Source organism: Tetrao urogallus (assembly GCF_951394365.1).
Source record: "Tetrao urogallus genome assembly, chromosome: 26".
NCBI lineage: Eukaryota > Metazoa > Chordata > Aves > Galliformes > Phasianidae > Tetrao > Tetrao urogallus.
The window spans coordinates 2576291-2632133 of NC_136839.1; the positions used below are offsets into that span (position 1 = coordinate 2576291).

Below are 55843 nucleotides of genomic sequence, written 5' to 3' on the forward strand. Positions count from 1 at the left end.
TAAGCTTTTCCTGAAGTAAATTCCCAGGCACCAGGTTAACTATCTTTGGTTTAAGGGATAGTAAAAATGTTACCAGCCAAAATGATTGGTGCAACAAAAAGCGGTTCTGCACGACTCCCTTCCAGCAGGGCTTTCTTCAGACCCAGCAGCCTCAGGGAGATGAACCAGGAGCACAAACCAACCAACACTGCTTTAATGCTAGGACAGATCAAGCCTTGGAAATCAAGCTCTGGATTTTCCAACGTCGGTGGGAGAGCCCTTTTCTCAGGCTCTAGAGTGATTGCATTCTGCTGCAACATTTCTGATTATCCTGACATTTAGCTAGAAAGACCTCCCTCGCCCCCACCCCAAAATCCATGGTTTCATTATAAAATAACACTATTCACATACTTTTGAATCAATATTTTCTGAACACCTTCAGATGCTGAATACTTAAGAAGAAAAATATATAATATAGCGAGCGCATGCTCAATGACACATGGCTTTTTGCTGGATTCATGTACTCCAGATATCTCTAAAGCCCTAGAAGTCTGGAAAACAGTGACCCACACGAGTAACCACTTGTAGAAAGCTGATCTTGAAAGCTGTAGCACGTTTCTGTTATGGAGAGGGTAGCTCTTCCAGTTCCCACACCGGTTCAGATTTCTTCCAGGTTCAACCAGCGAGACACTTCTTACATTCCCACTCTTGGGCCCGCAGAAAACACGCAGCCAGCTACAATTTCACATCAAGGTAACTAGGGCAAAACGCAGCTCTGTTTGGACAGCTGTCAGTAGAATAAACATTAGTCCAGCAAACAAAGGTATCAGGCACAAGGGCAGACCCTAGGTTCCTTGGTATAACTTCCCCAAAGGACTAGGACAGCTGAGTTGGCATTTTGAAGACGCAGCACCACAACGGGCAGTTGCAACTAGACCAGATGGAGCACTGAGAGCCCAGCAGGAGCTGCTAGCAAGGGAGGTAATTCAGTACTGGAGCTGTGCAAACTGATGTCTGAGCAGCTCTTCAGCAGAGGGTCTGTGCCTGGCTTCCACAAAGATTCGCTTTAGGAAGTCCCGGCAATGTTCTGATATGTGGGAAGGGAGCTGGGGGTTGGTTGGCTGGGTGGCAATTTTGAAAATGGCTGCCATGGCTTCGTACTCTGCCCAGGGTGGTTTCTCTGTCAGCATTTCCACAACAGTACAACCGAGGCTCCTGGAAAAGCAGATGGGAAAAAAGAAGTGAGAACCGACTCATACAGTAAAGCACAGTGTTCAGAGAGGACCTCCAGGCAGCCAACATCAAGGTACAGCTCTGCTCTGACATAAAATGGCTTTGTGCTCAGCGAGTGCCATGTGTGCATAGATTCTGAGCCAGATCTGCCAACTTTGCTGCCTTTACTACTGTCAAGCTAGCAATAAAGTGCTGAGACAGGGAGGCTGGTTTCCACTGTGGTTCTCTGTGAAATGCCATCTGTCCAGCTCTACTTTGCTCACACTCCACTCTCAGTAAGCAGTTGTACTAACAGTAAGGGTGCACATGAGAGGCCCCTAAAGGTGCTGCTGGACCTCAATGGTATTTCAGGAGCTGCTCATGCTGCTGCTGGGTTGCAAGGTAGAAAATGTACTTTTGAACTAAATAAAGTCCACCTTTATGAATGAATCAGTGCTGGTTGACCCCACAGAGCCATTTCAGCAAAATCCCTTTCCATTGCATTGTCTCAGAACATCCAGGTGAGAAAGCTGTCATCTCCACAAGAAATCAAGCATCCTAGACAGGCAAAAATTAACTGCTGTAAACCCAGAAGGCAGCAGGTTAAAAATGTCAGCAGAGCAGCTGCACCACCGTGTGAAGGCAAAACTCCTAGTGAAGTTAGTGGGGCTCTGCAGGGTAACTCAAGGCAAAAATGTGACTGTGAGGATGGACGTGGCTGGGCCACCTTTCTGCAGCAAGTGTGACACCAATGCTTTCACAAGAAAGATGGGTTTCTGTAGTACAACAGTGACCGTATTTTGCTCAAAAAGGATTAATTGCTTCCTCAAGGCCACAGATTAAGCAAAGGCAGATAGTGAACTTGAACACCCACTTCTGTGTTCTGTTCACATCGCTCCATTAAATAAGCAGGATTGCTGCTTCTGCCTTTAAACTAAACCCTCTTTTGAAGTGAAATACAAAGAAAAGACATTTTCAGAGGCAGACTTGCATCACTTGCCAAGACAAGAGAGGAAAGGAATTAAATCCAATGAATATGCAAGAAATGACTTTTTGACAACATTTAAAATCCAACGTGAAATTTTTACACTGATTTCCAGCCATTTAAGACTTACTAGAAGAGAGTACAGAAAATGCAAACCATGTGTGCTCAAGTGCTGGGGGTTTGCACAAGAGCAGGCAGGGATATATTATTGTTTAGACTGATTTATACCGTTTAAGCAGATCCGGTTTCTTTAAGATATTCAGCAAACAGCAGGAATGTTTTTCATGTCAAGTCACTCCAGCAATAACAAATAGCTCACATATTCTGCTGTTTAGGAAAAAGAAAATTGGAGAGGGGCCTGCAGCAGTGGCGGGAAGCCAGGTGGCTGCATTTGTTACGTCTTTGAGCCTCCTGGCCGTACGCTTCCACCCTGGGACTAAAATTGCGCTGGAAAATTCTGACCCCCCCCCCCCCCAAATAATTATTGGGATTGTAGCAACTGGAGCCCAGCCAACGGCAGCATCTCTTTGATGGGAATGGACTGTCAGCACCAAAAGGAAATCCACAACTCCATCAATCCAGGGGGAAGGGCACGTGTTCCATTCTCTCCCAAAGAATCCCAACTGGGAGACTCTGAAGAACTTAACTCTTTGCATACAAGTTAACTTCCAGCTATGCTTCCATTCACTGACTGTATGGGAAACAGGATAGGCCTTGCTTGACTGTGGAGACACAAACATACTTTATGCTGCTGTCGTTCAGCTTGGTTTTATAATCTTACCTTCCCGAGGCCTCCAAAACCAACATTTTGACACAGGACCATTTTGCTTTTTCCTTTCGGTAGAGGATATTTCCTGGCTATGCCAATAATAGCAGGGCTACAGTTTCCATTCACGCATACTTTAGATCACCTCTGATCTGGCCCATATCTTGTGTGTTATTCCAGGTTTGGGCATCTTTCCTTTCAGGCTTTGTCAACATACTCAAATTCTATTCCTTTCATTTCCAGTGTTATAAGCATTCCTCTCATTTTACAACAAAACGAATGGACTCTCCCCAAACAATCTTCAGTCTCTTATCAACATAAAGGACATAAGAAGGGTGGAAACCTCACGCCAGAAAGTCAGAGAATTAGCTATCAGCTTGAGGGAGGAATGAATGGAAAATTTTACCTACACATTAAATGAGCAGTAGTGTATTGACATGGCAAAGCACAGTCTGCAGTGGGTCTAGCCTTAAGTTCAAGCCAACTGCTCCAGTTCACCTTAAACTGCTCTCACTTTCGATCCAGACAAACTCTGAATTTGGATATACTGTTAACAGAATGCAAGCGTCCAGAAAAGTTGTAAATGGATCCATGGGCAGAAAGTTAAACCCTCACCATACGTCTGCTTTTCTTCCATAGCCCTCTCCGCTGATCACCTCTGGGCTCATCCAATATGGAGTGCCAGTGACAGAGCGGATGCCTGTTCCAGACATACAGATTGTCTGCAGCCGTTTGCTGGCCCCAAAGTCCCCAAGCTTCACATTCCCAGCAGAGTCACGGAGAATATTGGCTCCTGGACAAGAAGGAAAAAAAGAAAAAGAATAGAGACAGCTGTTTTCATGCAATCCAGCTGTTGGATCTGCAGCCTACAGAGTTGATATCTAACCCAGAAATACCCAGGCTCATGCTAAGGCTTTCTCCCTGTTAAGCCCCAGGTGACCTGCTAAACATCATTTCTTTATTTCAGGCTGTAGACAAGCCAACTGTTAATGGCTGCAAATGGGAAAACCTTCAGGGGAAAAACATAAGGAAGCGAAGGGGGAGGGGAAATGAGAGCTGAGTCAGCACTGTCATTGTTACACTGCCTGTAAACAGTTCAGACAAACTATAGAGGGCCCCTAGGCCAATGGCTTAGATAGTACATAGTTTGTAGAAAAGGATTTTATTTGGATACTGCTTTGATGAATATACCCAGCTGACCAGAAAGCAATGCTTAGCAGATGTATCTAATTAAACCACTTTGAACTCCTACAATAAACAAGTCAATCTCCACTTTACTTGGTCAGAGGTCCTGAACATGAAACGCAGAGGAAAAAAAAGCAAACTAAGAGGATACCTTATGTGTGGATACAAGCTAAGGCTTAGAGACATACACACAACAAACCTTCCTTCAAAGCTGCGATAGGATCAAGAACTCTTTTTTGCCATTATCTGGTATATGCCTATGTGAACTCGCCTGCTCTCCAGTAAAATTTGTGTTCTGAGATGGCTTTACCACTTCACTTTCCCACTGGGAGAGCTGAATTCAGAATAACAACACTTTCCATCCTGCACCCTGGAGACAAATTAACAGTTTGCTTTAGAAGATAGGTGTAGACTAGTGAATAATCCATTGGTAGAAAATCATTTGGTATAGAACACCATGTGAGCAGTATACAAGGTGTTATTCATGAATCAGCAGCTCATTTCCCTTTGCCAGCCCTAGAGGGAAGGCAATGAAGATTTATAGGCAGGAACAAGAAGATATTTTTCTTGCAGCAAGCAATGCTTCTGTCCCCCCAGAGCACAGAAAAAAAATTGTGTGGTGCGTGCCACAACTGTTGACATTAACTCTTCAGGAGACTGCCTGGCTCCATCAGGTTATACTGGGAAGAGGAAGACTAAAGTCTAATCACACAAGCTCTACAAGGAAGGTTACAGAGGTCTCTTAGACAGAGCAGGTCACAAGAGCCTGAGGTAAGCAAGACTGACAAGGCATAGGGCTCTTGCAGCAATTGTACGTTTATCAGCTGAGACACAGTTCTTTGGTCAGAAAGGAAATTAGAAGAGAATCCACAAGGAAACAAACGTGTTACGAGGGCAGTGAAAGTTAGGAGGCAACTTAACCTCATTTTGCTGAGGAGACAGAGAAAGAGGAGGAGTTGCAGCTGAGCAGTCCTAAGAACGAATTAAAGGCTTGCAGTCTTCCCTACTATAAACACCAACTGCCCTGCTCTCAGGCTCTGTGCAGGAAATATCCCAACTTCCCTCACCCAGCCCACAACACCCCCTTCCCTAAGGCCTGGTCAGGACACAAGACAAATGGATACTGATACAAAGCAACAGTTCAGAAGCCCCAACGAGGATAACGAATCCTTAACATTTGGTTTCTTTTTCTGAGTTCCTTTAGCACGTGGCGTATCCATAAATCACCAGCTGATCTCACCCTTTATGTCCCTGTGCACAATCATGTTGCTGTGAAGGTATGAGACTCCCTCGAGTATCTGGCGAGTGTATTTCCGAGTTACATTTTCTGTGAGAGCACCATATGCCTTCAGCTGGTCCTTCACTGACCCCTGTGCCAAAACCAAACAGAACAGACTGGTAAAGAAAAGACATACCACAAATCTTGCAGTCTCCATTCAATTCCCAGAGCTGAGACCATGTTATCTACCCAACCAGCACATGAAGGAATTCTGGCCCCTTCTAAAGCCTTTTTTTGTGAGGCTCTCAGAACCTCTTGCTCTGTGAAACCCCTTTTGAGAAAAGCAAGGACATTACAGCAAAGATATCTTGAGGAGTGTGTGTGCTTTCTGCATCCCTTCGCTGTGTTGGTACAAATGTCTGTGGATACAAGCAACAAATCAGTTCAGCGGACATATCCAGGTCGAAGGTTTCCATTTTGCAGGGTCAGTTTTATGCTAGTTTGCTGCAGTGCATGATTTTGCTAATTCAGTTAGCCCAATTTACAAGTTGGCTCAAGTTCTTTCAATTACTTTGGCAGAACGAATTTACACTGGAGGGACAGAACTGGCTTTAGTGATTGACAAAGAGAATGTATTTCAAGTACAAGACACACTGGATCGCACAGTTTAAGCAAAACTTTCGTCCCGACCAACAAAATCACTCATCTGCCTTTGTGTCAGCTCTCACCCCTGGCATGTACTCCATGAAGATGGTCAAGGTCTTCTCTGCTCGATCCCGCAGGCATCCATAATACTGCACAATACGTTCGTGCTGGAGGTTCTTCAGCAGCTGAATTTCACACTCCAGGGCACTCACTTCCTACGGACGTTGGAGGAGAAAATAAGGTTCCAGCCCCAGGAAATATTTCATCTCAATAAATCCATCCACGTCACTGGCAGGATGAGACCACTGCTATAGTGATGCAGCCTATTGCATGACATTGGCTCACCTAGCTCATGGGAAAGGCAACCAATACCAGTGCTTCATGTTAACCTTTGCTGTATAATAAGCTGGTAATAGTGGTGCAGAAATAGAACAGAGGCAGTATCATCTTTGAATTTACTACCAGAAAAAAACCTTTCTTTGTTGTCTTGAATCTGTCGGCTGTTTACTGAATGGCTTTAGGCAAGGTGACAGAAAGCATTCTTCAGGGACAGTACAGAAATAACCTCAGTCCTCAGCACTAAGCTGATGGCAGCGAGCTCTAATTTCAGCTATGAAAAAGGTCTAAACAGATCATTACAGAATGGACAGGAATCTTGCTGTATGAACCTGAACCCATGAGATACCTAGAATATGGGTGCTAAGAGCTCCTAACTTCTTTTCTCACCTAGTCCTGCACTGATTCGTGCTGATGATTTTATTTGGATCAACCTTAGAAACTGCTTCCCCTCTTATTTACTTCAAAGAATCTGCAGGCATGCACACGAAACTAATTCTCTGCTCTATTCTTGCCACAGACAACAGGGTATCATAGTGCAAAGGCAAAAAGGCTATCCAACAATTTCAGACTGAATCAGAGATGTTTGTTGCCCAGGAAAAGTATCAGGTTCTTGCTGAATCCAAGGAATGAGCAGGCTGTACATCAAAGGTGCTGGAGAAGGAGGATTTATGGAAAAAGGAATGATGGCTTTCCCCAAATTAGTCCCACTTAACTCTCTCCAGCCCTGTGTCACTAAAAGCTGCCAGAATTGCTTCTCTCACCTCAGGAGAGAATACAGCTCTTCAAGAGCAAGGAGCTGGCTGCAAGTAGCTTAATGGGACCAACTGATAGTTTGAAGTCTGGAGTTTCAGTGCCTTCAAAGTATGTCCCAGCCTGTTCTCCCTTGGCTCAGATTTACAGACAGATTTACAGCAGAGACATGTATAACTTACAGTGCATCAACTGAGGCCTTCTCTTGGCACCAATATTCCACACGAAACCAGAATAATTAAATCTTCATGGATTAGTTCTTTCGAGTCAAAGTGGATTTGTTTAACACAGGGAAACAGGGTATGTTGTTCAAACACTACAGGAGAACCCAACAGCCAACTCATTTGCATTCACTGCAAAAGCTGTTTGCTAGTGTATAATTTCAAGGTGCCCTTTCCCATCTCCGCTGTTTCTACTGCATTGTCATATTATGTTCCTATTAGCTTACAGTTCAGTTTATTTTGAGGATAAGGAGAACTCAGTAGTGGAAACAGGCAGCTCACAATTAGTACAACTGATGCAGGGACTAGCATATAAGCTAGGAAACGGGTTTTCTAAGCACACACACCTTTATAATAAATTATTGTCATTTAAAAAAGAGAAAAAGCCTACTCTTTCTGGATTTACTTTCAATCACACTCCATGTCTAACCAGGAACACAGGGCAGTCTAGTATTCCTCAAGTAACCTGGCATCAAACCAAAAAGCTGTGAACAGAGAGCCAAAAGCGAAGCCAGAAAATGGATTTTAGTTGCAAGCTGCAGTTAATAATACGGAAAAGTAATTTTTAAATGACTCCTATTCCTCTCCACATGACTTGAAACACTTGCACAAACTGAACAGTGATGCCAGCTTTCGAGGACAGACAGATACAGGCACATTACAAAGTCTGCAAGCAAAGTTTAGCAGCTGCAAAGAGAATTACCTTGCTTGTTTCAGGACTCTCTGGGTCAAACTGGACCTGCTTAGCTGCCAGCTCTCTGCCCGTGTCCACATCGTAGCACAGATACACACGACCAAAGGCACCCTGGCCCAGCAGTTTTCCTCGTCGCCAATTTATCGGAGCGCTTGGAGCTGAAAAAGAGTAGAAGTAACAATTCTTCTTTTTGGCTGTGCTGTTTGAAGACAGCGGCGAGCTTTTCAAAGATCAATTCCCACTGTAGAGAGCTTGAAGTGCGTACTTTGCAGATGAAGAAGTGGACATAAAAGGGACTCTCCCAGGATCAGAGTGGCAGAACTCCAAACTCAGATCCCCAGACAAGCCCCCGTGTCCCATTAAAAAGAAATGGTGAAACATTTTATAGAAACACACTACACACCATTTTATGTTATTCCGTAAATGGGCACGAATATGAAATCTGATTCCACCAGCAGGGTGGATTCTACAACATCACAACCTTAAGAGATGGAGCAGCAATTAAAACACGACCTTCTGACACCTGATCTGTAGTTACTGCATGCATTAGATGAGAAGAACTGGATCAGCCTTGTCCCATCAATTCCATCCAGCTAAGAACGGCTGTTTAGCTTCTGGGACAACTCGAAGGACATCCTTTATGAGCACCTGGCCAATTATTGCTTAGTCTGAGGTCCCTTCTCCTGCATGAAGGATTTTATTGCAAGGCTATTCCTAGAGCAGAAAAATTAGAAGTCATAATTCTCTACAAAATCTGGTACGGTAGGAACCATAATGTGAGGACAGTGCAGGTACCTTCATCACCAGCTGAACAATTAAGCCTAAACAATACACAAGAGAACCACGTAAAGCAGCCACCTCCAGCACCCCCAGCAGGAGGCTGTCAGCAGGGAATTATCAGCCCTTGTTCTGCTGTGCTGCCCAGCTTATTGTACAGGTGGCAGTCTCCTGACCCAGAAAGCCTTGAGCCCAGTTTTCCAGACTGCTCTCGATAACAAAGCATATTATTCAAAGGCCACTGCTGTAACTAACACTGAAAATGGCACTACCAGACACATGCAGTGCAATGCATCCAATTATTTTGTATATAACAAGAAATTGTAAAAACAAAAACAGGAACCAGCCATCTGGACGGTGAGGAAACGCAGAAGAGCTCAGAGATTAGCTCTGCCATGTCTAATTTAATCAGATTTACTGCCAATCAGTGTTTTAGTGTTGCTTATTCTGCTGGCTTTAAGTCTTTATTTTGATCTTTAAATTACTGTACGGAATGGCTCAAGTTCATTAGCAATGACTTATGCCCTATTTCTTTCTTTTATTATTTTTTTTTAATAACTTAAAGATCCCCAGACAGCAACTCAGGCATGTTATTAACATAGAAGCAAACCTTTTTACCAAGGAGCAAGTGAAATAAATACAGTCCTTAACTGGTAAAGTAACTGCAATACGCAAGCTTGACTATAAATGTTAATGTATTCAGAAAATAAGTTTGTCTGGCAGTTTTAAGAATCCCGTATGCCATCCAGATCAATCAACTTACACCTTTTTATCTCCTAGCTGAATTTCCAGTGTTTTCTAGAGGAGAGGCCAGTTCCCAGTGCAAGACTACATATTCTTACCTGACAACTATTTCAAGCACAATAAACTCCCAACAGCTTTCTTACACACTCACATTACTGTGAGCTGTAATACGATTTGTTAAACCTTACAACCAAAGTAGGAAGTAGCAGAAAACAGCTTGGTTACACAGATCTAGACAAGCTTTAATGGCAGTACTTGCCTTCCTGGACACTGCTAGACCAAGGATTATCACCAGCTTCTAAACGAACTCAACTGAGGAAAAAAATAAAAGACCTCTCAAAAGTGAGTCAGAGTGGTCTTAAAACAGAGCCACACGACTGCGTGGTTTGGAATGGCTTCTTAAAAATCCAGCTATGATCAAATTGGATCTGGAGTTAATCTCTAGCAGACTTTCTTGCCCGTAGGCCCAGCAGCCTTCCTCCAGCATCAAGGTGATCACTTACATTTAGTGGGAATGTTCCTCTCCTGCACAGCAAGGGCATTTTCACTGTCAGCACTCCGCAGGCGCCCCCGGGAGTCCAGGTACTGCAATGCCAGGCCCAGGTTTTCCCCATTGGTGCTTAAGGAACGACTTGAAGGTACCAAAGTGAAAAGATTCCCTTGGTGACGCCGTATCCGGGGAAACGTCCGCCGCCCTGGAGAAGAACAGTAACATCTCTAAATGACATCCTTACAACTGGATAGCAATGGCCAGAAGGTAAGCAGTGAAGAGAAATAATAGACAAAAAAGAAGTTTCGTTCTTTTCCCATGAAGTAGAATCGACTGCTGATCAGACAACACACATAAATCTAATGGATCTGATGTTCAGCACTGCTTTGGACCACTCCCCCAAAGCAGAAGGGAGATGTTTTGTAATGCACTCAGTGCAGTACTGCTTCCAAGCAGCCTTACGTGTCAACCTAAACAGAACTTGCCTTCCACAGCAAAAATCTGGTCTACAAGCTACCACACAAACACCAAGGCTTGCTAACAACCACACACAGAATGACTTTCTAGACAAGATGCCTGGACTTGCAAATAAAAAACGCAGACAAAGATTGTGAGAACTTGTGCTCCTTATAGAACCTGGAGAAATTAATTTCCATAAAGCCAATTAGCAGAGATGTGACTCTACAATGCTGGTATCTTCATTTTAAAGACTCAGAAGCACACGTGCATCGTGAACTAGGAAGCATAATGAATCCTTGAGGTAGGAATACAATGGAGCACTGCTCAACCCCACCACTCACTGATCAGCGTGGGTGCCTGCAATAAGCACAAAGTAAACAAAGAAATCTTCCCTTTGAAAAGGTGGCACCGTGCATGGTTGCAACAACTCCAGCACTACCTGCAAGGCCCAGGGCACTCCAAGGCTCTTCAGCTAGGTGTTGTGCTTGTCCCTGGAGGCTGCCATTGCTCCAGTTTCTTTTTCAAGACTGCAACAGAAGACCTGAAAACAACTCACCGTCATTGTAGTCCTTGTGCTGCATGGAGACGTTGTAGCGCCGCGGGTAGGTGCCACCTTTCCCAGCTTTGTCATAGATCTGATTCTCACGGTCTGAAAGTCGATGCAAAAAGAGGAGTGAGGCTCTTCCAAAAAGAACACGTTTTCTAAGGACAGAATTTTCCTGTGGCAGCAGAATTTTTAGGAAGGTGTAAGAAACAAATAAGCTCGGAGCTTTTTAATCAACGCATCCCCCGGTCTTCCATTTTTATCACTGCAGCAAACTTGGAGGCTAGCCAGCAGACAGCAGAACGTGTCTGGATCAAGTGCTCTTCATACTGGACACTGACATACCTGAGAACTCCTGTCTATTATCAGGAAAGCTTTGTGCCCTTGACATCCGTGACTTCCGAAATGAGGGACTATTAAAGAAAGAAGGCAAGAGTAAGTTTTGCTAGCTACTGCAGAGAAACCTGCAAGGACTTGAAAACACAAGCTAATACATTTGCACATCGGTAGCAGTGATTCTCACATCAGAGTCCTTGCGATAATTTCATGTTAAAACAAAATCAGGCTGAGCCCCTGACTGTTTCCCAGTGTGGGAAATCATCCTTTCTGTTCAATCTGTGCCACTTTATCAGTGGTTCTCTGCCTGTGGTTTGAGACCCAGTGCTTTTTTCTGCAGCCATGCAACATGGAAGGTTAAATCCAAAACTAAGAGGAAGAGAGAAACAGAATACTGGCTGTAGCACATTGCTCATGGGGCAGCAGAGAATGAGGACTGTTGTCCTGAGAGGTTTACAAGATGGCTAAGAGTTCCTGTCATGCAAACTTCTGTTCACTTTTCTCTCTACCAGCAGCAGATGAACATAACCACAAATGTTGCTGATAATACTGATCCCTCATGCTACTCCTTGATTAGCAGGACTCCTCAAGGCAAGCCTAATTACGGCTGCTCGTTTGGCAGCAGGCCTTTAGCATCTCTTAAGAGATGACACAAACTCAGTCTGTGCCAGAGCCACGTTATCTGCATCTTTTGTAAACTAGTGCAAATGGAGCGAGCCTTATACAGCTTTTAAGGCTCCCACACGAGATTCCTTTCCTACTACACAAAGGAAAACAGCAGCTTCCCCAGATGACACCCACCCCAACAAGAAACAATCTGGAATTTTTCTTTCCTTCACACACTGTAACTGCTTCTCCGTGACTCGATGAACTATGTGGAGGATGTGGATGGATACAAAACCAAACCTCAGGCATTCAACATAAAGGCACACACTACCTACAGGAATCAGCTTGGGAAATCGTAAAAACTTGCAGAAGTCCTAAATTACAAGTGCTGGAAAGCCACAGTTGCTATTCAAGCTAATGGGACCTATGGCTGTTCACCAACAGCTCCAGTTGCGAGCGCCCTTCCTTCCCTCACAGAATCAAAGACTGCAGGAGGGGAAATTCAATTCTGTGGATTTCAGATTCCCCAGACTGAGAAAGCGAATGGTCTTTGAAAAAGAACACTTCTCTTAGGGGGGGCCCATATATAAACATAAGTAGGACATTTCAGTTTATGAATTTCAGGTTATTTCAAATCGTTAATTTTATATGTGAAGCACTTAAAAATTCATATCCTTTCACATGCACACTTTAAATATTTGAAGGCAGCACTATTCCTAATACCTGCATGAGATGGGCAGCAGCAACAGCAAAGGAAAGGAAGAGAAAATCTAAACCATCAGACTATCAGCAGCAGCAAAGAGACTCCCCATTTATCTTTGGAATTAATACAGTACCTTGCAGAACACTGGAATTTAATGTAATGATATCTTTGTGTAACCTTAGAATAGGTTGTTTTTTTTTTTTTTTTAAATGAACAAGTAGAGCCTTGTCTGAATGATTTAAATACCTTGAAGCCAGATGTTCTCTGACTCTAGGCTCCACACAAACGGCACACTTCAGAACTCTATATTTATAACATAGAGCTAATCAGGCACCAGTTTGCTGGGCTGTTTTTGCCAGAAAATAAACCCACCTTAAAATGCAGTTAGTTCTTTTTAAGAAATATTTTGGGCTATAGGTAGGAAATAATTTCCTAGATCTCTCCAAGAAAATTTGAGATGGAAAACACACTTTTGCATAAGTACAACTGGCATATTGACTTTAAGCCCATGAATTCCTACCAGCCCATACATTTGTACCTGTCTGCTGACCTGTCCAAGGACTGACAGCTTCCTGACACCGAGTTCTCAGCACTGCTTAAAGGGTCAAGCATCTGCAACATAAAAAAAATCACATGGCAACATCAGTCTGATGCCTAAAAGAGCCTGTGCATGATGATTAGAGTCTATTACTGCTCGCCTGGAGGATGTCCAGTCGAAGAGGGAAGCTATTTAGAATGTACATTTTTCCTCTATCTTCCACATAAACCGTTAAGCATGTATCAAATTTGAGCCATTGCTTTGCTTTAGGTGATAAAGAACTCTGCTGTGAAAACGAAAGTAAATCAACTAGTGTGCTGGGTTCCATCCCAAGTGACTTCAGGAACAGAAGGCCTCAGCTGGTGCTACTGCATTGCTGTCTCCACCTGCAAGCTGCCCTTTGGCCTTACTTCCTACTTTTCTGAATGGAAACTGCAGTTTCAAATGCAAGAGGGTCAACATGAGCCTGATAATAGGAAACCTGAGCATACATGTGTAACACCACCAACACTGCAGGGTTCATTCAGAGGTGGGGAGACAATGACCAATGTGCACGACAACTGCTGCTGGCAGCTCAACAAAGGCACTGAATGCACACATCTAAAAACAAGCTTGATGTATGGTAAATCACAGAATGGCTTGGCTTGGGAGGGACATTAAAAATCACCTAGTTCCAACCTCCTGCAGCGAGCTGGCTGCCACCACCAGAGCCCCATCCAATCAACATCTCTAGGGATGGGACATCCACAACTTTTCTGGAGCAACTGTTGTGGTGCCTGTTCACACTCTGGGTAAAAAAATTCTTCCTAACATCTAACTTAAATCTTCCCTCTTTGGGTTTAAAACCACTCCCTTTTGCAGAATCACTATCTCCCTGTGTAAAAAGTCATTCTCCCTCCTGTTTATAAGCTCCCTTTAAGTACTGGAATGCTGCACTGAGGTCTCCTGGAGCCCTCCCTTCCTCAGGTAGAACACCTTGCACTTGGCTTTGTTGAACTTCATTTGGCTCATGTGGGCCAACTCTCAAGTCTGTCCATGTCCCCTTGGATGGCATCCCTTCCTTCTACTACATCGACTGCACTACTCAGCTTAGTGTCACCAGCAAACTTTCCATCAGCAGAGGGGTGGCCAGCAGGGTAAGGGAGGTGATTGTCCCCCTCTACTCTGCTCTTATGAGGCCCCATCTGCAGCACTGTGTCCAGGTCTGGAGCCTCCAGTACAAAAAAGACAGAGAGCTGTTGGAGAGGGTCCAGAGGAGCCACAAAGATGATCAGGGGACTGGAGCACCTCCCTACAAAGACAGGCTGAGGGAGCTGGGTTGTTCAGCCTGGAGAAAAGAAGGCTGTGGGGTGACCTCACTGCAGCCTGCAGTACCTAAAGGGAGCCTGCAAACAGGAGGGGAATCAACTCTGTGAAAGGGTAGATAACAGCAGGACAAGAGGAAATGGATTGAAGTTGAATGAGGGAAGATTGAGGTTGGATGTCAGGGGGAAGTTCTTTGCTGTGAGAGTGGTGAGGTGCTGGAACAGCTGCCCAGAGAGGCTGTGATGCCCCGTCCATCCCTGGAGGTGTTCAAGGCCAGGTTGGATGGGGCAATGGGCAGCCTGGGCTGCTATGAAATGTGGAGGTTGGTGGCCCTGCGTGTGGCAGGGGGTTGGAGCTTCAGATCCTTGAGGTCCCTTCCAACCCTGGCCATTCTGTGAAACTTGCTTAGAATGCACTCAATCCCACTATCCACTGATAAATGAACAAGGAAACAACAGCAGCTGCTAACAGCTACTGCATGCTCTAGGAGTGAAAAAGAGAGACCAGAGAGCAGCAGCAAACTCTTCAACAGCTGGATTTACTTTTCTTTACCCTGACCTTCATACTCACACACTGCTCGTTGGTTTCGGGGATGAATTCGCCTTCGCTGTTGATGCTGGTGTAGGAACCCTGCCGAGCGATGCGCTGCTGCCTCTCAGGAACGTACCCAGGAGGTGGTGAACTCCGGCCTGTGTTCTGGGAACCTGGGCCAGAAAGAAGGATGTGCCTGACTTTGGTGATTACCGAAATGAGGCGACGCATGCATGTACACAAAATCCAAATGTTCATCTCTGATGCTAGGCCTCTATGAGCAGCACCTTACAGCAGCTATGATTACAGCAACTCTGGAGTGAGCATAACAGTATGGATAGAAGTGGAACCAGGAGATGTGATGCAAAAAAACAAAATACTGAATGAGCACTTGTGCTACCATTTAAGACACTGCAAGAAAACTGCCGGTGAAGCTCCCAACAGAGCAGTTATTTATCTCTAACCTCTTCTGCTCAACCCTCCAGGCGTAAGCTCAGTACCTCAGGAAAGGCAGAGGACTTCAGAAACTCCTGGCTTTCTAACAGGGGCACGAACGTCACCCATATGCACCAAACAAATCACTTGTCAGAGCAACAAGCCTTTTGTCCTGGCTATAATTTCATCATCTACTTTGAGTGTCAGAACTCTCTTTCACAGTCATCATCAGCTGAGCTAATCATACTGATACTGTAAATTCAAATATCCCATGGGTGGACTGTCAACTTTGCAAACAACCCTAAAATTGGTTTTATTCTGTGAAATTGAAGTAGCATGACTAACTTGGGTGAGAACACACGGAGATCAACTCTGCAATTTCCCTTGATCAGATGAGATAGCTGGATGGACGCTTTGTGTGTTGAGAGGCCAAAAGATGAGAAAAACATTTTACTCATCTGTTTTGGTGCTGCCTAAGGAGATTCTGTTGTGAGAGAAATGTAACACCTGAGGCTTGTTTTTCCCTTGTGGATCTCAAAGATGACACACTAGAAACAGGAAGGAATATAAAATCCTCTTCTGCAGCAACGTATCCACCTGCAGCTCCCACCAAGTTCAAATGTGAGCTCCAAGAAACTCTGTGGTCCAGCCAACCTACCCAAGGTCACCCGTGAAGTCAGAGGCAGAGTTTGAAGATCAGCTCTCAAGCTGTGCTCTTTACAACACTGTCTTTAATTAAGTGTGTGTACTCAGGTGCTGTGAAAGATGGGTAAGGATCAGCAAATACTCTCCCAAGAAAAATATTTTCAACAGAAATTATTATAATAAAGAGTGAAGGCAAACACTGGCAGTAGCAAACTGGAAACCTTGCGTACACCTTTCAGAGGGCAGAATGAAAGGAAAAAAACACACTGCCATGGCTGTGGGTGCACGAGGTGGTTTGCATGCAAAAAGGCAACCTGCAGCTCCGAGCTGCCACCTGATTTTCCGAGTAGCTCTGCAGGGCTCACGTGGCAGCACAAACCAACTGGGGGGAGATAAACAGGAGAGTGTGCTGTGTGGCTGCACTGAGGCATGGGAGCATACTTTCACTCCTTCCGACCCAGTGCCACGGCTGAAGGAAGCCCACGTCCTGCTGGCAGCAGCTCAGCTGCTATTGTGGAAAGGCCCCCATTGCTGGGCAGGAAAAGGAAGTCGGCACTAAATCAATGTATATCAAAGGAAGCGAGTGGAAAAAACACAAGTGCTGCCAGAATGCTTAGCAACTATTTTTTCTCTCTCTCTCTCTCTCTTTTTTTTTTTTTTTTTTTCCATAATAAAACTTATCTTTACTTCCCCCGGATTGGTGACAGCAGGCTCGAGGCCCGTCCACTTGAGAAGACAGGAACTACACAGATACATATTCTGCATGCAAACAGTTTCTGCTGAATGCTGCTCTCAGCTTTCATTTCATGATGTGTTACGAATAGAGAATTATCTCTGTTTGAAACACTAGAAAACAGGAGTACATTCTTTCCCCAAAATTAAAGATAGGAAAAGAGGAGGAAGAAGGAACTAACTTAAGGCTGAGCTACTGCCAAATTACCACCAGACCTCCAACAGAACTGGAACCCTTCTGGATGTCTTACTAAGTCAGCAGCCTGGAACCACGACATGTTCAGAAAATAAAACCAAAGCCTTCTTAATTGATGACAGGCTAATCAGAAAGTGTCCATTAGCTGGCATAAGAGGAGAGAGCAACAGGGACACAGGGGAGGCCCCTTATTACCACACCATTTACCCACGACAGACACTCAGTATGGTCTGTTAGCTTTGGCGTCACTATTTGGATACCTTAGCATGCCAACAAAAGAACAAGATTTTTTAAAATGAAATGCTTTTGGCACTGAATCTGTCTGAAAAAAGAAACGTGGTGTTCAGACAAGCATGGATACCACTGCTTGCCTTATAGGAGCAAGGAATGTTGCTCTTTTTACGCAGATTAACATCAGACTATAATGGATGGGAAAACCCTTTCTGTACCAGTTTCAGACTATTTCTGATCATTTCAGCACTTCTCTATTTGGTTTGCTACTTCATAAGAGTAAACTGTGTAAAAGGGGATCGGCAGACTCTAGACAAGATGCAAGCAGACTTGCTAGACAAGTCTAGAACAGAGAACGACTGGTTTAGTTCTTAAGCCCTTCTCTACTGAGCTTCCACTCAAGTACGCATTGGTCACAGCAGCGTGGATCCAACTTGAATTTAGAGCCACCAGCATGGAGAGAGCCTGCTGGTTCCAATTTAACTGCACTTGTTATTTGACAGTACGACTGCTTCACTAACATCAGTCCAAAATCCAGTTAAGATCATGCTTGAAGGTTACAGTTAATCAAACTGAAGTACTCCTCCTCCATAGAGGGAGCTGCTGTAGAACTTGGAAACAAAACAGCTCTGAGATTCCCAGCTCCCAGTACTGCCCTCGTGATTTGCAGCACCTGTCATCTGCAGCACTGGGTCTGACAGGCCCTAAAATAGCTGTTCTAACAAATGCAACCACGCTCTGCTTCTGCTTCCAGCAAATTTCAGTTTTTCTCACTTCCAAGGCAAAAGTCATTTCCACACACTACCACCTCAGGCTGTAGCCTTCAGATCCCTGTTATTGCCCTCCACCTTTTTGCTCCTTCACACCTTACTGAGGTCTCACACCATGATTCTAAACCGTGAAGTTGCAGGAGCTTCAGGTATTTTAGTTTTTCATAGAAAACCATCACAGCTTTGTGCATCTTTCAACCACAGATTTCAACAGTGCTTCACAGTTACACAGTGAGATACCACAGAGAAATCAGGCAGCTCAGCCAAATCTACCACAGGTAGAAACAGTGGAAATAAAAATGCCTGCCCGTGGCTGCTCTAAGCCAATGCACTATGTGGTGCACCCTGTGTTCTGTAAGGTGCACACATATGGTCAGAAAGTTCTTCCTGCAAAATCATGCACACAGTCGGAGAGAACTGACAACTTATAGGGTGAGATTTACATTACAGGAGTCTTACATGGACCTTCCCACTGAACGTGAACTCACTAAGCTAATAAGCACAAAGGAAATGAGACAGAATTACATACTACTGACTCTTTTCCTTCTCTTCTGTGCAGCTGTCTCAGTCACCTGTCCTATTTGCCCTGTGTGCTGCAGATGTGGTAATTACAAGTGGAAGGTAAGGGAAGTCGGCAGTGGGTAGCAGTGGCAATTCCTGTGCTCCCAGTAAAATACTTCATTCCAGGAACAAGAACAGGTTCAAAAAAAAAAAAAAGAAAAGAAAAGAAAAATCAAATGTAGATTTCATGAAGTGAAATTGCCAATCTAAATACAAAAGCTTCACGGGCTCACGTAAGCTTTCCAAATTCCTAACCTCAACGAATCTGGCTTTAGCACATCCCCTTTAACAGCTCCTCAGCTGTTCAACAGCTTAGCAAGGAACTCTGAAACTTTCTATTACAAATGTATTAGGAGCTTTTGAACATGAACTGCCTTGTCCTAGAATGACCTTTCATTTTCTCATGGTTTTCATCAACTCTACACAGTAAATACTACTGTCCAAAAGCACATTTTCATCCCCCAAAAAGTGACAGAAATACTCACTGACAGAAAGGTGCCTGCTTCGGGGCTCTGCCTGCTGGTAAGGTGTGTTCACATCCCCCACAGATTGGGAGGTTTTAATCCTGACTTGTTTGGGCAGTCCAGAATGGGGAGAAGAACTGGTCTGTTGGGTAAAATGAAAACAAAATAAAATGATACTGTGAAGCTGAAACAGTCTGGCCACAGATTAAAAACATCACTATGTTTAGTATCAAGAAAGCAGCTGAAAATCAGTCCTAGAGCCTGATGGCTTATTATTTCATATTACTTCACAGGACACAAACAAGAAAGGCAGCAAAAGAGGAAGCTTTGCAATTGTATTGTGAAACAGGAGTCAAACAACTAGAGCATACTATCCTCCAGCCTCAAACCAAACACAGGGTTTACAAGTCTCAGTGCTGTCTCCCATTAGCAGCTACCTGTGAAAGCAATGGGGAAGGGGCTCAGATCATGGACGAACCTACAATTTCTACCAGCCACTTCAGCCAGCATAGATAAATTGGGAATCTTGCACTTTCAGAAGCAGTTCCCCACCAACGTGGTACCCTACAATTGTTAAAAGTGCAGTGACTACTCAGAGACCTAAGCAAAAATACTGGAATTTAAGAGTTTGAAGATACCAAGGTGAATGCTTTCTTTGTCCTTTCCTGAACCTACACAGACATAATGTAATTAAAGATCCTTTCTCTGTGGTGCCTTCATTTCATTCAAAACGGAGCAGTGAAAGGAGACACGTCATTTGAACAGGACTGGCAAATGAGATGTGAGACCACACATCAAAAAAGCACTGAACTGCTGCTCAATCAAAAAGCAAAACCTTTCACACTCAGTAAGGAGGGAGTCAGATTGAAATTGCAAAAACTCTTGTCATGAGTACATTGTACAGGAGTACATAGGAGCTGAATAAGGTGCACAGGTCACACTGCTTATGTGGACAGTCTGGCTTTAGTGCTCTGGGTGTTCAACTCAGCCAGTTCTTCCCATTAGTTTCCAAACAGAGAGAAAGGACAAAGGATTGAGTTTCTTGAGAAAAGGAAGAGCACACGTGAGCCACAGCAAGAGGCACAAGGCAATTAATATAAACAATGTTCACAAACACAGGCTCTCAGTACAAATCACACAGCTACTGCTGTAAAGTTAAGATGGTTTATACACGCATTAGTGCCAAAGTCAGGGCATTACCTTTCCATCCCCAGAAAAAGAAAAAGCACAATCAAAACAAAATCTGCATCCTGTACTTCAGGAAAAATAATGCTTCCCGCTCTCTCAGTGGGATGAGATCATGCAGCCAAGAATCCTCCTTCAGACTTGTGGGCTTTTGCTTTATCACATGGAGGACTCTCCTGTCAGACAACTAAGAGACGAAAAGGAAGTCGGAGGAGAGGGGGAAACAGTGGCACTTAGTGAAGACTTCACTGTTTGCTTCTGCTTTGAGCCAAAGGGGAAAAAACAGCTAATGAAAGGACATGAGCACAGCACAGGCTACTGGCTGGTACAGGGATGAGACTTGCTGAGCATTTATTGTAGGAAAGTTTTGGTGGCTTACATAAAGTTTAGACAGTATCATGTAAAATCTGGTTAGCAGCCTTAAGATACTGAAATTTAGAGGGTTGTAAAAGAACTGTTGTGCTGTGTAATACCAAAAGGAGAGGCCACCTTTTGCAGAGCGTTTCCTGACAACACAGAGCAGTCTGACTGCATCAGGTCACACCAAAGGTCTTCTTGCCAAGCACTGTCCTTGGAGCAGCCAGTTACAAATGCTCAGGGAAAGGGCACAGGACAAAGAACTGCATCACCCCCCCAACCCCTTCCAGATTCTGGCACCCAGACACTTGGGAAACTGCTGTTAATGCACCTGGAGACATTTATTTGTCTATTAACACGGATTATCAATTTCAAAAGTTGAAAATGAAAAAAAATCATTCTTCTGACAGCTCTAAGAATTACAGGGGTGATTATTCCAAGAGCCTGAGCTGACAGCCTGCAATCCTGAACAGAGCTGTACGTTCCAGATCAACAAGCCACCATCAGCAGAGCTTTCAAGGCAGAGTGGTGTTTTGTGTCACACTGTGCAGAAGGATTTAATAATTTGCAAATAAAATACCTCAGTTATCAGAGCCTTTGGCATTATGCTGTGTGACATTAACTCCAAAAAGAAAAAAAACAAATAAACCTAAACACTTTCACTCCTCTACTTCTCATGTTACGGTCTTTTCTGCTGAAAAGTGCAAACCACATTGAAACTCACTGCCACAGCCCCTTGTGAGCCAGGACAGTGAATCAAGACACAACCAAATCCATTTTAGGCGCTTATGTGCCATCATGAGCTTAAAAGCAACTCAGTTTCTAACAGTAAGACTGGATCCAAAGCAGTAAGCTACAGAGCTAAAAAAGTCATCAGGAGACTTCCCATCCAGAATAGAAGTGCTAATGGCTTGTCATCAAGAACAACTTGTGCTTTCTTAAAGGCAAGCTAATTATGTGCAGTTTTGACACTGTGTCATCAATCAAAACTAAAAAAAAAAACAACTCCTCTCTATGATCCAGACTCATTATGAGTTTTCTGCATAGAGTCATTGCGTTCTCTGCATAAAACGTCCTTCATAATTACAGCTTGAAAATCTCCTTTTAGTGTTTCAGTCCCTAAACACCTTCTCTAAGTAGCAAAAAAAAAAAAAAAAAAAAAACCCAAAAAAACTCACAGAACAAACCCTAGAGGTAAGTCAAAACAAAGAGAAGAAATATATTCATGTGTATATCTGCGAAGCAAAGCAATCTTACTAATTCCTGTTGGCTAAGACTACTGCTTTTCAGAGACTTGAGGGTAAAGCCCTTCATTTTGTTGCAGTCATAGAAGTTGTTACCTACATGGTTTCTGTCCTGAGAAAGCAGTAATATTCTAAGGCTTTTCACATTAGAGCTTCGGTCTAAGAGATCTACTGCTTTATCCAGGTCATCTTGGTTTTTCAAAGGAATAGAAAGCTGCAAAACAAACAAACAAAAAAACATTAGAAAGGACAGCAAAAGGAATCTATTTCCACAAGAGGAATGTAAAGAAATTATAAAAAATGAAAATAAAACCATAATATAAGCTAGGATTCTGACTGAGCTTTCATCACAATACTCTCCCAATGTCTTTTTGTTCAGGGCTTTCCTTCCACACCATCAGAGCTGTGGTTGACCCTGTGCAAATTTCCCTTAGGCAGCTATCCAAGAACAAGTCAGAGTCAGGCCCCAGCCTCCCCGATGACAGCAGTCTCAGAATATGCATGAATCCAGATCTAAGATCAATTGAAAGCTAGGTTTCACCTAAGGGACTGATGTAGGGAAGATTTAGACTTTGAAAGAGGGGAATTAAAGAGGAATTTAAAACTTGCCAGGAAAATCCCATGAAATTTTCCTCAGATACCTTCTGTTCTTACCCCCCTCATGACCCAAAATTTGGATGTTGTTAAAAATGAGGAACCACTTTTATTTTTGTTGAGCTTCTTCTGGTGAATAAGGTTTGGCATCTCCTTCGTTAGGGATGCAGTTTCTAACAATGCAAGAGCAAAACCACAACAAAAAAATAGGGAAATGAGTGAGAAATCCTGAAATACTTCCTCTTATTTGCACAAACTACCCAGCTCCTCAGAGACAAATGCAAACTCCCCATTAGCATCTCCCAAATAACCCCAGCAGGAAGAAGGGAGACGATGCCCGTACAACACTGACACCAATGTGATGCTCTGTCAGCACCAGCACGTCTTCCTCAAGAGCACAGAATCTGGGATGGAAAGAGGAGGTGTCACCCAGAGAGCCTGCTGCATGTTTTGAACGCTGACAAGGATGCTCTGTACCTCATTGTTCAGGTAGTGGAGGTCCAGAGGCTGCCCAAAGGCTGTTTTCACTTTCTGTTGCACATCTTCATAGCGCACGGGACGGACAAAAGGGATAATTCTGAAACAAGAACAGAAAAAAAACACTAAGATCAGACATGCATCTGACAATGAAATCAAATTAGATGGCCGAATCATTCAAAGCAATCCCACTGATTCTCAATCTGAGGTGCATTTGCAGTTGGTTTGTCAGAACACAAAATTCAATCTCAGATTTATTCAACTTATTACAAATGCCTTTGTTCCTGGAGAGAAAAATATCCTTTACTGAATCCATTTCTGCCATGGAAGAGGATACAAACGTGCTATGTATGTTGGCTTAAAGCACACCGCCTCAAGCAGTAAACACAAGCAAATAAATTTAGTGAGAGTTGCAATAAAAGCAGCAGAAGGCCCAAAAAAACAAAAGAATGTTTTGATTTAAATACTCTGATACCTGAACTAAAAACACTTCCTTGTATTTTCCAAAACGTGTTCCAACTGAAAGGTTTCAACAAACTTTCCCACAGCAAGTCAGTGCTGAGCTCCTGACAGCAGGCATCGGGAGGAGGACACAAAGGCCTCTGAATGCCCTCATTCCCTGATTCTCTGATTGCTTGCTCTCAGCCCAGACCTCGCAGCCCACTCACATCCCAGTCCTACACTCAGCCATTTCCTAGCCAGCTGAATGGCTCCGTGTCCCAATCTACATTGGCCTCAAGGAACCCACAATGGCAACAGCCACAGCTGCCCTAGGAAACTCTGATGAACGCCATGGCACAGGCATGCTTTCCAGAAAACGGTAGCAGAGCTTTCTTTGCTAGGTATTTATTACTGTTTTGCCTACATAGGAATAAAAACTATAATGCTTTAGGCTAAGCAGTAAAATGAAGTACCAGGAAAGCTTCTAAAACTGCTTATTTTGCTGGAACGTCCTGCTGTAGGAAGTTGCCAAGTGCTCTGAAAGTTGCTACCTTGACAGTCATAGAAAAAGATTATTTTCCCTCTCCTAGAAGAATACCCAGTAAATAAAATATGCTGGGTCAAGAACTGGAGGATTCAATGGTAACTCCAGCTTATGACCCATTAGACCTCATTTCAGCAAACCAATGATGTCCAATGCTCAGGACCTTATTATTAATCAGTCCATGCACCACATCCAGATGGTCGTCAGCGCTTCTGCCTTGGAGCTCTTCTGCCTACAAGCTCTTCTGCCTCGCCATCTCCTTCCAAAATGCTTAATTGCCAAAATTAAGCATTCCATTTGCCCAGCACGCTTTGTCAGCACTCAGTATCCTTGCACTGCATGCAGCTTTTGTTCTAAATAGCTGTAGTGTTAGTTGATTTTCCCTGCCCAGGAAGGGTTCATCTTGCCACCAGACCTACAACATCCAGCAATCTAGCAATAATTGTCCCTGCTAAAAGAGCAGCCCACAATAACATTTTCTACATATTAGTAAGAAACCCATGCATGAAATTGCAGTACTCTGGCACCGTAATTTAGCTCTCAGCTGGACTGAAGCCCCTTATAAAGGCTTCCATTCTACACTCAAGGCATTAAAAAGCAGAGCTGTTCTCAGGTGCCACAAATTCTATTAGTTTAAAAAACTCTATGCGCTCTTCTAACACAAAATCCTGGACTGCAGGGTTTAAGGAGCCCATTCCTGCCTGACCACCTTAAATACTTGTGGTCAGATCTGGCAGCTCCTCTGAAACCAAGCACACACACTTACATTCTCGGTGCAAGCTTGCTGTCTGTAACTGCATACCACTTTGGGAATGGGGAATTCGGGGAAGCGTAGCTGCATAATTAGACTAATGCACAATCAACCTTTTCATTTTAACATCACTCGAAGAAAAAGCTTTCTTCTCCCCTGAGCTCTAAGCCATCTTAAACGTGCCCTGGCAGAAGACACAGAAGATGTCAGAAGATGACAGGACAGTGGTGACGAGTTTCCGAGTTGCCCTGTCACAACACAGCAGCATGGGGAGCCGTGCAGCCACACAGTGCCTCCATCACTGCAGTGCTGAGCAATGGGCTGGCAGAGGCACTTTTAAAATGCTCCTCTTGAGCACCAATGTTTTTTTTCTTTTCTGTAAGCCACAGAATTCATTATGCTCCATTATTTAAGGAGAAGTTTACAAATCGTTCTTTATTGTCTGCTTTACCCACAGAGAAACGCCTCTGCTCTCCTGTTGTAAGAAAAATACCCACATTTGATATAGCTCTCCTTCAATAGAGAAAAAGTCAGTGGCTTTTCGAGGCCAACCTCTGAAATTTCCAGGTGATCATTATATCTTCCCACTGATATAATATTTGCACCCCATTGCTTGCTCCAATATAGTGAGCTTTAACAAGCTCTGGCATCATGCTCCGAACTGCACTCATCAAGGAGAATGCTTCACACTGAAGGCTGACCATGAACAACAAACTATGAACAAGAGGGGAAAGCTTTAAGTGCTTATTAACACTGTTGATTGCTTTGTTTCATTTCCAAACGTTTTCTAGCAGCCAAGGTTTCACATGATGCACTAAATCAGGAACATCCCTTCGTACTTCACTACGAAAACCTCATGAACAACCACAGAGAGCTGAATTTTACTCCCTAGAAACAATATTGTAAACACAGAAAGTGCTAATTTAGCTGATTTTTTTTTTTTTTTTGGACAATAGAAAGTATCTGAAAACCAAATATCAAAGGAAATAACAAGGAAACAAGGAAAGAAGTGAAGACAGACTTACCGTCTTTCCCCATTATATTCAAACTTTATCCTTACATCATTCTGTATAAAAGAAAGAATGAGAGGTTAGTTCACAATGAAACTCTGACCAACAAAAAGTAAAGCAAATGAATGGCCCACATGATGGTTTTAAGGCCCAAACACAAAGCAGGTGATAGCAGCAGGCAGGGACTCCTCAGAAGGTGAACCAGAACACAACAAATGTGGCCACTTTCTGCATGGAAGCTGAAGTAGATGGCAGACACTTAAGAGGATGAGATGTGCACACAGCACCATGAGGAATGGAGAAATTGCTAAGGGAGAAAGAGAAGGAAAGGGGTAAAAACTACATTGTAATTTTTATCATTGTCCTATGGAAGACACAGATTTATTTTAGTGATAAGGAAAGTTAATCTCTCTTAAACACTGTGACAAAAGCCTGCAATACCATCCAGCTGCACATTCAGCTGAACTGAAGCTCATTTTCTTTGAAGTCTCAAGATGTGGGTTGTTTTTTGTCATGGCAGAAAGGAGACACGTGCAGGGAATAGATGACATTCTTCACACTGCAGTCAGTCTCTGCTTTTGCTAAAACTCAGCTCCTGGCTCAGCGATGTTACAAATAAGCAAACCTCTGAGAGTCACTTTGAGAGTGCAAAGTCACTCCTCTCTGGCAGATGGTTAAAAACAACAACTGCACGACCTGGGCATTTCCCTGCAAACTCAGAAGATGCTGCATGACACGGAAGGGTCAACCTGCTGAACCTTCAACTCTGGAGCTCAACGTTCAGATCCCAATTTAGGCCTCACAGATCAAAATAAAAGGGAAAAATCTGCTCTGGTAAGACTCCATAATTTCTGCTGCACGATTTGTGCGATCGGGGTGGATGAAGCCATCTGTGAAAGCCTCAGACAATAGGCAATCACACATCTAGGAACTTCAAAACAAACGTGGCCAGGAAATGCTCTTCAGTGAGAGGAAATATCTGGCAGGCCTAGTGGTCAAGAATGCAGTTCAAAGGGACCTATGCAATTAGTGCCAGCACACAGCATTCCTGCAGCACCACAGGTACGTAACTGATGGTGACAAACGAGCTCCCCACAGGTGCCTAATTTGCACATCAACTCTACCAAGGACATTTTTTCAGATGTGGGAAGAAAGACAGCAAAATGAAGCAAATTTTAGACAGGTCGTTTTAATTGAACAGTAAAGGAAAAACGCAGCAGCGTAGGAATGAAAAGCTGTAAATGATGCCCACCAGTCAACTACTGATGAAACATTCTTTTCTGGAGGGAGGAATGATCCCCCTGTAATAGGATTAGCTGGGAAGGAAGGCTCTCAATTATCTTCCTCTCTATTATTTGAAGTAGTCTGGTCTAAGTGAACTAAACGGATCTGTTTGGATGAAATGAAATGACAGTCATTTTATAGATTAAATTTCTGACCTCAAGAGGAGTTTTAGGTTATGAAACAGCTAAGTGACAAAATTCTTGCTAGTCAAGATTAAGCAGCACTAAAAGCTCTTCAGGGCTCTACAGAAACTGTTCCTCAACTTGTTGCTATCTGAACAAACTAAAATATCTTCCTCACCTCACTGCGTCCTTTCAAACCTGTCATCTGTAATAAAGGGGAAAAAAGTGATCATGGGGACTGACAAAATTTGGCATCTATCTCCTGATCATGCTTTCCAGAAGCATCACACACCGGCCATTCGTGTTCACTTTCCTAAGACCTAAGGAGAGGAATCTGAAGTGATCTTAGTGTTTACATTTCAGAGAGAACCTGGAATAGTTAAATGTCCAGCACTGTGTGTTTCCTTTGGAAGCATGGGGAACCTATCCCCCATACAAACTGCTCTTTGAAGCGACTCCCATAACCTATCCTAAGAGATGAGCAAGAAAACAAATCCAAGTTTGGGGTTCTAGTATTCCAGTTCTGTGGTGTGCCATCATAAAGACTGATTACAGATTTTGATTTAAGACTTCCCTGAATTTACATTTCAACATGACTTGGAAAGGGCTCCGTACTGCTGTGTCTGTGGATTTGTCCAGCACACACGAGGAAATCCCAGATCTCAGCTGAACAAAAAGATTACGAGCAGACAAAGCACAAGGAAGAGACAGACACGTACTTTACAGCCTGCTCCAGCAAGTTTAAGCCTGTAATAAGTACGTAACTGGAAACAGTAAGTCTACTGACACAGTCAGCTTCTCGTGTTAACCTGAATCCAACTGCAGCTAACTTAATTCTTTGAGACACTACTGGACAAACACTTCCTGACTGAAGCTGTTGATTTGAAATTGAACTATTTCATTCAAACAATAAGCAGCATATAGTGCCAGAGCTGGACTGGTCTGCCTTGTGTTTCTACCAGAAAGAAAATGTAATAGTTTACAACAGACTTTTTTTTGTAGAGAAACGTAAAATAAATCCAAATAAGCTTTGAAGTATTGATGCTGCCACTTATTACCTTGGGACAAGTATTTCATTTGGAAAATAGATTTTGCATCCCCATGCTCACATAAGGGCTACTTTCATTTCTCTCTTCATGTGACACATGTCTGGGTAACTCCAGCCAATCCTCAGCGTTGAGGAGGATGCTGTCTCTATTCAGACACCTGTAAAGAGCTGCTTCCTTTTTCACAGAGGCAAGATTTATTGCACCTTAACTAAAGCCAGGCCTCTCAGAGAATCCCCTTCGCTGTTCTTGAATCAACTTCAGTCTGACTCACTTTTATCAGGCTCCTCATTCTGTATTCGTACACAGTCTGACTCATGTGAAAATGAGACATTAGTTCATTATCCAACAGATTGCTTTATGCAGCTTTAACCTGCAGTGACCCTCTGTTGAATCACAAGTTGAAATACTTGTTTCCTTTTCATCGTTACTGCCTCTCAGTTCTCTGCTTCCCTCTGAGTTTAAGCATTATTTTCACTCCAGGGAGAACCACATGCTACTACTGTATCACGACAGTCAGTAAAGAAAAGCTCTCCTGGCCCTCACATCTACTGAAGTGAACCCTGTAAAGGTTGCCACACACAATTTTAGAACATGTTCCTAATTTATAATCACTAATATTGAATAAGAAGCAAACTTTCTTACCGGAATTTTTTTTTCTTCCACTGCAGAGGCACACTGGTTTGTTATTGCAGGGCTGCCCAAGAGGGGTGGACTGCTGGCATTGTGCTTTTTCTTTAAGAATAAGAAGAAAAAGTCTCTTCAATAAAAAGGCAGCACAGACCAGAAAACCACTTGTTATACTTCTTAGCTAATCTACACAGACCAAAACCCATCAGAAACGCACGTGGGAAGAAGATGGAAGGCTGAGACATTGCAAAACACCCAAACTGCACCTTCCCTAGGCCACAAAGGTAAATAAATGAACAAAGCTACCATGCTGGCAACACCTGAGCAAGAGTAGGGATTGTTCACTTGTAATGCTAAAAGCACACGGCAGCATGCAGTCAGCAGGCCCACTGTCAGCCTGCTCTGTCCCTTCTGCCTCCAATTCCAAGCACCCATCAAACATCCTGTTACCTGTTTGTTGGAGTGAGAGGTGTCTTTATTCTTCATGGTATCAAATCCAGTCAGTCTGTGACGTCGACTCATCTGGAGTGCTACCAGGTCCTTCATGATGGAGTTCAAGGCCTCTTGTTCGTCTGTGGGGCACAGGAATTTTAGTAGTGAGCAGCTTGTTTTGTATCAACTGTAACACTTCTGTGCCTGTTTTCTGCTGGCTCACAGAAAGACAACTCTTTTTTTAGAGATCTCTGCGAACACACCGTGATTTCATTTAGTCATACAAAAAAACAAACAACCAAAGATCCTGAAGTAGTAAATAGACCAATTTTAAGTCGCTTGTCCAATGTCACGAGAGGTGACATCTGACGCGGTGAGGATCAGAACAAATCACAGAATCAAACATCCCAAGGACCCTGGTTCTGTTAAGATGCCTTCAGAACAAACAGTCCCACTTGGACAGCTTTGCTACATCATCACAGGTCATTTAGGAAGAGCAGTCTGATGTGCTTCTGCCAAGGAAAACCCAGTAAGAATCTCTTCCCTCCAACTGTGCATCCCATCACCTTCAAACTCCTGCTTGCCATTGTGACTGACTACGGCCAGTAGAAAGAAAATGAAAATTTGGACAAACAGAATATCTCAGTTCAACTCTGCACTGATATCCTCAAAATGGTTCTGTCCTTCCCCAGAAGAAGCTGATGGGCCAAAGTTCAAAGTTTCTTATGAAACTCCAAGATCTACTGAACAGATTCAAACTGCACATCAAGAACGCTGTCTGCTGCCAGAGCGTGATGCAGCAAGCTCAATTCAAGGCCCCTGCAAATGCAAGAAAATAAAAAACGTGCACAGAGATATTTCAGGGTGTACTACAGTCTGAAAGTTAACTTTGGATGCTAAAGATTCCTGATGTAACCAATGCAATGAGTTCTTCCATTGCAAAATGCACCGGAGCTGTGGTGGATGCCAACATAGAGGTCTTCTAACTGAAGGTGCTGGCAGTGGGAGGTCTTTGGGTAGAGCTGCATGGGGTGACTTTGAGCTCATGAAACATCCCTCACTCTTGCTTCAGGCTGGCTCATTACACGGGTGACTTGGCTTTTAGAATAAAAGCTTGCACAACATGGGATGACACCATTCAACCTGCACAACCAGGAGATGCCATCAGCTCTGCCACCTGAGGTTGGACAGATGACCTTGTTTAATTAGCCACTGCCTGCTCAGAAAGCATAGCAAGGCCAGGGAAAGGAAGACTTGCTAATAGCTGCAAAATGACTCTGATGCTCGGATTGAACCTCTGGCACAAAAAATGGGGTTCAGTGACGCAATTCAATCCAGATCTGTTTTACATGACTAAAAAATACCGCTTGGCATAGATGAGAATGGAGGTGGCACCATTCGGGTTGAGCTTCCAAATGGGAAGTGTGTGGGATTCCACTTTGTGTCACTTGGCATGCCAGGGTAGAGGTGGCACTGAGGGACGAGGTTGGTGGCGTGGTGGTGAGGGGCCATGGTTGGTCTTGGTGATCTTAGCAGTCTTTTTAGCCTTGATGATTCTATGACTCTAACAGCTATTGAAATCCTCTGCTTCTGCAAGCATAACAAAATCCTGTATTACTCGATGCTGCACAGAAGGGAAATAAATCAAATTTGGCACGCGAAGTCTGGTTGTAATGGGACAGGACCAGTCACTCTGCTTGTACAGCAGGCATTTTTGAGACGTTAGATTCCTCCTTTCTCTCTGAGGTCCTTACACACATCAGTTTGACTGGTCTGAACTGAAATGAGCATTTTTAGGCTACACAATTCACAATTCAGGACTCTGACTGGGATGGGGAAAGGCGTTCACTGGAAAGTGGGGCACTGGAAAAAGCAGTGGCAGACCGGCCTGCACCTGCATTCCTCTGTAAGGAGACTCATCGGCAGTAATTGTTCCTTCAGTTTCACCTCATGCATTTGTTCATGGGTGTCTCTCTATAAAGACAGCTTATGTTTTATGCAGAAGACTGGATTCAGAATTAAACAATGTCTGAACAGCAAATTAGATCTTTGCAACGCTTAAAGGTGCCAGATGTGGGATGTACGCATCTTCTAAAGCACGCAGGAATGAATGCTACCAACATTTAAAAGCAAGAAAGAAGAAAACAGGCCTGTGTGTATGGGGGTAACATCTAAACCCGTTGCAGCCTGAACAGAACCACGCTGATTTTCTCTCCAGCTCCTGCCCAGAAGGCCTCTCAGTGCTCTGCAGGGAGCAGCAGTACTTGCACTGCGCCTTCACCTCGTGCTGCCAGGCAGTGCAAACCCTCCTCTGCTTTGCTTTTCCTGAAAGGCAGCTTTATTCCTCCCCCAAAAGCAAGAGCTATTGTTTAACCATTAAAAAAACAGGACTGCACTCCCATTAAAACTCTTCTAGTTAATTTAAACCCGGCCTTCTTGATAGCATTAGAGCTTGGTAGTGCTTTGACACACTGAAGGGACACCAGGTGAACAACTGGAGGCATTCAGTATCCAAGCAATGCGTGTGAGCTCATCCACTGGAACCTCTCCACACAGAGCAGCTCAACACCAGGGTTACTCAGCTCTGGGGCTTCGAGGGACCACGAACAAACAAATTCATTGTTTCAAAGATTCTGATCGTATCAGGAATTAATAAATGCAACACTGTGCTTCTCAGAGCTGAAGCTCACTTGGGGGCAGGTTTGGAGTCCACATTCTGGGATCTTGCATTCACCACATTTGCTCTCAGCACCACTGAGAAAAAGACTATTATGGACTACTATGGATTTCAACAAGGCATTCTATCATTTAATTAAGAGATAAAACCGATCAGGTTATGGAAATTCAAAGATATGCTGACGTGAGCACAACTGAGCACCGCCATCAAAACAGCAGCATCAGGCAGGCTGGCTGGAGATGGGGATGGAAAGAACTCCCATCCCACTCGCAGGAGGTGTTAAGTGAGAATAAAACTCTTAAAAAAAGGAAAGTAGAGCACAATGAAGTTCCTTGGAAAAACAAAACCAACCCCTCCCTACCCCCCAAATCTCTGCTTTCCAAGACAAGCCAGATGGGACAATAACTACACTGTCTCTTATATCAGCGGTGTAAGTAACACAACCAAGGCAAGAGATTGCTTTTGAAGAGCACTGCAGCCAAAGGAAATAATTGCTAGGATCCATCTCAGCACTCAGTAACCCCTTGTAGGAGAAAAATGTGAAAAAAAAAGATTGTGAAAGAATCACAGAATGGCCTGGGTTGAAAAGGACCTCAATGCTCATCTGGTTCCAACCCCCTGCTGTGTGCAGGTCACCAACCAGCAGCCCAGGCTGCCCAGAGCCACATCCAGCCTGGCCTTGAATGCCTGCAGGGATGGGGCATCACAGCCTCCTTGGGCAACCTGTGCCAGTGCCTCACCACCCTCTGGCTGAAAAACTTCCTCCTCATATCCAACCTAAACCTCCCCTGTCTCACTTTAAAACCATTCCCCCTTGTCCTGTCACCATCCACCCTCACACACAGCCATTCCCCTCCTGTTTATACTCTCCCTTCAAGCACTGGAAGGCTGCAATGAGGTCTCCCCGGAGCTTTCTCTTCTCAGCACAGTCTGCTTTTTTTTTTATTTTTTAAATTGTTTCCAACCTTACATCTGAACGCTTCCCCTTTTACCTCGCTGGAGCATCTCCAGTTTACTCTCATTCCTTCCTCTTGTTTGGTATTAAGCATAATCTTTGAGCAAGGCAGCCAATAGAGGCCACACAACAAACTGTGACACCGATGGAGCGGTGAATTGCTGAGCTGCAGCACCCAAGGCGCACGGCAAGGAGCAGGGATGCAAGGAGCAGGGATGCAAGGAGCAGGGATGCAAGTTTTCCACTACAGCACAGTTTGGGTTTGGCCGACTACCAGGAGGATGAAGAAGAGCTTGTCTTGGCAGATGGTCAGGGTTCCTTTGGGCAGGCAAAACAGCTATGAAAACAGCTTCTAACTGAACGCTCATGACACGAAATCAAGTCAATCAAATAATAAGTCTATGAATGAGAAACTGCATCTAAACACCACGGCACCTCGCTGCAAAACAAGGAGCAGCAGTTCAGATGCACTCACAGGCTGTCGGCGCTTGGTGCCAAAGCCCAGCTGTGCTCATGGTGGCTGATTTTCAAAGTCTCCCATTTGCTGGAGGAAGCAGGCAGAGAGGACACGCATCTGACCAGCTATCTGCATCCTATCATAGAATCACATCATGGAATGGTCCGGGTTGAAAGGGACCACAGTGCTCATCTGGTTCCAACCCCCTGCTGTGTGCAGGGTCACCAACCACCAGACCAGGCTGCCCAGAGCCACATCCAGCCTGGCCTTGAATGCCTGCAGGGATGGGGCATCCACAGCCTCCTGATGCAGGCTGTAGCTCAGCTGTGCAGAGAATTACCTACTAGCTTACTTGTGGATTGACACAACTCTGAGATGTGAAACTCTTCGTGGCAGCACCTGGGAAGCAGCAGAACGCTCTGGTGAGCAGCAAGGGCTGCATCAGTGCTGGGAGCTCCATTCACCTGCAGGCAAGTGCTAAAGGCTGTGATCTTACACCACGCAGTACACAATGCCACGCAGCAGCAGGTGGAGCTTATGTGATGTTAGTAACCACAGACTGGGCTATCAGCTCCCTCATCTAACAATATATACAACAGAACTGATCCCTGTGTTGGTTTGGTAGGAAATTGAGTGATTTTGTGTTAAAAAACAAGAAATAATGTAAAATATGGATTTGCCTAAGGAAGAAATGTTTCCATTCAGGACAATGCTGTGATGGATTTAATGTTGCCAAGCACGAATACTTCTTTCTATCCATCAAAAGAGAGGATTTCCACAGATTGGTTCTGAGGAAGTATCTGCAGCAACATCACATTAATCACACAATGCAAAAGTTACCACAAATAAAAAATAAGCAATTTTGGAAGCTCACTGAAGGACCCTGTGCTGCTCCGTCTCCAGTAGGTCTGGGAAACACAGCTCTGCTTTGTGCGCAAAGATGTTGTCCAGGAAATGCTTCTCATGTTTTAAAAACTACACTTACGGGTTTTAGACCATCGATAAAGGGGAACTGCTGCTCACAGAGAAAACCTTCATCCGCATAACGCGTTTATTTCAACCAACACAGGGTTTGCTGTAGGGCACAGCAGGTCGGTGTGTTTGCAGTGGCACAAAATAGGAATAGGGTTGAAAAAAAAAAAGAAAAAAGCCCCGAAGTAAAAGCATCTGCAGAGTGGTAAAAACAGGAAGTCTATAAACCTCTATAAAGCAGGATGCTATTTTATATAGCATGATAATAGAAGGCACGATGCTGCAGTTGTTTGAGAAGAGCAAACATCTTCGTGTTTGGCATCTGCTACAGCCACGCTGCTTGCTATTCCACCAGCTGAACCAGGGCGACAAGTCAGATTTTTCAAAAGAGAATCTGTTTTAAAGTTCAGAAAGCAGATTTTTGGAAAAGCTGAGCTCTGAGTCCTTCACAACTGAGCAGAACTGTTTTATGACAGAGCGTTAAAGGTAACAAAAGGCTGTTCTGTTTTAAGGAAATCTCAAGCGACTCGCTCTGCAAGGAAGCAAAATCAGAGCATCCCTATGAAACCTGGGATACGTATTTGAGGTTCCTCTTCTCGCTGAGAAATTCCCCCCAGATGTGTGGATTTCAGCTGGCACTGACCGGCCCTGGGCTCAGCCCCCTCCCTCCCCAGGCCGTGGGGGCTGTCACTGCAGCGCCGGGCCATGAGAGCCAAGGGAAGGAAGTGACACAGGCAGGAAAGCAGAGCAGGCCGGGGAGAGCCTCGGCAGCAGCAGGCCTGCAAGGAGCACTTCACTCTGGGCCCGAGTGCTGCTCTCCCCTTTGCTTCCCACATACATGCACATTTCTCTGTCTTAGAAGCAAGTGCCCCTATTGCTGCCGAGGAGCTCTAGTTTTTGGAAAGCACAGGTTTGCTGTAGCCCTTGCTGTGAAGTGCCTGAGATCCTCCACCAGCCAGTTGTGGTTGCAACCTTGCAGCACTGACCTCTCATCGGCAGCATTCATCTGTCAGAGAATCTCATGAGAAACAAGGTGGGAAAAAAACTCAGAGTCATACAGCCCGTTGCAAAACAGTCTTTAAAAGATCTGCTCACAACAGCCTAACGAGTTTCACTCTCTCACATCAATCAGAACTGCAGTTGCAACACTACGCTGCAGCGCTTTGTGGAAACGTTCTTCTTCACACCGAGCTCACGTGCTTACAAAGAGGCATCCAACAGCCCCAGAAAGCACGTCCATGGAAGCTCTGTTGCGAGTTATGCAGCATCAGGTTGGCTCCTGCAGAAAGGACACTGCCTGGATATCACAGAGCGGCCAAGGTTGGAAGGGACATCAAGGATCTGAAGCTCCAACCCCCTGCCACATGCAGGGCCACCAACCTCCACATTTCACACCAGTCCAGGCTGCCCAGGGCCCCATTCAACCCGGCCTTGAACACCTCCAGGGATGGACGGGGCATCACAGCCTCTCTGGGCAGCTGTTCCAGCACCTCACCACTCTCATAGGAAAGAACTTCCCCCTGACATCCAACCTAAACCTTCCCTCCTTCAACTTCAAACCATTTCCCCTTGTCCTGCTATGGGTAACGCCACGCTTCTCTCTTTAGAGAAGAGGAGCCTGCTTACAGATCTGCCTATTCATTGTATTTACAAAACACAGTTTACACAGTTTTCTCCTAGGTGTTGCTGTGCCTGGGACGGTCTCAGGGCACGAAGGAAACACTGTTGCAATGCAGTTAGGATACACCTAATAGAACCCATTGCATGCACCGACTGAACGCTGAGGGAGTCCCACAGCACCGAGTGGAAGCTGCAGCCCACGAAGCAGCACGGCTCTGCCCCGCAGGTAGCAGCAGCGATTCCCTGCCAAGAAATGAGTCAATTCTGCTTCAGAAAAGCCACATTTCTTTAAGTCCTAACGCGAGAGGGACACCACAGTAAAGGAAAAAAAAAACAAAAAAAAAACAAAAAAGGAAATCGGGGCAACAACAGCAATAAAAGCAAAGTTTAAAAAAAAAAAAAAAAAAAAAGGTAAAAACGAAGCGGCTCTTTATGCCCAAAAATCCGACGATTTGGGCCCACGGAGGAGCCGCTTTTGGAGGCACTTTTCCCACCTGCGCAGCCTTCCCCCCCCCCCATTCCTCCGCCGCCCGCCTTTCCACGACCAACCTCCACGACTCGCGGACCCCCCGAAGCCGGCCGTGCCTCCCCCGCCCCCCGCTTCGCCCCCTCCTCCCTCAGCCGACGCCCCGTTCGCCGCCCGCCCCCGCCCCGCAGCCCGGGATGCGGCCCAGGCCCCGCCGAGGCGGCAGCCGCCCCCCCCCCGCTCACCCCCCGTTCTCACCCATGGCGGCGGGCGGCGGCCCCGCGCCGGGCGGGCGGCGGCGCGCTGAGGTTCGCTGTCACCGCCGCGGTTCCATGGCGGCCGGGCCGAGGGGGAGGGCTCAGAGCCGCCGCCACATTCCCGGGCCCGCGCCGCCGCCGCCGCCTCCTTCCGGCGGCCCCGCTCCGGCTCCCGCGGCGGCGGCGGGGCTGCGGGTCGCGGCGGGGCGAGCCTCGCTCGGTGCCGGTCGCTCCCCCGCCGCCGCCGCCGCCGCAAAGCGCCCGGGCCGCGAGCAAAACAAACCGCTCGGCGGCCGCCGCGCACCCGCCGCCGCCGCCTGCCAATCACAGGGGCCGACCCGCCGCTCGCGGCCAATCCGCGCCGCCGAACCACCCACCCGACGGCACCGCCCGCCAATCGGTTCGGCGCTCAGAGCGTCGCCCGCCAATCGCGGGGGGCCGTGCCGTTCGCGGGGTTGGCCCCGCCTCCTCGCCCGCCACCTGCTGCCAATCAGAATGACGGGCGGCCGCGAAGCCCCGCCCACCGGTCGGGCTTAGCGCCGGGTCCTAGCGCCCACCCGCGGCACGCAGCGCCCGGGCCGGGCCCAGGAACCTCCGCTGCCGGCGCTTCCCTGCGTGCCTCCGGCTCAACAGGCGATGGGAAAGGCCGCGGCTGATGCACACAGAGCCGCGCTGGAGGGGGGAAACACAGTTCACGGCCTCTGCCCCCCAGATAACCACGGCTGGGGATTTTTCTTTTTACAAAAGAAATTCATTTATTAAACAGACAGACTTTTTTTTTTTTTTTTAGGAAAAAAAAAAAAAAAAAAAAAAAGCAAAACACCACCACACTGAAGCACAGGAAATCACCACAGTTCCAGAGCAGTAAGGAGCCCAGAACACACTGAAATCAAGATTCAGCAAAGCATTAACCAGCCACCCCAGGCAGCACAGAGTCCTGCTGTGGGAAGAGATGCCATCCTCAGGGCTGTTCTAACGAGGCCCCAGCAGCATCCCAGCACAGCTCCCTGCAGGCTGCACGAAGGGACACGTGTCCAAGTCACAGAATAAACACTGCTGTCATTTTGCCTTTTATACGTCTTCCAAAGCATTGCTTCAAACTTTCCACCACCGCAGTGCTGCTAGGTGCTGCAATCACACAGTGCCTCTGTTGATGTTACTCAGTATGAAAGTAAATTCACATGGATTTAACCCTCTGCACTGAGATTTAATGAAGTACACGAGGCTGGAGCTCACCACACCCTGCCTTTCATTGAGGAGTTCATATTAATGAAACAGGTTGTGTTGTCAGAAGTGGAACCGCTCACCTGCCCCATTCATTCTGATAGACTCCTGATGACTGTTTCTCCTCCTGGTTTCAGCATTCCCAGCTGCTACCTCTGTGCAGACAGACCATAAAAGAGAATACATTCCTACTAAAAACAAAACAAACATGCCCTGCAACAGATTTTTTTTTTTTCCCCCACAGATTTTAGGGCAAAGAACTGCTTTTACTGTCCGATATAACCTAGTAATTCTACCTCAAACTTCATAAATCAACTAATCTTCTACAAACAACATCCAGGCTTCAGCTGCTCTGTCCTTGCTTTTGCTTCCATCCCACCAGGGGGATGTATTTGGATAGTGGGTTTTTTTTTCCCCCCACAAGCGACAGCAGAGGGGTTTTGTTTTACTAAGAACAAGTCCAGCTCTCCTTCCCTGATGCAGTGATGGCCACCCTGCTGCTGGGAAACCCACCTCGAGCAGATGGCTTCAGCAGCTGCTTGTCTATCTGGCAGACATCTAGCTGCAAGGGTCTTGTTTTCTAAATGTTTTCACTCACCAGCAACACAGCAACGTCAGAGAGGCTGCATCAACTGGAAAGCACAGGAAGGAAAACTGGATTGGAAGTGGGGGCAAGTGCAACACCAGGAGGGGTTCAGGATACGGCCAAACCATGATGACACTACCTGTTATTTGGGGTAATGAGAAGATCTTACTATGCCATGCTAGATAGAAAATCCATCTGTAAAGGAATGCTTAGATCAACAGATCTGACCAAGGGCCAGAAGCCGTGCACAAAGCAATCATCTCAGCCCTGCTTTTGCTTTTGGGCCAGACACATCATCTCAAAATTCCCATCCAAAAAACAGCCCAACGCTGCCAGCGTTCAGACTCATTTTTAGCATCTCTTCTATCACTCTGAAATTAGAAAAGTCTTTCTAGTTGTCCTGTATACTCATGCCCAGCTTATAGCCATTTGTTTTCATGCCAAGATTATCCTTTCACTTAAATTACCCTTTCATCTTCCCCGGTGTTTTCTCTCTAAATACATCAAGATAATCATATCCCCTTTCAGGTTCCACTTTAATAGATGAGTAAGCCATTTTAACTCTTCTGATAATACAACCTCTATGGTGTCTTCCTGGTAGCCTTTTTTTTGGCCTCTATTCTAATTTTAGTTCTTTTCTCTTATATGACAGCACCATCATTATTGCCATTAGACCAATTTCTCTAAATGCATTTTCACAGAGGCTCACTGCTACCCTTTAACAGCTAAGTAAATCCAGCCTCCTTTCCCCACTAACTTCCAAATATTCACGTCTTTCACAAATTTATCTTTACCTCTACATTCACAGCTTTGCACTTTCTGCTGCTCAATTTCATCTCCTGTCTGTTTCTCACTCTTCAAAGCCATCAATTCCCTAAGATATTCTTGTTCCCTACTATTAGTGAAGCTTCCCACTTCTGTTCATCACCAAATTTAATCATCACACTTGATTTTTATGCCAAGGTCGTTATAGAAAGGTTTTAATGATTAATTGCAGCGCTAGAACTGGAGAAACTCAGTTAATTCCCCAGTGCATCAGCTATGATGTCAAAACACACTACAGTCACTTTACCCTTCAATATTTTCATCTGTCTTCCAATTCTTACATGTTTTCATGTGAAATGCTCAGCCAAAGTCCTGCTACACGAAACCCACCTCAAGCCCTTCGTGTAGAAAGCTGGTTTTCTTAAAGAGATACCAAACCTGCTAGTTGCAACTGGTGCCAGTGAGCCAGGAGAGCCCAGGAGATGGCAGGAGAAACGCCCTCCTTCCATTTGCAGTTGACCAGAAAGCCTGGATTTCACGAAAGCTTTTTTCTTCCTTTGAAAACAGAATGATCTGTCCTTAATGGTTCATTACTTCACACACCCATCTAGCCTGACATACCCACCAGCAGACAAAAACTGCTGTTTTGCATCTCTCTTCTCTTTTTAGAGACATTATCACAACACTGTCTATATGCAAGTGCCATTAGACTGTCTGGGGAGAGGCAATACAGACTTCCCTCCTCACATTATTTTTCCTAGGTAAGCTGGCATACCTTTTCTCAACTGCAGCCACAGTTCTGTTATGGAAGTTTAGCAGATGCCCATTTTACGTACCTTCAGGGAAAAAGGAATAATTCTTTTTTCACTTTTACTCTCTACTCAACGCTACGCCAATTTTGAGCAAAAGAACGAGGTTATTCATTTTACAGTAACACCAAGGTACAGGCTGATAGTCTGTGGTTTTCCACCCAGATTGCCCACATCCTTTTAAAGCTGCTATTTTCCAGAAGAGAAGCTTCATTTTTGTAAACAGCAACAAAACAACAAAGCATTGTTAATTCAACATCACAGCAATCAGATTGCTTGCAGATATCTTATGTAAGATCATCAGCACAGGTATTCACCCAGACTCCCCAGGAGCTACTATAGTCAGCTCATTTGTTTTAAAGGAACCTCACAGGGTTGTTTAGCACTGTTAGACTGCAAGAAGCAAGAAAAGGAAATTAATCCTGAAAACAGGGACTACAAGAGTGCTGCACAGAGAGCCGGTGACTTGTTAGAAGTTGCACAGGAAGACTGGAGCAGCCCTTTGGGATTCAGCTCCTGGCATCTTTTCCTAGGCTCTTAATTGTTGTGCCATCCTATTTTCTATTCTGGTAGCACTTCCATTTTCTGAAGCATACCTGTCTCAGTCAAAGAGCCTCCTCTCCTTGCTATCAGATGTACTATTTCTTCTTTCCTTCCTGTTTCCCTTCTTGTTTAGGTACACACATCCTTCCTGGGGAGCTTAGCAGTCTCCAGGCTGAGCGTTGTCTCATGCCAAAACTTCCTTATTGTACATCTCCACAGCCAGAGAGCTGTGCAAAGGAGTAAACCAGTGGAGGGGGAGGAAAAAAAAAACTTTATAAGTCTTCAGATGATGCAGAAAAGCATTCTGAAGTTCTGAGAAGAATCACCTCACTGGTTCCAGGCAGTTCTTGTTTTGTTAACGCTCTCCTGGGTGTTCTCAACATTTTGAAAATCCTGACTACAGTACCAACAGAAAACTAACAGAACCAACGTTGTAATCCAGCTTCAGGACAGTGAGACAACGTGAACTGGGCAAATCTCACCTCCAGTACAGCACATCAACTACATGAAACTCATCCTTAAGAAGCACGCCTGCTGTTCCCCTTCCCCAGCCCCGAAGAGCAGCTGGTACCTGTCCTGCTCTGCTGGTCACGCTGTCTGTCCTCCTGCTGCCAGCACTCCAGCAGAGGGGGCTCTGAAGCTGTCTGGTTAAAAAATAGACATTCTCCTCCTCGTGGAGCGAGCAAAACTGAAGGGAAGGAAGAGCGGGAAGGATGTTAGAAATATGACATGCTTTTAGATGATGGCTTGCTTCTGAACCAGCAACCTGGGCCACGTAAGGAGCAGCACAAAAAAAACCGCACGAGATTAAAGCACAGCCTTGTTGTAGTCGCACTGTATTGTAACTATTCTGTTACTGTTGAGGACATCTTTAATTTTCAAGTATTTTCAAGCCACTTACTGATCACTGATTAATTAAGTGCTTTTTACTTACAGCTCTTAACAGCTGCACCGTGCCCAGGGTCACACAGCAAGTCAGCCAGCCATGCCAGATGTTGTTGTTCCTTGGGGAAGAGAACCTCGTTATTTCATCTCTACACATATTCCTCCCAGGACTTAATGACACTTCCTTTGCTACTCTGACAAGCAGTCTGTTTCTCTCATCTTCTACCAGCTCCTGAATTTTTGCACTCGTATGCCCAATTTGCAAAAGTTGTCAGTAGTCCTTCCCACAGGACTTCATTAGCACCCAAACTGGTTGCTTCCAGCTGTATTTTATAGACTTCTAGTCTTCATCACTGAAGAGAGAGTGCGTCTATAGGAACGGGTGGATCTGTGTGGTTACTGCTGAGTTAGCCTCCACATCCTAACCAGCCGACATCTTTAAGCAACCTGCTGCTCCTACTGAAGGGAAAAGATGGCAAATCAGTGACAACAACAACATGGCAGGTAGATGATCACCAAATGAGAAAGACAGGTTGAGTTCCCTGTGTCGGAGGATGCCCTGCAGTCACTGATGGTACAGTTGTTGCATTTCCCAAAGGCCCATACTGGATAAGGAGAAATTCAAAACGTTTATGCTGAACAAAAGGACAGACTTAAATTTGACTTTAAGAAAGTTAAAGAAAAAAAAATTGAACAGCGATTTGGATTTATGGCGCAGGCTCCTTTCCTGCTTTAGTTACTCCCATACAGAGATGGGGATTTTTTTTGTCAGCTTACAGTTACCAAAAATACAACAGGTATTGCTTAGCATCATTGAACTCTGGCATTAAATATTTGTTGCTTGAGGTCGCTGCACAAACTTAAATGGATTTCAAGCAGATGCAAGCGTGACACCATTTGAATGCACACTGTTATTTACCTCTACAGCAAAGAGGACACGTTTCCCCAAATGGGAAGCTGATGGAGCACATCTCAGTATTGAAAACAGAAGCTGGAATTTGGCATACAGCAACTTAATTTCTTTGCTTTCATCCACTGGACTGGAAGTAGAGAAAATTTCTTTGTATCTGTGCTTCAGAATTGTCCATGAAACAGATCAAGGATTTTGTAAATACATTTCTAGGGCAAAGACAAACAATTCTTCGAAGGAAAGCATCTTATCCAAATATGGATTAGTTAAAGTCCATATATAGCTTAAAAACAGCACAGCATCTTCGCAGGCAACTCTTTCCATTGTGGCCACGAAGCGTAAAAAGCTTTTGTTTCAAAACCAGTACACAAAGAATTAGAGAAGATTCTGAAAGTACATTAGATGTCAGACAGCAGCGTGGCTGAACCAGAGTTAATCTAAATGCTTACTGAAGCCATCAGTCCTGCTCACCCAGCTCTAAGGTAAGAATGTCAAGTTCTGCTACACTGCTCCCCTTCTAGATCCCAGCTCTAGCAACGACAACAGTGACGGAGCCTGCATAGAAAACACCCTTTAACAGAGGTCACCCACACACAAGAGAGACTTAGAAGCTAAATAAGAGCCTAATTGCTTTGTCTTTAATTTGCTCATTTTCAGAAAGCCTTAGAGACCAATTATTTGTATTAGAAAATCCCTCTTCCAATCATCTCAAACACAAAAACACACGAGGACAGATAATTACCATTTTTTTCTGCAGGGGAGAATTACTATACAAGGAAGTCAGAGAACATGACACGGACAATGCTAGTGTAGGGGCAACATGTGGTAATTTGGTTTTTGAAAGTAAATGTGGGCATATTTTTATTATTAGCCATTCTTTACCAGTTCTTTCGTGACTGGCATCCTAACAACATAATTATTTGGAGTAACCCCTAACTCAAGAGTAGCTAGAATAAGGAAGTTAGTTGGGGTGCTGGTAGGATGAAAGCTATATAAAGTGGCACCAGTTCTGTAACATGGAGACAAGAGAAAGAAGTCACCCTACCTTCTCAGCAATGTCTTTGAAATAGGCTCCATGTCTCCTGTGAGAAGTACCTCCCTGTTTGCCCCACGGGTCCCAGTTGTAACTCACCACACAGTGAACTGCAGTCAATCTACAAATGTTCCATTTTTATTACAAAGTATGAAAGGCAGAAAATACTGTACCTAATACACAGGAGGCTGGAACTTAGAAAGAAGGTTAAAAAATCTGAGTAAAACTACATAGGAAGCAGGAAATAGCATAAAAGGGTGCAACATTCCACTTTCAAGCGATTTCAGAAAATTGCCTTAAAATTTACAGTTTCCACAACGTGGTTCCATGATGCAGGTGTTAAAATCCATTGTAACAAAACCTTTTGTATTTTCTCCATAAAAATAAAGGGAGTAGAGACACTGCAGTTATCCATGTCAACAACATACATCTGTTGGATAGCAGGATACTAGGATTCCTCTAGGACAGCATAGGAGCAAAGTTGCAAATCTCAACGTGGAAGGGGAGAAAAGAAGGACAGAAATAAAACTACTATTGCTTCAGCATATTTTAGTGAGAACAAGTCAGGAATTTCATATGAATGTTTGTACAATCATGCTACAAAGATTACACCTTCAGGAAATTACCACAACAGGACTGTGAATGGAAAGAGCGGGAGGGAAAAAACACACAAAAGTAAACATCTCCTACTGACTACTGGTAACAAAAATGCTTCGGTGCAACAGATTTAAATTACATTTTACACTGCTAGCAACCCAAGTTTAAAAAAAAAAAAAAAAAGATACTTTTAAATAGTAAATTTCATAATTCCTGTTCATCAGGTTGTCAAAAAAAAGCAATGCATTGCCTCACAGCTGCACCATGACTCTTTCAGCCACTGGTTTCTCGCATTTCTGCCTTTGTTCAGGTTTGACAGACCCAACCATTGCTTTCAATAGAGACCTGAGAGTCCCACGTTTCACTATCAGGAAAGCAAACTCCAAGGGATGCTGACTTGTGGCTGCACCATGGGCTTTTGCCACTTGTGACAGCTACCGTGGGCAGCAATATTTTCAGGAAATAACCTTTGTTAGATTTACTGAAGGATGAACTCGATGGAAGCCACATGGATTTTCCTTTTTTAAATTATGAGTATGAAGATTCTAGCTTGATGCTGAGTGCCAAAGGCTGCACAAAAGGCCACCAAGATACTTGAAGTTACCTTCTGAAAGTAGACAGCAGTGAGCAAGTTTCACAAATGCCTCTGCCTCTGGAATCTGCCACGAGTTGCTGGATGAGCATTTTGCTACTGGTGCTCAGGTGCATTTTTAATGATTCCTGCTTTTTAGTGCTGGTGCTGACGAGAAGTTCTGGGGATCTTTTCCTGACAGAAGTCAGGGGCCCACTACACTCCGTATCCTCAACAATAAAACCTGACTCTTCTCAGGTAAGCAGGGGACAATACAGCTGCCTCTCTAAGCATGAGAAAGTGCTCTGTAAGTGCCACGTACAAATAAACCTTGACCTCTGCTAAGGTCAAGAGAAACAGGGACCACAACCTGCGGTACCTTGCCCATTCCAGGACATTTTGAAAACCTCATTTGAAACGTCCGCTGTAAGTACAGTCCTGCTCTGGAATATTGGTCTGAAAGTAGAAAGCAGTCAGCATGTACCAGAGATAACCACATTAACTGACTGGATAACACAGCCTGGACCATTTTGCCAACCAGCAAAGGGAAGACAAAGCATTTCAGTATTTTGATGGAACCATAACTTCTGCAATGTACTGAGCTAATAGCTTACCTCTGTTATCACTGATCCTCCTAAGGATGTTCTGAAAGAGTCAGAACACCTTTAAACACAGGGAACCAACAGGCTCAAGGATCCAGGTTGTATCAATTTACCATCAGCAGGAGTTGTTCAATCCTAAAAATGTTATCTGAAGAATCCATTTACATCTGCACACGACTAATCTGCCCCTACTGCCATCATGTTCAAACTCAAGGATTTCCAGACACTGCCAAGTTCCTAAACAAAGCAAAAAGGTGACAAGCAACACTACAATACAAGTTGACCTCGTAAGGTTGTGCCGTTCTCTAACTAGAGAGCCTCACTTTAACATTAACAGTATTGTCAAGTGCTCATGGTATTGGCGTTTAGGAGAAACAGATAAGGGTCCACTAGATACTGACAACCATAGCCAGTTAAGGATTGCAGTGACTGTTGTATTTAACATTTCATACAAAACACAAACGGCTACCATAAAAAGACTGAGGAAAAGATGACTCTCCTCCTAATCTTACCAAAAATATACTTGTTAAAGTGCCATCTGCAAGAGAACAAAACAGACACACTCAGCTTTTTAATTTACATTTAAAACAAGCACAAGAGCATCTGCGAATTCCAAAATATTGGACTCCCCTCACCTCGTCCCTGGTAGGCAGTGATCTGTAGTTGAGACTGATGCAGCTTTCTCACTGCGACACCAGGCAAAAATAGATCTTTTCAGTATTATCTAGAACATTCAGGAGAGTAATTACAGCTAAGTTTTGAAAGGATCATTAACTTTGACTTATGAGAGGCAATGCCTCCCCTTTTAAGTACATTTCAAGGTTCCGTAAGGAACAACTTGTATTAACAGTCTCCTTTCATATCACTCTCTGAAACCACCGTTTCCTTTCTAAATAGATTGTCAAAGCACTCAAATCCTTGCCTTTTAAATCCCTGCACACAGAAGTACAAGTCTGGTAGATGCAACTGACCATGGGCCATTCTGACAATGAAGAGTTTGCATACGACAACACTAATTCACATCCATCTTCTCTTCTGTAGGTTTTCAGCCTCACTAATGAGGCACCACATGACTGATATCTCCTGACTGAGAGCCAATACACTCACAACCAGTTGCCCACACAACAGTAGAAACCTACGGAAAGGTTGGCTTCAACAGAACACAACGACCAGACAACAGCATATCTGGAATCAATCAACCGAAGTGCTACGAACTATAAAGTCAGAGAAAAGTGACATTTCTGTACAAGTATCAAAATCATATCTGGACCAACAACAGCAATTTTCTGTTTTTCTAACCTCACTGACGCTCAGACTCCTCCCTTGGTGTCAATCCACACTCAGGGGATATGAGGCAGTTGAAAGCAGTTGCTCTGCATCCTGCGAGCACACAATAATAAAAATACTTCAGTGTTTGATCTTTATGTGTGAACTTTGGAAAAAAAAAAAAAGTAATGCTTATGGGGGTTTCTTACTAACAGAACTGAACATTAAGCCAATAAAATGAGCTAAACTGTATCTTCTGACTCGCAGGCTACAGTGACAAATCTCAAGGTTTTATTTTACCTTGCAAATCAAGTTGAACCAGCAAGCAGACAGTCAGCTTGCTGCCACTGTGTCAGCAGGTGCTGGCAGAAGGGCATCCGAGTCTCTCACTTCCTCTCTTTATGAAGTGCCATTTCCACTAGAGAACATCTCACCCATGAGGATTTTCTTATCTTTTCAGTCATTAACCTTCCAAGCGACTTCTCTGAAAAGCAGCTATTTTAAGCAGCGTTTCCCTGCTCCAAAACAGCCTCCAGTGATTTCAAATGTAATTTCATATGAAGAATGACAACAGATGATGCCCAAAGCAACATGTTACTGAACTAGGAGGCAGATCAACTGGCTAAACAAACAGGATACATGCTTTATTTAGAATCCCGTGGAGTCTACAAAATTCCTTCACTTGCCTTTGAGTAGTTTGGAATGAGAACTCAATTCCACGAGTGAACTTCAATCAGTTTTATGAATGGAGGGACTGACACTCGTTGGGTTCACAGCAGGACAGTAGTTCTCTAACGTCAGCAAAAGCTACCTGGATATTTGGTGATTAGCCCCTCCATGCATGCGCTTCCTACCACCACAGCACAACAGATTCTATTCCTTGAGGAACAGACTGTTTGCCATTAAGTACAGCCTGTGGAATCTTTTAGCCACTTGATTTTCAACTGAATTAGCTTATATCTTTTTTAAAGAACAATTCTACAGTTGTTTAAAACAAAGCTGCTGCCAAGCTGCAGGCATGTTCGTCTCTTTTAACTCATGCCACCCATGCAAGGGTGAGACTTTGAAACATGAAGAGGACTTCTGGTAGTTCCCATCCTTCCCCAACCCACAAATCAAATTAAGAGCTTGTCTAGTAACAATTAAGCTTGCACTCCAAGCCAAAGTTAGAATCTCTCTCAGTGACACAGGACTTTATGCCTACTGTTCATAACTAAACACTACATTGTAAGTCAGGGGATGTATTTTTAATAGTTTCTATACCTGTGAATGTAATTATAGGTTGTTGTTAAGAAAAACCTAATTTTCACTTAATTCTGAGTAAGTATTTTACAATTTACAATGAAATGCTACTGTAAAAGTTATAACCCAGCTACTTGGCTAATACTGCTCTGACATCTAGATCAAGTTGCCTGTGGAACACCCTACTCTCAGCATCATGAAAACCGACTGCCAAACCAAATGAAACCTGCTGTCAAAAATCCCACAGCTGAACAGAGAATGCCACTGACAAAACATGAGCTTAAACTGCTGGGAGTCCTTGGCTCTGATGTCAGAAGAGGTGATGCAGTAACGCTGCCTTTAATGAACTGCAAGCAGATTTGCAAGGCAGTGCTTTTCTAAGCTCCATGTCAAGAAGTCACCTATGCAAGAACATTCTTATGTCCAGGACAACACAACTTTCCAGAGTCCATTCTGTATTGGACAGTGCTTTCCATATCAGCTTTGCTGTCTCCCTGCAATCCCTTTTCCTAACTTGCCTTCCCCACGCAAGCTGACAACACACAGCTTTGCTCTGCAGTTGTAGGTGAATGCACATCAGGTAGAAAGACAACGCTGATTGTTTCTGACATTTCCATCAAAACTCAGCTGGTGTACTCCCAGGGCCCAGCTACAGCTGTCATGTCTTCATTGGAAGAAGAGTACTGTGGAGCTTTTATCTCAACACCTGTGTTATATTAAGACTTTAGTAAGGATTTTTAGCTTGTCTAATCCACTCAGCTCTGATTGCACCCTATTACTGTGGAGCATTCCACTATTTGAAACAGAAACAGACGCCCTTGGATGCATCTCAAATAGCCACAAGGATGACAAGCACCAAACTAGGGCCTCTGTGGCACTGTTTCTTTCACTTGAAATCTGTCTTCTGAGCATTACATTAGAGAATTGTTTCTTTCAGAGAAACAGCTTTCATCTGCATAGTGGATGAGTTCTTCCAACTCATCTTGCTCATTCAACAAGACCTGACAGTACAAAGCAAATACATTTAGGAAAACAGTGTACTCCTTTCAAGAACTCCCAGAACACATGCAGAGAAGCTCCATGGTACAGGTTAACCACGAGATCTTGCTCGTATTATTTGCCAATCAAGCAAGCTACAAAGTGTGAAACCATTTTATTTTGGTTCAGATGGTAAGCCCTCTAAGGTGAAATCATTTCATTGGAAACGTCAGTCCAGAGTCCATTATTACAAATAACATTTTTTTCTGAAGTCATTTCCCTCAGAGGGAGCTCAAGTCATGCAAATACCTTCTGTCTGAAACCCATTACCGTTCTGTTAGCTAACACAACTGCAGGAGACACACAGTAAATTCAGTTATAATTTAAAAATAAGGCCTACCATAGTAGCAATTGCCTCTAGCATCAGAAAAGTGTAAAGAAATTGTGCAACAAGTACTTGTACTTCACAGCACCAGGTAACCAGGTATTGAGAGCCAAGGCAACAGTTAGTTCTGGCAGGCCTTTACTGCCAGGGAGCCTGCAGTGTTACTGTGATTTGTATCAACAAAGATATCCTGCTTTGGGTACATGGAAGTGGATCACATATCAAAAGTAAGAATTCGGGAGAAAAGCCTTACTCAATAGAAAGTTAGCCCAATATATAAAAAACATACAAATGTTTAAACAGTTTAGAGGCAGCAACAACAGGAACGACAAAGATTCCTGCCAAGGTGGCTGTTAACATTACCATCTTTTTCCCCACCTTGTCTTGCACTTGCATCTATTAAACCAGCTCAATGTGCCGCCCCGCTAGCTGACAAACACCTGGACACACGCAGCAACTTAAAGCCTGCAAGCTTATTAACACAGTCAACAAACAAATATACAGAACTTTAACTGCAGAAAAAAAACCAAAAAAAAAAACCAAAAAAAAAGAAAACCAGAACCCGAAAGGTCCAAGAGGCTCAGCGTGTCTCTGCATTCTGGAGTCTTGGAGAGACAGAAGACACCTGCCATTGATTCTTGTAACAGTTTCTTGGAACAGTAGATGCAAAGCAACAACAGATACTGGCCACTTGACTTGTGTTGTTCTTACTTTAGAGGGGTGGGGAAATTATACAGCCCTGCCTCAGTTAGGCATGAAGCAGCAGTGTTACACTCTCAAAATTTCCAGGCAGTTGTTGTAGCAGATAGCTATCCAGTCTGGCTGAGTTGATGCCCACTGTACATTGTTGATTTCTCCCTCTGCTGTATAGGCCAAGATAGGGTCCTCAATGGCACGAGGCATTTGCTGGATGTCCCAGATGAGAGCCTGATGGTCATCCGCTACAAAAGAAAATGAAGTCCTAAGTGGGACCAACGTACAACCAAACGTCCATACATGGCTACTAAAAGGAGTGTAGGAAAAAAGCTAGCTTGAATACAGCCCTTGCAGTTCAGATAAGAAAGTGAGACAGATACAGTGATAGAGCTCCAAGAAGAACTTGTACACGTTTTCACCCAGGACAAAGTTAAAAACACAACTGGTGGAACTCAAAGTGCAAACATTTAGGAATTAAATTGCAAAAGAAGTTGAGCAGCACTGAAATAAAATAGCTTAGCCAAAGGAGATGCACAGTCAGGGCACCAGGCTCACTACTTTCACCGGATAAACCCTAGTAGCTGCCTATTCCCATAAAAGTGTTGAGCAAGTCACTATCAGAGCGCTTGTAAACTGCAAATAATCTTTAGCAAAAAGGCAGGATGAGAATTGCTTTAGATTTTGGGAAGAGAGGATTTTGCAAGTGTAATGAGAGACTCCCAGAGATTCGCCAGCAGAGACAGTGAGAGATTGATCAAGAATCTCTTTCCACACTTACCTGCTGTGCAAATGTGGCAGGAAGAATGAGGTGCCCAAGCAATTCCATTTACACATGCTCTGTGGTTGTTTAACCTGGCAACAGGAGTGCAGGGAACTCTGACATCTAGAATCACAACCTTCAGAAACAAAAATCAAACCAAGTTAATAACTTGTATTTCTACCCCTCATCCCATCCAGAAAACAAAGAGTTTTGAACTAAGGCTTTAAATACCTCCCTAAAGGACGCATTTGGCAAGCACACGCTGTTCTCAAAGAACAGTTTCTAGCTGGTCAGCACGTTGTGTGCCTTTCAAAAGTAGTCAGACCTCACATAGGAGAAGGCTTGTGAGTCATGAAGAAAAAAAAAGTGACTCATGCTTCCCTCAAGCACACAGGTAAAAAATCTGAGGTACACTGCCTTAGAGAAAGAACAAGGAGACTAAAATACTTGCACTTATGATTTTATGTGAAAGCTGCTACTGGCTCACAGAACCCTCAAAAACTGGCTGAAATATATAGGGGGCACAGAGACCTTCATGTTTATAATGCCAAACATACCTCTGCCTCCTACTGGAATGACTGCAGTAAGAATTGGCCCTTTTCATATTCCACTTACTGATACTGCACCCTCATTTTAAGAGCTAAGTGTAAATGACCAAGCCACCTCCCCCAAATTGCCTTGTTCCTTCTGCACAAGTAGTGCCTTACCTCCATGCCATCCATGGCCATCGTGGCAAGATAGTTGGGATCCTGCTTATTCCAGCAGAGACGCAGCAATGGATGGTGCTGTGGGTCCTCATAAATGATGGTGCTATGCTCCAGGTGACGGAGGTCAAACATCCTCACTGAGCCATCTGCACCAACCGAAGCAAACATATCTCTCCCACCACCTGCACGGCTGAATGCTATGTCATACACCTGCTCAACACCAAAACAGAACAAATACAGCCCGGGTTTAGTGAGCACACTGCCTCCTAATTCACAGCTAAATGGATTTCCCATACGGACAGCAGAAATTGTTACTACAACTGTAACAGTTTTTGTTTAATACTTGAGTTTCCTGGCAAGTTCTTCAGTTATTTGCCAAAGGGAAGGGAAAGAACGAGTCATGTCTTTACAGGATTATTCACTGAAACAGAACATATTTACTTTCTGGACTCAGATTTTATGTCAAAATGAAAGAATCCTGTAAGATGTTTATTGCCTTTGATAGGCATTTGATTACAACTCCAGTCTGATGTTTTACCTCATTTTTCTGAAATATTCTGCAGTATAATCTTGTAGAACAAACATTCTCAAATCCAGGTTCTATGATGAGTGAGCAGAGTAGTTCTGATAGCTGATAGAACAGCTTTATTTTATTTTTACTTTTATTTTACTTTTATTAGTTCGTAATATATTAAAACTGTATCTTACCTATAATTAATGCTCGTGAAACTCAAATCTTAATTTTGGACCATTAGATTTTTGAATGATCAGATTTCTCAAGGAAAAAGAAAGGGGAAAACAAAAGTTCTGTTCCTTTACTGCTTGAAAATAAAGTGCAATGTAAACAACCAAAAATATCCATCACCTCTTTGTCATGTGCAATAAGCTGGGTCTTAACATGGCCAGAGACCAGATTCACTCTTCCCAGAACCTGTCCTGTCTCCAGACCCCAAATAGTGCAGGTTGTGTCAATGCTGGAAGTACCTGAAACAAAAGCACTTCTTTTAGCAAAATATTAGCAAACTAGCACAATTCTGCAAGTTACACTAATGCTCCAAGCAGCAATAGTTTCTGACACCTACAGACCAAAACAGCCACAAGGACAGCATACAGTTAAAATCCAGAATGTCAAGCAGTCTATCATGCATTTCAATCACCCAAACCTTTTTGCTGCTAATAGGGTCTTTCACATTACATGGGTATAGAGTGTAAATAGCTTATGTCTACCTCAATCTGTGTGGAAGATGCAGCTCTGGGATGAACTTCTCCATCCCTTAAGCCTCGAGTTAAAACCAAAAAACCAAACACAATCACACTGGGACTTCACCAGACTTAATTCAAGAGTGTGTCTTTTTCATTTTGCCAGACTCACCGAGGAGGTAAGGATCTACTTCATTCCAATCAAATGATGTTAGTGGAGCACAGAAGTCAGAGTTCTTGTTATTGTTCAGCAAACACTCCAGCCGGGTTTCTGTTTCACCCACCTTTAAAAAAGCAAAGCACCTGACTGAAATAGCAGTATCACATGACTGGTTCCACTTGCACGTCCAACACACCAGGTATTAACCCCAACACACCAGGTATTAATCCCAGGTTTCTATCCTCTCAGCTTTACAACTTAAAAGCTCTGGAAAACAATCACCACCCCTATTTTCACTGAGGTGATTCCAACAGCAACTGTCATCACAGATCTGTTGCTCCTGGAGCCTTCATGTTTTGTAACATTATTACTGGGTTAAAAAAATACAACAGTAAGGTATCAGGTGCTCTGACTTGATTTTATGTCTTAACTTTGACACTGCAGCAAGTGAAAAACATCCTGAAAGGACAGTGAAAAATCTGGTTTCGAGTGAAAATGAGATCAACGTGCAACACAGATCATGTCACAGTTTGCCATTTCCCGAGGAGAATTTAGAATCACAGAACTGGATTTACTCACTCTCCACACACGCAGGTAGTCACCACTGGTTGCCAGCAGGTCTGGATACACTCCCTTGGTGTCTGGGATCCACATGAGCTTTGTGGTGGGGTAAGGGTGATCAAAGGTGTTCCTGCAGATGAACTCTGAACTCTCCTCATCCAAACCGACAAGCTGTACCTGTATAAAACCATATTTAAAAGAAAGGATTTTTATCCAAATAATAGTGTATAATTACAGCGTTAAGACTGAGTGCATTTCAGAGGGATGCCTTTTGTAACCTCAAGGATAATTAAAAAAGACCATCATGTCAGTGGAATGAGGAATATTTAAAGCTCTGCCTATAAGCCTCAGCTAGGAGTCTAAGTGGAATACTCATAATCACCACAGCACTTTGCTTTGAAGAGATGATCTTAAGTGAAGCAAAATCCAATCTCTTACAGGATTAAAGACCACCCTCCTCTTCTCCATACTGCAAAGCCTTGTTTAAATGATAAACTGGTCAAGAATTATTCCAACTCACCTTTAACCAAACTGATGCTGACAGCGATGCTTCAGAGCCAGGCAAGCCATGGCCAACAATTAAAGCTCATATCATTGTGCTCTTGGCTAAAACCCTACAGACTGAACAAGGCACCATCAGCGAGCTACCAGGCTGCTTTCAATGGCACATTAACAAATGCGTTCTGTCACAAGTGCACAAAACTAAAATACAGATTAATTCCATTCCAAAGGCAGAAAGTAAACAGAATTCAAACTTGACAAATGGAGGGCAAAGAGAAAAATGTTTACATAATTATTCAAGTGTTTTGTGAGAGAAGGACAAAGGAAGGAGGTCTGCTGCCAGGTTTTATGTAGCTGATCTCCAAATTAGGTGTTTGTTTTCTTAACAGAATAATGAGATAACACCCAGTTGTGAAAGTGAAGCAAGACAGAGCAGACAAGAAACTATCTCCACATTGCTTGGTTATGACAACACCTGAAGTAATGCCTGAAGTCCAGACATGATGTTATTAGAAAAATATTGACATGTCAGAAAGGTTCAGAGAACAATACGGACTGGGAGGACACGTTTACCCCAGCAGTGACTGCAAAACCTAAGCAGGATGAAAGCCCCACTGTGCTTCATGCTGTCCAAACACAAACAGAAAGAGGACAACTCACTGCAGTGAGTTTGTAAGCTGCTCGTGGTAGGAACTTCCTAATACTTTCCACACATGGCTTCCTCCTGGAGGCTGTGGCTTAACAGATTTATTCTAAGATGTTTATCTGGACAATTCCTACACGTTCTCCCATAAGCAATATGGTTAATAAACCATATGTTTAAACCTGTCTGGAAATCTACAGTATCCACCAACACAAGTCCTTCAGCAGACCTTCCACTGTAACATCAGCAGTTGCCAGTGCATTTAGAGATGCTCCTAATAAATGCCAACCTTCCCCTTGTCAAACTGAAGATGCATCTCTCTCACACTGTGGTGACCCCTAGAAAACATACAGGCTGTTTTTAGAAGCTTAGCTGGATGTCTGCCTTGCGCTCTTTTCATTACAGCAACTCCTTATTATGCTTCACACTACAACAGGATCCCGCCAAGAGCCTCCCAGCCTTCTGAAGTGACTGACAAAAAGCTTTCTAACTCCTTTAGGGATCAGAAGCCCTAAGCAGATTTTACAAAGGAAGCAAATTGTCCTTGGTCATAGAAAATCTGGTGGCAAGGACAGAATCAGAAGACAAGCAATTTCTAATCATTTCTTTTCCTTTGCTTACACTGTTTTCAACTCAATGTGAGTGTATTACACAGCCGTAACCAAAGCAAATGTAAAGCAGCAGAGAAATCACTTCTGCTGGTGTGAATTGATACACTCACGCACTGCATATTCATGCTTAACCTCACAGGGAGAAAAAGCAACAACCTTACAGCAATCCAACATCTTTGCATCTTTGACGTTTTTAATGCAAGGCCAGGTTAGAGAATAAAAATTGCTAAGTGACACAAGATCTCTTGGCAACTGCTGAAGATCAGTTTGACGCTGATTGTCAGACCTGACAGCAGCCTGTGACGATTCTGAGCAGGAGGCATCGGTCTGCCCAGAGACAGAAGCAGAAAACACTGCTTGAGCAGCTCTATTCCTTCCTAGCTCAGGTGATAAATCAATGGTCTGATCACACACAACACGCACAGAATCCCTCTTATCCACCCCATTGTGCAGCCTGAGCACAGGGGGATGGAAAGACGGAACTGTGTTCAGGATGCTAATAATACAAGAGCCCCGTGTGTCCCTCCTGCAAGCAAGGCAAGGTTTGCAGGCAGCTCAGCATCAAGCAGTGCCTGAAGTCTAGGCCAGCTAAGGCTGAGGAAAGTAACTGTTAGTCAGGATCCAAACCTTCCACATCTACCTGTAACTCATTTTGGTGGGAAAATGAGGGTCTCCAATCTCCACTGGTTTCGCAGTTATGCTGTAGCCAGAAATGCTACATAATTATCTGTTTCTCCCACACACCCAGACAGGTTGTGATTGGACGTGGATTTTCCTATCGCAACTGGAACCTTATTAACATGAGGTTGATTTGCAACACTGCAGACGAGTACAGAAGTGCCTTTAACCTGCTTTTGGTAACTTCTGAAAAACTCCTCCACGTGATCCAAAAGATGACATTTCATGATTATTTTAGGGTCTCGTTCCATCAGACAGCTCTCACCATACCATTTAATCTTCAACATTCAATTTATTTATTTATTTATTTATTTTTTACAAACCTAAACCTTACAAGAAAAAAAACC

The 55843-nt window shown here is 44.0% G+C and overlaps 2 protein-coding genes across 2 annotated transcripts in view; both read right to left on the reverse strand.

The window, feature by feature from the left end:
• Positions 1-965: 965 nt before the first annotated feature.
• MAP3K3 (mitogen-activated protein kinase kinase kinase 3) lies at positions 966-30691 on the reverse strand (the record flags this gene model as incomplete). The annotated part of the gene is given in 19 exon segments (XM_079547202.1): positions 966-1194; positions 3558-3735; positions 5368-5497; positions 6075-6206; positions 8005-8153; positions 10020-10211; positions 11022-11114; positions 11355-11422; positions 13205-13266; positions 15068-15201; positions 19084-19204; positions 20263-20296; positions 20298-20434; positions 21949-22062; positions 22920-23019; positions 25681-25721; positions 28763-28852; positions 29198-29319; positions 30628-30691. Coding segments are annotated over 19 exon segments (2190 nt in total).
• Positions 30692-49747: 19056 nt separating this feature from the next.
• Positions 49748-55843, reverse strand: part of DCAF7 (DDB1 and CUL4 associated factor 7) — a gene marked incomplete at both ends in the record, with an annotated part of 8035 nt that continues 1939 nt past the window's right edge. Inside the window, 6 exons of the mRNA XM_079547203.1 lie at positions 49748-49920; positions 50454-50571; positions 51143-51352; positions 52008-52126; positions 52515-52626; positions 53082-53240. Coding sequence (XP_079403329.1) covers positions 49748-49920; positions 50454-50571; positions 51143-51352; positions 52008-52126; positions 52515-52626; positions 53082-53240 — 891 coding nt within the window. The remainder of the gene's footprint in view (positions 49921-50453; positions 50572-51142; positions 51353-52007; positions 52127-52514; positions 52627-53081; positions 53241-55843) is intronic.